The 72,089-nt window shown below is 34.4% G+C and overlaps 1 pseudogene across 1 annotated transcript; it reads left to right on the top strand.

The window, feature by feature from the left end:
* Positions 1-38,847: 38,847 nt before the first annotated feature.
* LOC149530348 (putative protein phosphatase 2C 60) lies at positions 38,848-68,109 on the top strand (annotated as a pseudogene). The gene is made up of 4 exons (XR_016358462.1): positions 38,848-39,887; positions 41,271-41,638; positions 52,503-52,739; positions 67,337-68,109. The product of XR_016358462.1 is annotated as a putative protein phosphatase 2C 60 (transcript).
* The last annotated feature ends 3,980 nt before the right edge of the window (positions 68,110-72,089 follow it).

The raw sequence follows: 72,089 nt of genomic DNA, 5'->3' as shown, positions 1-72,089 counted from the left end.
AGACTCTATGGAACAAGCTAGGAACTAATATATAATTTGGTTTAGCTTACCATCCATAGACTAATGGTCATACTGAGGTGGTCAATAGAGTGCTAGGTAATCTTCTTAGATGCCTAACCAAGGACTATGGACAAACATAGAATTTGATCATCCATCAAGATGAATATGCCTACAATGGTAGTATAAATAGGACAACAACAAGAATCCATTTTTAGATTGTGTATGGTATATGCCCAAGAGGTGTGTGTGAACTTAGATATCTAGGAGCTATGGAGTATATAAGTGGACATGCAGAATATTTCTCTCATACCATGAAACAGATATAAGAACAAGTGAAAAAAACTATAACAGAGGCTACTCAGAAGTTGAAGGCCAAGGTAGACATTTCAAGAAAGGACATATAGTTTGAAATAGGATACTATTTTATGGTCAACCTAAACAAATCTATACTACAAAAAGGATTTCCAACAAAGTTGCAAATAAAGAGAGTAGGTCCATGCAAGGTGTTAGAAAAATATGGACAGAATGCCTACAAGGTAGAGCTTCCTACAGACTTGAATATTTCATCAGTGTTCAATATAAAAGATTTGGTCAAATACAAAGAACCAATATTAGAGGTGAGTTAGAATAGCAAAGAGATACTAGAAGATGTCAGTACTGCAGCCTTACCTCCTAAGGTGAAGCAACAAGTTGAAGGGATCTTGGAATCCAGGGTAAAGAAGTCTACTAGGAACAAGACCTACATGAAGCACCTATTCTAGTGGAAAGGACAACTAGAAGCTAAAGCTACATGGGTAAAGGAAGCACATTTCAAAAATCTTGGTATTGATATGCCTTTGATTTCTCCTCATGCTCCTTGTAAGAGTGTAGAGGGGGAGAGTGATGTAGGAACACCTAGGGATTGCATAGGCAATCTAAAAGTTTCTTGTTTTGTTGTGTGGGTGTGATCCTTAGGGAATTTTGGATGTGTTGGGTACAAGTTCATGTTGACCATAGTAGTAATACAAGTCAGCTATTATTCATAGGGTCTTAAACCTTTTGGCTAGGTGTAATTAGAAGCTAGCAAGTTGTAAAGCCCTCTAATTGGACCAAAGCATGGTGATGAAATCATCATGAGGTCATTAGGGCCTGTGATGGATTTGTTTTTTTTTTCTTGGTTGAGTTTGGGAAGCAATGGAGGCCATTTGGCTAAAGTTGGGAAAAGCTGCTAAAAATATGTAAAAGTTGCATTGTGCAACTTTGCAACTTTGAAAAGTTGCTTGAGAAACATTGACAAGAAAGTTGTGATTTGATGGAGAAGAGTCACAAGGAGAGAATAACCACCAAACCACCCTATATTGTTAGTGTAAATAATTATTATTTACACTTTACTTAAGTTTACTTAGGATAAATGTATTATTTTATTATTTATTAGGTTAGACACTTAGGAGTTTGTGTACTCATATGAGTTGTCATGTTGACAACGCAAGAGTAAGCAACTCTATTTAAGCACATGGTGTCTATAATACTGGAGTTTGCATAATTAACTAAGTTTTCATGTAGGCAATACAGTTGTTCTCACTCTTAATTAAGCACATGGTGTCTATAACATAATTTTATGTGACACACCTTTGTAGGTTTATCCTCTCATCATTGCACTAGCTCTTGTGCTTGATGGAGGATAATCCACTCTTGGTGGACATGTGCTTAGTTGTGAGACTTATCATATTGCTAACTCCTAGTCATTCTAGAAGCATTTTAGAGGCCTTTATATACAGGCACTCCTAGTGTACTTGTACATTAATTGAATTTCATATTGTTATTTTGATCATACTCTATTGGTCTATTTTGTGCTAGTTGTTAAGCTTCTTGGTCTTGGGTGATTTTTCCCTAAGAAAAATTCTTACATATATAAGGTATTCCAAGACCTATGAACAAGGTTGGATGCTTATTGTACGGATTGAGTGCTTTGGCAATCAACATTTTGAAGCAATTTGTATGCAATTTCATAATTATTGATGACAGTAGGTAGTTAGAAATTAAAGATTCATGTTTTAACTTGTGTATCATTTGGATTATAGGTTTTCTTGATTCATTGTATGGGTAGATAGAGATTTTGATCATTTTGTTTGTCTTTTGTGAAATTATTTTGGTTTTACACTATCACTGGTTTTGCCCAGGCAGTTGTTGAAGATGGAGATTTAACTCACTTTCCCATCGTTCATTCTATATGGCCTCTTAGGAATAGTGAGTAGACTCCATGTACATAATATGTATAGAAGCAAGGGCCCTCAAATGCAGAGGAAGCATTTTTAAGGTCTTTCCCTAGGCGAGCCTATGGTGAGTCTGACTATGGAAGACCATAAAGTGATCAACATTACTTGTAGAGGAGCAAAGCTAGAGTCCAAATTCCTTTTGGACATGGAAGAAGGAAGTCTTAAAAACAATTTATGAATTGGATAGGATCATATCAATCCTAGAACAAGCCTAACAATCTTGATTGTTTGAGTAGCCTGTGAATTCTTAAAAGCTTAATTTTCACCTAATTTGGGTTAGGGAAATGGATGGAAGGATATGACCTCAAGACCCCAAAAATATTTAAGGGGATGAATAATGAACCAAGAAAAATTGAAAATATTTTAGGGTTCCTTTGGAAGGCATAGGAGGAAAACCATATTTTCTCAGAGTAGGAGACCTAATAGAGCTAATAGACTTGGTAGGGGAATTTGGTGAGATTGGGAAAGAAACTAGACTAGGACTGATATATTACACCCCTTTTTTATTGCATTGAAGTTCCCTGGGAAACCTCAAGACCTCTACAAGGTTGGCTAAAGCATATGGATAATCTAGACCTCTGAAGATGGTTTAAGGGATATGGAAAGTGAGAAAGAATGTAGCAAGAAGTGGAATGAGCACACAAAACTTATCGAAAGGTAGGTTGGATTAAGGAGACCAGGGTATCCTAGTGAAAAAAGGGTCCTATATGTGTTAGGGTATGAGAGAAAGACACCCTAGAAGTCTTTAAGAAGACCAGGAGTATGAGCCAGTGATTGCTTCATCCAATCTCCCTATCAAAGTCATGTTATTGCCTACTTCCAAGCAAGGTAAATGTAACCTCCATCCTCGATGTCACACCCAAAATAGAGATGCAAAAGAAAATTGTGTTTACACAAAAATGGAGTGAATTTTATAGCTTTTAACACCACCATAACAAATTCTAGCACACATGCACCTTGAAATTTTTCCATCATTAATAAGATTCCCTTCACCATGTTCAATCATAACTATTTTGGGGGGATTCATCAATTTCCAACACAAGATTGAGATTATGAAAATATTTTTTATATCATTCTTTAACATCAAATTTAAGATCCCATTTGGATAGTACATTTACCTCTTCATTGCCCTTACTTAGTGTATGAGTAATTTTGAATTTCTCAAGTGTGGTAGTTCACTTTGGATGACTTCGATAAGTTTTTTGAGATGTCAAGCTTAGAATGATCCTGCAATGATAACATTAACCACCGATAAAGAGTCTCCTTTAAAATATACCCACCTAAAACCCATTTGAATATCCCATGGTGCTACCACAACCTCTACAATGTTGTTTTTTTTCATTACTATTTTTTTTACTACCAATCATAAAATACTCCTTCCATAATCTTGAGCAATGCATCTTATCCTAGATGGTCCTAATTTTTCCTTTGAATCCCCATCAAAATGAATCTTTCTCCAACTTTAATTAGGTTTTCTCCATATAATAGGATCCTTATCACACACCTTAGGTACACACCCAACTAAGGCTATTAACAAGCCTAATTTTGATCTCTAGCTACTACATTTGCATTTTTTTTATGTTGCTTAGTATATGACATGTTTGTATTAAAGTATCTTGAGGATGTAGCACTTGCTACTTCTTCAATAGAGTGATTGATTCTTTGAAGCATTTTTTTAACAATTCCTTCTTCTCCTAAGAAGTTCACATTTTCCTCTCATTCCAAATTTCCCACACTAGTAATGAAGGGCACATCTTCCATACACTTGATAAAGTTGATTTATCTCTCATCACCAACCAACTCAAAAAGTTTGTATTGTGTGTCCAAGAATCCCTACCACCCCAACTTCCCTGATATCATTATACAACAAAAAAATACAACTTTGTAGTCTAAAAGTTGATAGTCTATTGACTCTTCACTCCACTCACAAAATTTACATCATGATGATCCTATCATCCCTACTTGTTTTTTCCTTTCTTCTATCAAAATCCTTTCTCTAAAAGCCAACTAGGAAATGGTTCTATCCTTGGGAATACACTCTTTCTCCAAAAAATATGTACAAACCATCCCTTCTCATTTATCCTTAATCCTAATGGTTGATACCTCAATTTGACTGAGTATTTACCATTAGAAGACTCACATCGGACCACCTTATCAATAAAACAAGAACATGCCCTCTCTTAATTTCTTTTTGAAAAAATAATGCTAATTAAATGATAACCCAACCCACTTTGAACCTTTCCTCACTCATTCTACCCCATCAACATTTTTTTTGCATGCCATATTATTTTTGGCTAATCTACCCAATCTCTAAGTTAAAAATAGCTTTAAGGGAAATAATAGGTCATTATTAGCTAAAGTGAGAAATCCCTCCCAATAATCATCCAAATATTTTATCATTTTTTTGTCCCCCTCTTACCATATTATATAGTTCTTAATGATAGGCTTGCAATCTCCAATGAAATTCCAAATAGGTGAACCTCTATGGGGATATAATGTAGTGAAAATCGTTTGATTTTTCATAGAGTTTAAATACTAAGATTTTAAAATTTAGAATGATAGATCTTACTCTGGTAGATGTTTTAACTAAATGGTTATGGTCACAATGATAATCAATGTAGGAAACCAAATAGAATAAATTATTTTACTAGTTATTGTTATGCTTGTTATGCTCATGGACATAAGGATAATCATAATAGGTTGAGACAATAGAAGAAGACCAAAAAGTACTATAATGGAATAAATTTGGGAACATGACAAGATTTAACAAGATTGATCAAGTCAAATCATCTAAACCAATAAAGAAGACCAACAAAGAATAAGTTAAGGCATAAATGAAAACTATTTGGAGAAAAGAGGAAGAGTATGGTCCCGAATCTAGTGCTTACACCTATTCTAGTAATTAGTATACGTCTAGCAATTGCCAAGGGGGAGAAAAGTTTAGAGATTGTTTCCTCCCCTGCAAGAGTGAAATGGTTACATGATAGACTGTCTCTATCAAGGAGTCTTTGGTAAGAAATAATAAGAAACATATTGTTGAAGGTAATCTAGTAAATTTCACATCTAATCAATGAAAAAGTAATAGCAAAAAGGAAATATGTGCATTTGATGCAAACCAAAATGTGTTTATTGTAAATGTGGTATGAAAGGGGATTGAACAAGTCATTTTAATCAAAAAGAAAATAAAAAATTGGAAAGAGATAAGGAGACGAAATGAAACCAACATGTAAACTATGGTTTTTCAATTCCAATTAAGTTATTTTTTTGAGATTCATTTTCTTTGTATTCTAAGTGATGTATACTCCTACTTTAGTGAATGCATATTCTGAGCCTTGTCCCATATTTAAGAAATTCCTAGAAATTTTGATTGAAAATGATTTAGTTGGTTGTTTGTTGAGAATCCCTCATAGTGTAATCCATGTGAAGGAGGGTAAAATATATATTTATCCAAAGTTGGAAGAATATAATCATACAAAAGTATTAGATTTATGTGGAAAATTATTGTCTCATAAAGATTTGAAGGTCAAACTTGAATACAAGGTTTTAGTGGAGAAGAAATGGATGTATAGAATAATTTTCTACTCTTCTACTATAATGAAAAATGGGTTAGAATAGCAATGATACATTTTTTTGTGGCTAGAGAAATCACACTTGACTAGTAAGGAAGTATTAAAGACTATTACAGGGTTAAATGAATTGTTGTTTTTATGAAAACGAAACCGATCAAAAACAAAAATGTCAAAAACCTCACCAGGGTTGTACATAATGAAAGGTCTTTGGTTTCTTTCATACTTACAAATTCTATAATGAAATATGTTTCTCGAGTTATGGGGAACAATGTCTACTACTCCAAATGGGAGAAATCCATTTTTTGTACTATCATGTACACAACTTTTGATGTGGTTGTCAATAGGATTGATTATGATCTATGTGAGCTCATTAGAGAGTAATTCATTGAGAGCACTAATTAATACAAAATGAGTAAGAAGAAGGTCACATTATGGTTTGGAATCCTATCTTTGTGTTTTAAATTTTAATAGACGGGGTCTGCTGATTTGGTCACTTGAGAAATTAGTAGCTCATCTGATAGTTGAGTGTATGAGGAGGTAGAAAAACATTGATAATTAGGAAATGAAGTTTCCTAATTTTTCTCTTTCACAATACAAAATGCACAACTTGGATAAGAGTCTCAAATTTTTAGTTAAGAAGTATAAGCATGATATCACTATCATTTTTATTATTGATAAGTGGTTCGTAGAAGTCATTGTATGGAGAACTCAACAAATACCTACACGAGGCTATGAAGTTTAAGGAATTGATTGATAGAATTTCAAAATTACTCTTGGAGTCTCTAGAAGATACATTTAAGGAGAGGTTTGGTACAATGAAGGAAAAATCTAATGAAATCTAGAGTTTTTTTTTACAAAGGAATCCAAAAAAAAAGTTTAGAAAATGATGGAGAAGATTAAGGAAAGAGGGGGAATAATAAAGGAAGATTTTGATTCTCTTAACAAGATTGATTATAGTTTTGTTGGTAGTTCCTCTGATATCACTACAAAGGAAGTCGATCGTCCAGCTGAGAAAGAGAGTTTATCAAGTAAAAGGAAGAAAGGTCTTTGGGCACCTACATTTTCTAAAAAAATAAAATATACCAAAGCCACCAGAGCTAATTCAATTCTTATGGAATTAGGAAAAGAATCATACATATACATTTTTGAGATTAATTTATTTGAAAAGAATCCCAAAAGAGTAAGTCAAATCCCTCCTAATGTAGATACATTATTTAATATTTTTTTAGATGATAACATTGAAAAGTTAGTAGTTTATATGAGTCTACTACCTCCAAAGGAAAAGATAATATCACATAGGTTTGTGTACAATATTGTGACATATTATATGGTAATATGGATAGTTTCAAAAAAGATATCCAACAAACTCTCTGGGAAGAACTTAATAGATTTTTTGTAGAGGAAACACAAATAGTAATGATATTGTCAATGCAACCATTTTTGTTATTTCCAAACCTGTAAGAAGAGAAGATTTAGTAAGTTTTGTGGCAATTGGTAATGAAGAGGTAAGAAGAACAAAGAAAATAGAATGTATTTGTATGGAGAAGAAAGATTTTATAGGTCAAACAAAGGTAGATATCATTAATGAGATTACTATTATGGATGAAAAGTTGGGTATATTATTTGGTGATGATTCTAGTCCATCATATGTCTCTCCCACATCCTCTCATAAAGATTTGGATACTAAATATCTTAATAGTATTGTTTTAAAATATAGTGAAGAAGAAGCTTACACTCTAGATATGAATCATTTAGAATAAAGTATACATGTTCTCTAGTTAGAATTTATGCTATGGTAGGTCCATCTATTGAAAAGAAGAAGAGGAAAAACAAGAAGAAAGAAATGAGAAAGAATAAGAAGAAAAAGAACAAGAAATAACTAAGGTAGAAAAAGAGAGAGAGGGAAAAGGAGAGGACGAAACAAATAAATAGTTACAACTAAAGTGGATAACAATAATCAAGTACAAAAAAGAAAGACAAAAAACCAATAATAGACATAGTTGAGAGAGGAGAAGATTGCAAGTAGCTTCAATAGTACAATTCTAATTATACATTGAGGAACTTACTCACATCACCATTCATGTTATGACCTATCACCACTTCTAAGTTGATTTTTGATTTTGAGAAGGTCACCCCTTTTTTGAAATTTTAGATTAGTGATTCCATTTCATCTTCAACCAAAGATGATTTTTTTAAGGATTTAGAAGAAAAAGATAACTTGGTTGAAGAGACTATGTTTTCTCTTCAAAGAATTATGTCAAAATGTGACATAGATCAGTATGGTAGTGTCAAAGAGAAGTATAGACTACTTATGAATGTAGTTAAGAATTTATCTTTATCGATGGATGAAAAAGTTCATCAGAGAGAGGAAGCTATTAAAGGATAAGTTATTGAAAGAATTAAATGGTAGGTATGAAAATGTCTTTGCTAGTCTTCATCAACTTATTAGGCAAGGGCAAGACCCTCTTGGTGAAGACAATTCTCTGTATGTATATAGCCTCCACTAATTGGATGCCACAACTAAGATCGAGGAATAAATTGAGCCTATTGCAAGTTTTTTGAATATTTTAGCCGTACCAAGGGATCCTTAATTGAGGAAATACACAAAAAGTAATTTGCATTGAAACAATAAAGAGAAAATATCAATTTGTCATTGGAAAATATGTGGGAAATGTGCATAGACTACATTGTCTTGATGAATCTTGCTATCTTGAAGAAACAACAAGTTATTTTATCTAACCTTGGCTCCATTTAAGATGGAGAAATTTTGCTTACATTTAGTCATGTTCATGAACATCTTCTGATCAATGTGATTCAGTAATGAAATAGTTGTAGTGTTTACCCCTAGTTCACATTTTTGTTATCATTGTCAAACTCTTTTAGGCTAGTTTTATGCTTGATGATTAGTAGCATTGTTTAGAGATTATCAGATATTGTTTTAGATTTAGTTGATTTATGAAGAGATTACTTGGTACTTTATACTCCTTGTATGCATAATGATTATTACAGTGTTTTTCAGTTATTGATGATGATTAGTGAGATGGATTATCATATGTGTTTTCTTATGGATACTTACCCCATACTACATGTGTATGGTGTGTGTGTGTGTGTATGTTTTCTTTATGTATGACATTTCTGATGTGGTTAAGGAAGGGAATCGTACTGACCTACTAGTTGGGATCTACATGATGTACCACTTCTTGCAATTGCCTGTGTACTTTAGAATATTGTGTTTGTACATGCATGGATTTTTATGCAGGTTGCAGGTACTGGGTATCGAGTTCCTTGAATTGCCAGGATGAGCGTACCCTATCGCATTATCTCCATGGTAAGAGAGGGGAGATAAATTCTTAAGTCCAAATCCTAAACCCTTAACCCATTTGTCCTAGAAAATTAGAACAAGTATCTAAGTTGATTACCCTTCGAATGCGTCAAATGATATTAATTCATGATTATAACCCTTTAGTTTGATCTTGTATGTGTTTTTCTATGATGCGTTTTCGTATTTTGTTTTATGAGTCCTTGGTGATTTTTCTATTAATTAAGTCAAATTAAATTATTAAATTAATAATTTAATTTAATGAAAAATTATTATGGTATTTTTAATATTTAATTAATTAGGAGATCTATTAAATAAAAAGAATTAAATTTGAAGATAAAAGTTATAAGAATAATTTTAGAACATGATAATTATTAATTTAATTTAATAATAATATATTTAGAGTTCATTTTTAAATAAATGCTAAATACTATTATTATTTAAGTTAATAAATATTTTATTATTTAATGTTTTGAAAATAAATTAAAAGTGAAAAGATATTAATTTATTAAAAGTTTTAAATTGCATAATAGGTGCATGAGATTAAAATTTAATAAATTAATCAAAAGTCTAGTAAAAATTAAATAAAGTTATTTAATAATTCAATAAATGTGCATGGAAAGGATAAAGAAAAGATAAAGAAAAGTTAATAGAGAGCTAAGGGTTGTGAGCTAGGAGTCCTCTTAGGTGATTGCACAATTAGTGCCCCAAATTTAGGAGAGAACTCCTTATCACCAATTGAGGGTTCATTTTCGAAGGACCACAAATTTTGGAAGAGGAAAAAAAATTTGGAAGAGAGGAGGTTTGGGGAGGAGGAATTTCTCTAAAATCTTCTTGGGCGTAGCGATTAGCATCAGAGTCTAGGTAGATGCTTATGATTATTTGCTCAATTTATTACGCTCTTTCTTTCCTGTCTCCATTGTGTCTGTTGAATGGTTATCTAAAGAAATCTTGTGACGAATGTTTCAGTACTATGTATTTCTAGTATGAATGTTAAATCTTCTGTTTACGGGAAAATCAAAAGATCTATACAACCCTCTTTCAATAGATTTAAATAATAATAATAATAATAATTTGGTGGGTTTGCTGTATTTTCTCCATTAGATTAATGTTGGGATTTTGATTTTAAAAAAAATGTTTTCAGTAAAAATGTTTTATTTATTTTTGTATTTACAAAATTTTGTAAAAAAAATATTAAAAAATAAAATGTTTTAACAAAAACGTTATATAAATAAATAAATATATATAATATTATAAAATTATAAATTTGGTGGGAGGGTGGATTTACCACACTCCCCACCCCTGCGATTTACAGCAGGCCGTGCGATTGCTGTTGCAGACTGCGGCAGTAGTGGTACAATGTACCACTGCGATCATAGGCATGCGGCAGCAAGGCACGCCTCTGTCGACCCTTAAGGGAAGGCCAATGACCAAAAAAATAACTTTTTAATTACAATTTTTTTTAATTCAAAATTTTATTTTACAGTAAATTTAAATTTGTTTAATTTTATTTTAATGTTATTTATTATCAATTTTAAATAATAGTTATTAAATAGAATTTTATTAATTGTTTTTAATTATTAATAATTAATTAAAATATAGTTATTATATATATATATATAATATAATTTTATTTTATTTTATTTTATGTATAATTAAATTTAATCCATGTTAATTAATGAACTTATTATTAAATTTGATAATTTTTAATTATGTTAATATAGATAACCCATTTGCATGGTCATTAATTAAGTTTAATTGTTAAAAGAGGAGTATTTAATGGATTTGGATTCATTTTGTAATGATAATGATTTTTAATAAAATTGAAACTATTTTTATTGAAAGATCATTAGTTATTATTTTAATGATTTAAATATACAAACAATTACCCTTAGAGTATTTTAGAAAATTGATTTAAAATATTATGGGGGTAATTCTTTATTTTATTCAAACAAATGCATGGGTTAACCTATAGGGTAAACGGAGAATCCTTTTACTTGAAACATACACTAAAACGAAAACTAAAAACCTTATATTTAACTCAACAATATAGTTTCAAATCAAACCAAACTGTGAGATTATCATGTTTTTTGTGTGATGTCTATGTTTTGGGTTTGGGGGTTGACTAGAGCATTGACCAATTTTAGGACATCTACCAAAGGCTTGGGAGTTTTGTGATTGTGATGCTATGCTGAATTGTTATCGATCTTTTATGATGAACCATGGTAATGTGTCTAGTATGCTCTATGATGTGTGTTGATCTATTGATTGTTATTGCTTTCTAGTGTTCTTGTGTGAAGTTGAGGTGAATGCTATGACCTACTTGACTTAACCATTTTGGAGTTTTTGATTAGTTATATTTGGATTGCTTTCCAGTAGCTTTTATAGGACTGACGTGTTTGTATGATTTGTTCTTGGTAATGTCGTGTTATGACATATTTGACTTAATCATTTTGATTCTTCGATCAATTATTTTTGGGATGCTTTCCAGTTGCTCGTACAGAACTAATGTGTTATTGTGAATTATCTTTTGATGCTTTCCAGTCACTTGTATAGGACTGAGGTGATTTTATTTGATTCTTTGATTTGTGATTTTATGAGCCTAGGGTAGGTTATCTATATGTAATGTCGAGAAGTGACTTGCAATGGAGGCTGGGGCCCTAAGTGGCTGTCAGGGTAAATCATTATACGTTATTTAATAATTGAAAATACTACACCAAATGAGAGTAAAATGAACCTAATAAGAGTCTTTATATGTTCTCGCCCATGCCTCGAGTGCTAGTACAAAATAGAATGGGAGTAGAGAGAACACTTGGTTGTGACCTTGCATTGTTAGTATGCCTTGTCCATATGAGAGAATACTAGTGTTGTATAGGGATCACTAGGGCGCCAAGGTCCTGAGAGACTGCCAAGGTAACTCTAGCATGATTTGTGTGATGACACTTACCTTCTTACATAGTAGGTTTCCTATGTGTCTTTATGTGCCTCTAGAATTAGATGTCAATTTATCTTAGAACCTTTGAGTTAGATTACTTTTAGGATTTCTTGGACTTAGAGAGTACTTTTGATGTTTGGATTGATTGCCTGTTTGGGACTTGAGACTATCTCCTTAGTGCGTTGGGAGTGGGCCTTTTGGGTTACCACACAGTCGGGTGGTAGTACTTTTTACTCTTACCATTGAGATCCGTCTATAGATGTCATGGCTAGAGTTTCCTTGTATGCATTTCCTTTCATTCTATTTATGTGTATTATGATGGATGGTTGTATCTTTATGATGGATAGTTATATCTTTATGATGGATGGTTTCATTTATTGTATTGTACTTGTTTCATGGATCCAAAAGGGATGATGTAATCTATTTTTATAAATATATATTCTTTTAGCCTTTCATACCCTGTGACATGTACAATGGATGATTGAGCATTCTGAATTTTATTGCCAAGTGGCATTCAGAACAAATGTATATTATTTAAATGGACATTAGACTTTTAATTATTCTTTCATATGGATGTGGTATTTATTAGATCAATATTAATTATATTTAAATGTGATTCAATGTCTCGAGATCCTTAAGGAATGTAACCTGTTATGTATGCTTATAGATATTTGTATTGCTTCCACTACTATATGTTTGAAGTGCATGTTTTTTTTTTTTCAACAAAAAAAATGTTTGACAAACTTAGTAAAACTTTAGGTTAATTCTTTTGGATCCCTTGGCAAGGCGTTACAATAGTAACAAGGGTAAGTGGGTTGCATAACTCGATGAACTTACAAAGACCTTCTTTAAAGGCACATCTAGTGACTCTTGAAGTTTATTTTTTGAGTTTATCTTGAAAATTTGCATTTGTATATAATTTTTGAGGTATTGACCTTTTCATTTATGTCAAAAGGAGGAGTAATAAATGGAAAAATAAAAAGATTTTGAAAATGATAAAAATAGGGATATTTATCATAAGGGGAGTTTTGGAATTGTTTGTAGTTTTGGCTTTCTAGAAATTTTGTTTGTCATCAATGACAAAGGGGGAGATTGTTAATTATTGTTGTTGGTTTCATTATTTCAGTTTTCTACTCTTATCTCCACTCTGTCATTGGCTCCTATAACAATGTTACATGCATTGTGTTACTAAATAAGTTTTGGTCTATACCATGCTGTACCAAAGTTTTGGTACAACCTATTTTGCATAGTGTGGGATATCTTTTTACATTGTTCAAATCTTTGACACTTTTGGGTAACATTATTTGTAGTGCCTCCCATGCTTGCATTATGTGCCATAGTTAGATAGTCCTCAGAGACACTTTGATTATTACTACTTGTTTATTTTCATGTTGAGATGCTTCGATGACTATACATTATTTTGATTGCCAATATCAAAGATTCTATATATTAGATGACGTTGATGCTTAGTTTGATTATATTTTCATGATGATGCTAGTGATGTGGCATGATACTTTATGAAAATATCTAGTTTACATTGTATTTATACTTGGACTATGGTTAAAAATTCTATCAGATGGATGTTATTGGATTCATTTCGTATGTGTTTTTATTTTCTGGATATCTATCTTTTAACTTTAGTAGATATATCCTCAAATTATTGAGAATAATTATTTAAATGATTTTTTAAAAATAATTTATCATATGATTATATGGTTTTATGTTTTATTGCATTATTGTTATGCATTATTACTTGTTGGTGCTAGTAGGAAGTGAGAAAAGAGTTGTACTTTCTTGTGAAATCTACATAGTGTCCCATTCTTCTTCAACGTGACTTTGTGTCTATTTGTGATCTAGTTATTTATATATTTAGAATCTATACTTGATGTTTTCTTGTTTACTAAACAAATACTAGGTACATTCACCTTGATTACAAAATCTAAGTGTGTGTCTATATCCCCAACAATGGGGCCAAGAGATAGTGATCTTGAACATTCATGTTGAGCCTATGTCATCCATGTATAAGTGATGTATCTATATTATTATTATTCATTATGTTATTATGGTAGATTTAGATTCATAATGCATTATGTGACTAGACCCGTAAGCATATTTGTGCATTTAGTGCTTCACAGTTGTCACGGAAAATATTAATTAAAATGTTAATTTAATTGATTATTTAAGGATTTCAATTATTTATTTTATTTATCGTCTAAGTTTTTGTAGTTGAATTCCAAATATCTAGAATATTATTATTTAATTTGGGAAAGGGGCCAATTAGCTTATTAAGTAATTTAATAGTCTAATTTATAAGTCACTTTAATAAAAGTGCATATTTTAGGCAAAAGCGAGTTTTAAATCCTCAATTCTCACTTTTCTAAATAGTGAATTGAAGAACTTGATCCAAATCCTCTTAGAGGATTTTATTGGTTTGTTCTCCTTCTTTGCTAAGACTTTTGTCATTTTTAGAGTCCTCTTCATTTTCTTCTTGCATTTCTTGGTTTATAACATTTTGTGACAGGTAGGGCTCCACATTTTTATTGTTTTACTCAATTTCTTTGCATTTTTTTAATTGCTAAGTGGTTGGAAATTGAGAACTAGTGTTCCTCTCTCTTTTAAGTGATTCCTTAGCTTAGTTAGTCAAGTTTGTTTATTTATATGTTTTAGGTTTTCAAAATGAAAGTTTTGATAATGCTATGTTTTTGGATTTTCCATGTATTCATGAAATGGGATTTTTATTGGACTTTAAGGAGTTTGAATATATTTTAGAGGTGGGTTTTCAATCTCATCAAATTTTAAAATGTTTAGTTTTTGGGCATTTTTCTTATGTCTCATCTTGCGTTCCACCCATAATTGAGTATGTGTTTTGTGGCATAATTTTTGGTGATAAAAATGGATTATCTTCCATGTTTTCATTTATTCTATGTTTTCACTTTGTGGCTTTTGGATTCCTTGGTGAATCCATACTTTTGGCAAAGTCTCAATTGAGTATAATTTCATACTTGGTTCTTTGCTTGCATTTCTCGAATCCAATCCCATTGGTTTTTATCATTATTTCATGTGGAGTTGGTTTTTCCCACCCATAAGCACATGTATGTACTTATGGAAGAATCTTATGAGATCTAAACTCTTGGATTTAGACAATTTGAGTGATTGTTCATTTGGGTGGTGGGTTGCGAACTTGCATTGCCTTATGAAATTCATTGTATGGTGAGAAGTGTGTAGGGTAGATGTGTGGAGTGATATTAAAGTTGAGACATGGTTGTTAGACCTTGGATGTTGCTATTCTATGCATCCATATGTGAGTAACCTTAGGTAGAATTGTGCAATTATACACTCTAAAGATCATGCTTCCACCTAGTGGAACATAGAGGAGTAGATGCTCCAAGTAAATCTTGCATATCTCATTTGGGAGATATCTGAGGAGTAGTTTAGGGAGAAGTTCTTATTTTCTTAGTACAAAGAGACTCGTGTGGATGAGTTCCATGAGATTAAGCAAGGTACTATGATAGTGGACAAGTATGAGTTAAGAATCTTTAACTTGAGGTAGTACTCTAGCTACAACAATATAGAGGTCCTTTTGATGCATCACATTTTTCAGGGCCTTAATGGCTCTATTATTGAAAATATCTATATACACAAACTTAGGACACTTTCACTTGTCACCAAGAAGGCAATGATTAATGAAGGCAATATGGTGTGAGGATTCAATAGAAGAGTTGGTAGCAAAGCCATTGTACATGACCTATAGTGTTAATTGTGCCTTTTATGTAGATATATCCCATTGGTCAGCTTGTACCCAGTTGCACCCTCGAAGTGAAGCCACCATCAATTTGGTAGGCAATGTCATTCATAAAGCCAATAGATAGGTCATATCTTTGGTACCTCGAGATTGAACGAGCATGACCTATATCAAGATAAGAAGTCACAACAGAGTCTCCCAACTCAGGGTGAACAACCAAGTTCTATAAGGGGAGTTATCTGTAGTCTAGTGCTCTTCATGGAGGATGTGGACATGAATATAGTTTAAGGGCATTATTCTCTCATGTTCAACATGGCCACAAGTTAGTAGTGTATCCTTAGAAGTCATCAATAAGGCTAAGAAGGGGTGCAATTGTGTAAGAGCCTACCATTGGGGGTGCAGGAAGATCCCACAAAGTGTTTGTGACATTTGACAACTACAAGGTTGAGCACCAAGGAATTGTAGTCAAGACTAAAGGTGCATTACACAATATTTCTACCACCATTTTATTTGATTTTGGTGCTTCAGGTTTTTTTATTTCACCCTCTCTTTTTTAATAATGTAGGATAGTGACAACACAATAGGTAGATAGGTGGCAAGTAGAGTTGGTCGTAGGATCTAAAGTGACTATGGATTTCTTCGCTAGTGGTTGTGTGTTGAAGTTGGGAAATTTCATCACTATTGTTGATCTTCACATCATACCCTTAGGATCTTATGGAATTATGTTGGGTATGGACTGGCTAGCCTCTCACTAGATGAGCATTTAATTTTGATGTAAGTTGGTATAGTGTGTCAATGACACATGTGGGTGAGTTGAGCTTGTAGGAGTCCAGAGACCAGTCTCACTTTGGATAATCTTAGCTAAGTAGTTGAAATGGAGTGTGAGGCAAGGGTACCATATGTTTGCAATCTCTATTAGTGACCTAAATGAAGTTAAGAGTTAAGAGGTTTCAATGGATGATCATCCACTCCTTTGTAAACATGGTGACATGTATCTAGATGAGATACTTGGTATGTCATTGCAACACAATACTAATTTCTTCATTGATCCCATCCCTAGAGAAAATCCTACTTCTTCAGCACCTTAATGCATGACTACTCAGAAGTTGAGTGAGCTTTGATTGCAGTTATAGGATCTATTGGCCAAGGGCCATGTTCATCATAGTGTATCCCCATGGGGTGTACATTTTTGTTAAGGAAAATGATAAATCTTTGTATTTTTGCATTTACTACTAATAGCTAAGTAAGGTGAAGATGAAGAACAAATATCCCTTGTTAAGGATTGATGACTTGTTTGATCAAATGAAGAGAGAGAGGGTGTTTTTGGAAATTGATTCACAGTTGGTATACCATCAACTTCATATCAAGGAGGTTGATGTTTATCAGACAACTTTTTGTACAAGCTATGGGCATTAGAAGTTCATGATTGCACCTTTTGGGTTGACCAATGTGTCCTCAATATTCATGTGTTTCATGAATGAGGTGTTCAACACATACATCAATTAGTCTATCCTTATTTTCCTTGATGACATACTGGTTTATTCTAAGACCATGGATGAGCATGAGGTCCACTTGCACTAGGTATTGCAGTGCCTACATGACCATCAATTGAATGACAACTTGGGAAAGAGTGAGTTCTTCCAAACTGAGGTGAAGTATCTAGGGCACATCATGTCAAGTGATGGTATTATAGTGGATCCTTCTAATATCCAAGCTATCATGGATTAGGTAGAACCCACTAGTGTCCTAGGTGTTTCAGAGGTCCATAGTTTGATGGGTTTGACAGGGTACTGCTAGCAATTCATGAATGAAATCTCTTTCACAACTCATCCTATCAATTCTCTTCAAAGGAAAGGGAAGTAGAAAATTCATAAAGAGTAGTGTGAGTTAGCATTCGAGGCTCTTAGGGAGTGATTGACTAGTATACCTATTCTTGCAGTGATTTATCATGTATTCGAGTTTATGGTATGCATCAATGCATCATTAGAGGGTGTGGGGGTAGTACTAACACAAGAGGGACATGCAATTACATATGGGTATTAGAAGCTCAAGGACCATGAGATGAACTAACTCACTCATGATTTGGAGTTAACAGTGGTTGTGCATGCTCTAGTGCATCAAAGACATTTTTTTGGGTGACAGGTTTGAGTTGCATAGTGATAATTGTACCTTGCAATGTATCTTTACTCAACCATACCTAAATGCATGATATCATCGTTCGATGGAGTTTTTGTGTAAGGGGAAAGAGAATGTTGTTGTTGATTCCTTGATTAGAAGGAGGCATGATATTTTGGTTGTCATTGAGTGTGGATTTGCTTAGTTGTATCATGGAGGCTTTGTCTAGTGACACTTGGCATTAAGAGGTTAGAGATGAGATTAAGTCTGGACGTACTCTTGAGGGGAAATTAAGAGGTTATTCCTTAAGAGTTTGATGATAAATTATAACACTCAGAGTGCATTTATGTTTTGGTGTCAAAGGGATCTTCATTTTTTGGTTTTGTCAACGTACATTATGCACCACATTCTGTACATCTTGGCATATGGTGTACAATTTCAAAGGTGAAGGAAAAGAATCATCATTATGCAATCCTTTTACAACCACATTCCATTGCTAAGAGTAAGTGAGATATTACATCCATTGACTTCATCATAGGATTTCCAATGTCATTGCATCGTCATGATGCTATTATGGTGACATTGGACAAGTTGTCCAAGGTAGCTCACTTTTCACCCATGTTGGCATTATATACTACTTCTTTTGTAGCATGTGTGTTCTTGGAGGATATTTTTTGTTTGTAATGGATTCTTTGTAGAATTATTTTAGAGATATTTATTGTTCACTTTGACATTGTTGACATCTCTTAAGCATGATCTGGGCACACAACTCAATTTAGTTTTTCTTATCACCCAAAGATAGATATATAGACTGAATAATTGAATTATGTTCTTAAGGACATGCTTCACATGTACATGATGGATCAACAAGTGAAGTGGGAGGACTATTTGTACTTGGTTCAGTTTTCCTATAAAAATGAGTACCATAGTTCTCTTGGCATGTCACCTTTCTAGGCCTTTGAAGTTAGACCTTGTCATACTCCTTTGAGATAGGATCAATTATCAGAATAAGTAGTTTTGGGTCCTAAGATGCTTCAAAATATGGAGAAACATGTCATTCATATTAGAGAGTATTTGGTTATTGTCCAAGATTGACAAAAGAAGTACACAAACACTCATAAGTTGGATCATCCTTTTTTGTTGGTGATTGAGTATTTTAGAGAGTTTGTCCACAAAAGAGATCCATTCACTATGGGACAAATTCTATGTCAGTGGTGCATATTATTAGGCCTTTTGAGATATTAGAGAGGATTGGTCATTTTGCTATTGCTTGGTGTTTCCAACTAACCTATCACACATCCACGATGTTTTTCATGTTTCTATTTTGAGATAGTATATTCCTGATATGACCCATGTACTTGATTGGGTTGATTTATAGGTAGATCAAAGGTTTATCCTCAAAGGTCAACATATATAGTAGGCAAGGGTCAAATGGGATCCAAATGATTAGACTTCAACTACAATTAGGATGCCACATAGTTGAGATATTTGTACCTAAATCTTTTTGTAGGCTTCAAGGAGTAAGCCTATACCTAGTATAGGAGGATGTAGTGTCTCCCAGGTTTGTATTTCTATTTTCATGTCTATTTAGACCCAAGAGATACTTTGATTATTATTACTTTTTTATTTGCATGTTGGGATGCTTCGATGACTATACATTATTTTGATTACCAATATAATAGCTACTAGAGGTTAGATAATGCTTTTATTCAGTTTGACCATATTTGCATGATGATGCTAGTGATGTGGCATGACACTTTAGGATGTTGCCTAATTTAATTTATATTTGGACTTGAACTATGGTTTACATTATATTGGATGGGTGTCATTAGATTCATTTGTGGTGTGCTTTTATGCCATGTATATGTATCTTTTACCTTGATTAGATATATGCTCAAATGCTTGAGAATGAGTATTTAAATGATCTAGTTTAAATGCTTTATCATATGATATTATGTTTTTATGTTGTAATATGTCACTTCTATGTGTTTTTCCTCCTTGGCACTAGTACAAAGTGGGAACAAAGTCGTAATCACTTGCTTGCGAGATCTATATGATGTCTTGTTCTCTTTTAATGTAACTTTGTGTCTATTTGTTCTTCAACTATTTATATATTGATGTGAGGCCTCGCCCCGACCCTTCGTAGCCTTAGTTGTTACTTTATCATTTTGATACTCACGACTCGAGATGTCGAGACATTATCAGATACTTGAACATATCATATTATTTCATGTTGTGTGAGGTTATTTTCAGATATTTGATGTCCGTCATTTAATGTTTTATGTATAGGTATGTTGATGAATTAAGTAAAAGGTAGGACTCACATTTTGGTTTAAGATATTTTAAATGGTTAAGAATTGAATAGGATAAGAGGAGCCCTGATTTTGTTATAGATGGATGTTTTAATTTATGTGATTCCTGATACATATATATACATATGTACATGTGATTTTCGGGACTACTGATGTGTGCAATGAGTGTGCAGATATTTTAGTCAAGGAAACTGACGGAGGAACAGAACTGATCCCTATGTGCTAATTTTGGAAACCTTGTTGTTCATAATTCAAGTATTTAAACTGTGAGATGTATGTATTTTCTTTTTGTGTTTAGTGAATGTTAATGTTAGTAACTATGTTTCTTTAGTGTCGCTTGACACTCATGAATTGTTTATGTTCTTCTACATGCTAGCTAGGGTTAGCTATGTAACCTCTAGACCTAAGTCAGTTTAAGTTAGTGTCAGTTTGCTAATTGGGTTCTTAATCGAGTTTAGTCACCCTTAATTTAGATTAGTGCTTAATCTACTTTTTAGAGTTGTTAGTTGGTCCTAATTTTTTCCTAACTTTTGTTTGGCTCCAAACCTATTCCTAAGGCTTTAAAACTTGAAATAATTATACCCAAGGGGTATGGGTATGGGTTGGGGGTCTTTTCCAACCCCTAAGCCCCTTTTATTGACTTTTGAGATCACTCAAAAAGTCTCATTTTACCTTTGTGCGAAAATTGCAAGTAGTTACCATGAGTTGCCTTACCTCACCTCCACTTAGTGTTTAACCATAGTGTGGGTTGACTTAGGAGCTTCTAGATTTGTAGGTGGGTGGGAGAAGTTATTGATCCCTTTGGTGGTTGAGTTTAAGGCTTATTTAGAGGCCCTTCTTGGACTAGTGGAGGTTGTTACCCAATCTCTACATTTAGAGAGGAGTCTTGGAAGATTGAAGCAAGGAAGGGAAAAGCTCTACTCAAATTTTTTCATTACCATTACCTCTTTGTGAAGGTAGGAATTCTCATCTCCCTTGTTCAGATTTTCATGTTTGTTTCATGCTTATGCTACCTTGTTGTTGTTTGAATGTTTGCATGTTTGTGGGTATGTTGGGAAGCTTTGAAAACCATTTTTTTTGAATGATTTCTTTTCATGTTTTTGTATGAATTTTTGAGATGTTCTTGCATTGGTGTTTTGGCATTACTCACCCTTGGAGAGGGCAGAAGTGGCCAATTTTGAGAAAGGGCATTTTAGTTGGACTCCAACAGTGTAGAGTCTCTTCTCAGGACGAGAAGAGGGAGAGAGGATAGGGTGTTATGGGCCCCTACTTGTCAGCACAAACCACGTATGAGTTTTGACATGTAAGAATGGAAGAACATAAGTTCTTGATTTATAGCCCCGATTGGGCACCTGGTTTGGTGTTGTGTCTGACATCTCCTATTGGAAAAATCCACCTTTTCCCTAGTTTTGATTCATTGTGAATCCTATTGTGAAAGCCTTGTATGAATATGCATGTTTGATTTGTTCTTGGTCATGCTTGTGGTCTCCTGATCAGATTCTGTTCCCTCCATGGTTCGTAGAAATGTGTCGCAGAAATTGATATGGAACCCTTGATGACGGTCATGAAGGAAATTTAATTTAAGTGTTGTAATTTAGGATTGAAATCCTATGTAATTTCTATCTCAAAACCTTGTTGTAATGGCAACGACGTTGGGTTTTCTTCCTGGTTCTTTCTCGGTTGAGCCTTTGAATCAGGTTTGCCAATAAAATTGGTGTTTGAATATAATTGTTTATCATGTGAATTAATCATAATTTTTAGTTATATGGTTGCACATCAAAAATAAGATGTTTTGATGATGGTTTAATTGAGCAAAATTTTCAAGTTTCCTTATATGTTCAAAATGAAAATTATGTTAAGGAAAGAAAATAATGGCTTAGGTTGATATGTTTCAATTCAAGTTGTATAGGAGATCATATAAATATGATGTTAATGTGACACAAACTATTGTATCAATGTTTAAATCTAGTCAAAAAAAATATACACCTTGAAAAAAAAATACATTGCCTTATATATCTATACTTAGAAATTTTAAAAATAAAAAAAAAAGTGTTTCAAGAGAGTAAATACTCTCTGCCTTTTGTATGGGTGAAGCAATTAAATGTCTTTAGTAACAGAGAATCAAAAGATTCCCTAATTATTCTTTTTACCTTTTTGAATATTTAAAATAAATAAAGAAACAATAATAAAATCTTTTTTTTTTTTTTTAAAAGAAATTTTAACCTAACAAATATCCTAAATATCTACTTTATCACCTAAGAAACTTTTCCTCATAAATCACCCCCTGCACGTCAGTTTTAAAAGGAGTTTTTTTTGGCAAAGTCAAGATGAACATGGGGGGGGGGGGGGGGGGGGGGGGTGGGTGACTTCACCCTACCCCCATGTCCCATCCCCCCATTTCTCCTTAACTTTGGAGCACTCACTTTTTCATTCATGATGGACTTAGCAAAGTGGGCAATGTTGTTTGTTTTTTTTTAAAATAAATTTGGGGCTTGCATTGTTGTTTGGGTAGCCCTTGGTCCTCACCCATGACAAGATGGGTTGGGGGGGGACAATGCTGACGCAGGTTCAGCATGAAGGGATAGCACGCAGGCCTAGGGAGTGTAGGGAGGTAAGGAGGGGTTAGTTAGGTGTTAAGTTAGTAATAGAGTTAGATAGGGTAGTTAGTATAGGTGTTAGTGTTAGTAGCTAGTTTAAACTTAGTTAGTTGTAATTAGTTTAGTTTATTAAAATTGTTATTTGTTATTTAGTTTAGTATGTGTTGTTCTTTTAAAGTTTTAAGTTAGTATATGTTAAAGTTAATTTATATTCATTTAGTTAGTAAGTAGTTAATTTAAGATTTGTTTTAGATTTTCATTTGTTTTGTTTTGTTAGATAGTTTATATTAGTTTATGTTTTATGTAGTTAGATTTTTATTGAATTTAGTTATTAAGTTAGTTGTTAATTATGTTTGTTTAATTGTTATTTGTTTTTAAGTTATTTGTTTTAAATTTTTAATATATTTAGTAGTAATTTTAGACATTTAAGGTTTTAGCAAACTTATTGTGAACTATTATCTTGTTTCATTAAGTTAGTATATGTTAGACAAATAGAAAATGTTGAATTGTTTTTCTTTATCATCTAGTCAAAATTTAAGTGTAATTTATATTGTTAATATCTTTAGACATGTTTAATTCTTAAATAGCATTATGGGTTTAAATAAAATTGAGATTTGAGTAAAGTTAATTTCAGTGTATATATATATATATGAATGGGTAGACATGATATTTCTTGTAATTAGTTCTTGATTAGATATTTCAATTAATTTTAACCCAAATTTATTTAAATTGTTATTTAAATAACTTTAGTATGTTATTGTGAAGTTAATGTAATAATGTAACTTATGATCGATATCAATCTAATAACGAAAGTTTCAAAATCTTAACGATGTATTTCCTCCACAAGAGTTTATAAACTTAAGACGTAATGTAGAGAACCTTTACTTAAACTGTTATCTATCATTTCAAACTTAGAGCATTCTAATTATTAATTTTTAAAAAAAAAAAAAATTGTGTGTTTTTGCCCACGTAGTTTGGGCATGACAATTGAGCATCTACACTTGATGTTTTCTTATTTACTAAAAAGGTAGCAAGTACATATACCCTGATTACAAGATTTGAGTGTGTACGTATCTCCCTGACAATGACACCATGACATAGTGACCTTGACTAGTCATGTTGAGCCCATGTCATCCTTGTATGGGTGACATCCATATTATAGTTATTATTAACCCTTCAATTATCATGGTAAATCAAGATTCATAATGCATTATGTGACTAAACCTATAAGCATGTCTATACATTTAGGGTTCTATAGTTTTTGAGGAAAATATTAATTAAAATGTCAATATAATTGATTATTGGGGGATTTTAATTAATTATTTAATTTATTTTACTTATTAGCTATGTTTTTGTAGTCAAGTTCTAAATATTTGGGAATTATCTTATTTGATTTGGGAAAGGGCGTAATCATTCTATTGTGTGGTTTATTAGTCTAATTTGTAAGTCACTATGATAAAATTTCTAGTATTAGGCAAAGTGAGTTTTAAATCCACACTTCTCACTATGAAATAGAGAATTGAAGAATTTGCACCAAAACCTCTTGGAGGATTTTATTATTTTGCTGATTGCGGGAGATTGGCTCCCTCGATCATTACAATGATAGGCTCATTGGATTCATATTGGGATTCTCCTTCTTTGGGGAGGTTTTCATTGTCTTCAGAGTCCTCTTCATTTTCTTCTCGTGCTTTCCAATTTCTAGCATCTAGTGAGAGATAAGGCTCTCATGTTTTTATTGTTTTATTCCATTTCTTTGTATTTTGTTAATTTATGGTTGGAGGTTGAGAACCAATGTTATCCTCCATTTTAAAGCAATTCCATAGCCTGGTTGGTTGGGATGTTTATCTATATGTTTTTGGTTATCACAATAAAAGTTTTGGTAATGTACCTCTGCTGAGTTTTGTGTGTATGTTTGGAATGAGGCCTTTATTGGGGTTTTGTGAGTTTGAATATATCTTAGAGGGGGGTTTTTTATTTTTCATTGAATTCTAAGATGTTAAGTTTTTGGGCATTTTCCTATGCCTTGTTTTGCATGTTGCCCATAATTGAGTTGAAGTTTTGTGTTGTAAGTTTAGGTTATGGAAATGAATATTCCTTCATATTTTTATCCATCCTATGTTTTCACATCTTGGCTTGTGGATTCATTAGCTAGTGAGCCAACTCATAACAAGCCAATTTGGTCATAAGGCATTGATGCATTTGTCATGCCCAAAAGTAAGGGCAAAACACACACAACTTTTTTTTAAGAAAAACTTACTAGGTTCACTAGGGTTTAAGAGTTGATTCGCAAAAATTAGATTTACTACAGTCATCCTGAATTATACTCACGTGAAGAAATGCATCGGTAAAGTAAATTTTCGTTATTAAATTTGTAATAACATTTAGTTCGTTGTCACATTAAGATCTCAATGATAATTTTAAATCATTTGAAGAACAATATAAATCAGTCTTAAATTTAACTACGTAGGACGAATCACATTATCAGGGTAGTCTAACATAACTTGTTATGTTTACAAACATAATGATTAACTTTCTTAACATCTAAACTACCTTCTTACTAATCAAATCAAAACTAATTAATATTTACAAACTAAAACTAAACTAAGTGACTAATCTCTACAATTAACTTTAATACAACTAAGATTCAACTTAGTAATTTCTAGTTACTAGCACAATAATACTAAATTACTTCTTTTAACAAATCGAATCAAACAACATTACTTAAACGACATATTATACTAGTAATGGAAACTAACTTTCTAATTACTATCCAATATTTAACCGATTGAACACTAAAAGATCAATTAGATTTAACTATTCAACTCATGCTAACTACGTATAAAATCTTTAATCCAAAATCTAATTCACCATGGTGTCATGCCACAAATTTTAACATAAATTGTAACGGGAGAACACAACCAATTTTTTTATTTTTTTTTATTTTTATTTTTTAAATCTTATTAACTAAGGTCATAACCCATCATTTATTTTAATAAATCAATTAATTATAAGAAAGAGAATACCACTAACCCTAAAGGTGATCTATCTAACTAAACCCTCTTTTTAACTTGATCACTTGAACGCTACTGCAATTGTAAATATTTACTTTAGGCTTCATGACAATCAATTATCCTCTTTCAACTTCATTCTAATTTACGTTTTAAGATTTGAATCCAAAGCCCAATCTAAAGTTTTAGAATAAAGGTTATGAATTATCCTAGGATACTAATAACGTTAATTTCATAACTAAAATTGAATGAATGAAATCTAAACATACTATGACAATTAATATTTATAACTTACCCATTAACTTTCCTTACCAATGAGCACTAGAGTTACACTAATTAGACCTTTACTAACCACTTAACTCTAAACCTGATTTTATTAGGAAAAGACATTTCTAAAGGTAATACAATATAATTAATATAACTACGATTAAATAATAAAATAGAACAAGCTTTCATAACTTACCAATCTTAACATTTTAAGCTGTCGATTAACTCCAACATACTTATACAATCTAATTAATTAATTTAATGTTCACTATTAAAGTTGGTGACTATAACAAATTCAATGAATCTATATTTTAATCTAAACTTTATCCGAATTATCGTAACTTAAGTCCACATTAAAATCAATCTATAAAGCTCATAATAGAAATAAACTAATTAATGAAACATTAAAATTGTTCAAATTGAAATATTCTAATTTCACATTTAAAACTTTTTAAATTAAAACTAATTTAATATTTTACATCCAAACATTTTTTTTTTTATAATAATAAAAGAACTAATCCTTATTTAAATTGAACATACATCTAAACCTAACTAAACATAAATATAATTAGAACGAACCTTGACTAAATTAAATGCTACTAAAATAAACTAACTTAAAGTAAATTCTAAACTAACATAATTTTAATACCAAACTAAAGATATATCAAAACTAAATTAAATTATAATTATGATAATACTAAACTTAAAATTTAAACAAACTTAAACTAACTTAAAAATAAACATTAACTGAATCACCCAATACTAACATTATTCTGAATAGTCTATAGAAATACTAACACAACAAATTAAAAGAAACTAATCCTATATTAACAATTATTAACATAACTGGATTAATACTGAATAACCATAAGTACTAACATTAATATTACTACATCATTTAGTCACACTATCCTAAAACTGAACATGAATAATAAAAAAAAGACTTTAAATAATATAATGCCACTCTTATTTAAAGTTAAGCATGAATCTAATTTCTAACTAACATTACTAATCTGCACATACTAAAACTAATCTAGACTTATTTAAATTAACTCAACATAGCCCATACCTAACACTAACCTAGCAAATTACACTACACAATAAAACATCATATTAACCTAGCAATATACCCTACCAACTAAGCAAAAACTAACATCCTAACCAAACAAACTAACATACAACTAAACCAACCTAGCCTAGACTATACCCTAACCACCCTAAGCTCCTTACACCTAACCCCCACGCTGCCCCATGGCGTCCTGCACGCTGACCAAGTCTCCAGCGCAGACCTGACCCTGTTGTCCTTTGCGTGAGTGAAGTTCACGCCTTCACCATGCGCATGGGGAATAGGAGTATGAGGGGGGGGGTTTGTTAAATCAAAAACCCATGCAAGGAAAAGTTATACGTGGGTGGGATAATATGTTCCAGGTTATATATATTTTTTGGAAACATCAAAAACTCTTCCTTGCCCTCCCATGCGATATGACCTCTGTACTTGCTGCAGACGGTTGGAAAAATGATTACGGTTGGCATTGAAATGGTAAGGTAAGAATGGGGGGGGAGGGGAAGAAGTTAATAAGGGCAGTAAAGACATAAAGTTTATTTGTTGGAGAATCAAGATAGGAATATTCTCTGTGGCCAAGAGACTTAAGTAGCATTTCTCCATACAATTTCCAGAGGGTGTTTTTACTCTTGGGGATGCACATTTTTTGAAAGCCAATTTTGACTAAGTGTTGGCATGTTTTCTTGCTAAAGTTTTTTTGATATGCAAGATGAGTTTAAACATTTCTAGAGGCAATATGGAGTTATAATCCTCTTAATTAAATTGATACAAAAGCATACAAAGGATTATAATCCTCTTAATCAAATTGATTTTGTTCTTTATGAAACTTAACAAGGAATTATTATCCTATATTCAAAATTCAAAAAGTTGATGAATAATTTCTTATCAATTTTTAATTGTATTACTAATGAAACTTAACAATGAATATGATAACTTGGTGATCACAATGTAGAATTATTATTACATGCTAATATTCAAAACATCAAATTGAAAACTCAACACATCAATTGCCTTTCATTACCATGATTTGAAAAACATGCAAATGTTATAATTCAAGACATCATCTTTCATCCTATTTTCTCACTTACATAACCCATATTTGAAATCACAAGAAGACATTGCAAGGTAGATTTCATAATCTCTTTTATTTTCTTTTCTATTATGCAACCTAGTTCAAGACTCCATCGGGAAAGAACCAGTAAGAAAACCCGATTTCGTTGCCAATCATTCACAATATAAATATACATCTAATTACATCAAATTCACAATACAATGATAATTTCTTCAAGCTTCTTCACAATACTTTATCCCTTCAACTTCAATTCTTCATGGAACCACAAGGGGGAACAAGGCTGACCCAAGGCAATTCAACACAATCCCAAAGACACAATTCAACATACACCCATCCAGTTTAACACACTAGATCCATCCATAGGACCTTATTAGGGGGGAGGTGGATTTTCCCAATGGGAGATGTCAATCACCATACCTTAACATAACCCTTTTGGGGTTAAAACTCAGGAACTTCCTTTGTTCCTCAAATGCCCTTTCGGGGCCAATTCAAGAAGGATTTTCTTTCCTTTCCATACTCAAGATTTCACAATATCAACAAGGTATGTGATGACCGGTAGGGGCCCATACACCCTACCCTTTTTTTCCCTCCTCTCACCATGAAAGGAGACTCTGCACCATTGAGGTCCAACTAAAGCCCTACCCCCACATGGCCACTTCTTCCCTATCCAAGGGTGAGTAATGCCAAATACACCCCATGAAAACCCCTCAAAACAATACATCAAGACATACAAGGAAACATCAAGAACAACACAGAATAAAACCCTCCAAATCAACCCAACATACAAGCATGCAACAAATAACAATACAACACTCTATATGCAAGAACAAGCATGATCAAACATGGAGAAAACAAAATACAAAGCCAAGAATCCTACCTTCAACCATGAGTGATGGTAACAATGGAGGTTTGAGAAGAGCTTATCCTTTTCATTCTTCCATCTCCAACTATCTTCCAAAACTTTCTCTAAAAGTAGAGATTGGTTCCCCAAAAAAAAGAGACTCCCAAAACTTCTCCAAAAATCCACTAAATAGGGATCCCTTAACTCATCTAGACTTCATGAAACCTTATGATGGAGTTTGAGTTCCACTCAAGTGGATGACAATCCATTTTCGCAATCAACCATAAATGGGATTTTTGAGTGACCCTAAAAGTCAACTAGGGTGGCAAAAGTGGGTGGAAAGTACCCTCAACCCATACCCTTACCCATGGGTGCTTAAATTTAACATTTTTAAGCCTAGGAGACTTGGTAGGAACACATAAAAGTTAGGGAAAAATAAAATCAAATAACAACCTTTAAAGATGGACAATACAAGGATAACAAAATTTAAAACAAGGGGTTCAGCTTGTCTCTCCATTGGATTTCCCGACTAGATTACCTGCACACTCATTGCACCCGTCAGTAGTTCAAGAAGCATATGTTCATAAAATACGCATCAAGATTTTCACGTTAATGGAAGCATTCATTTCCACAATTCAGTTATCCATCTTATTCTATTCATTAAACTTGGAAAAATTCAAAGTGTTAGTTCGCATTCATTCACTTCATGATACATGTTTATAAGCATTAATTTAGATTGAATTACTGGAATAATCATTGTTAGGTATGCATATCATAAGAATCATTAATAAGATAAATGAACTATCTGAAAGCATACCAATTAATCATTGAGGTACCAAAATTGGCAAACCTCATTATCAGGTGAAAGCACCTAGCATCATTGTTAGTAACAATTAATGTTTTAAATAGTCGAGGTGATGAAATAGTTCTTGAATCACTAAGCATAAACATGGTTGAGCCAACTGCTCTCAGTTTCATTAGGGCATTCACAAAATAAAACATAACATCATATCCATCCCATTCTTATACAACAAAATTTTACAGAGGAATTCATAGTTAATAAGTACGTGCGAAGAGGAACCTTACAACATTCTATAGATGGTTACCTAATACTTAATAGCTAATCATCTTTGTGGTTCTTCCCATATTAGGTTTCTGCGGTAATTTTTTTGATGTTATTTGGTCTTGTTCTTTTTATTGCCACCAATTTTTTCAACAAGTTTAATTATATGTGGATAACTCTTAAGAACTTTATTTTTTAAAATGAAATACTCATTCAACCCTCCCCTCTTAGTAGTTTGAATGCTCAACAAATATAAGTTTACAACAAAATATCACCCTCGATGATATATATAAAGGATAAACATTTTAATGAAACCCACAATAACATTGAGACAATCATTTCACAATCAAATGAAACCCTTTACAACATGGTGATCATCAAAGAGATAATGAAAGGGTCCAGAGCATACTAAAATAATGCAATCATTGAAGAAAAATTCTAAAAACAAAGCAAAATGCATGTATGAAGAAGCATATTTCATCACCATAGTGTAACCCTTTCTGAATAAGGATAATCATTTAACAATAAATTGAAACCCTTCATGACATATATAAATAACAAATAGTTTAACGAAACCCATGTCACCATTGAGACAATCATTTCACAATCAAATGAAACCATCAACATCATTAAGATGATGAAACCGTTTAAGCCGTAGATAAACAACAAAGTTTTTGAAGAAAAAACCTAAATGCCATTTTAAAAAATGATGAAAAATAGAGCACAATGCACATATGAAGATACAAATTTTATTGTTTTGATGTAACCCTTTACACATATAGATAATCATTTAACAACAAAATGAAACTCTCCACACTATATACAAATAATAAACATTCTAATGAAATCCATGATACCATTGAGATGATAACTTCACAAATAAATAAAACCCTCGACTAATTTGAGATAATAAAATGCCTATATGTGATACAAGTTGTTGTTTTTAGGGTTCCATAATGTCTAGCCATGTGTCGATGATAAGGCATGCATGTAGTGCATAGTGGACATAAAAGGGACATAAGCGATTTAATGGCCCCCCATTTCTAATATAAATTAAAACATGTGAATGGGCTCATATACCTAAACATTTGCAATTGGGTATTTAAAAATTTTTAATTGAAATTTTTTATTATTGGATATGTAATGAGTGGTTATTGGCCCAATTAGGGTCTTGTATTTATCGACACATTTTTTTTATCACTTTTTGGTCCTTTTCACGCATAACAACTCCTATATAATGCACCATTAATAACTAGGAGCTAGTATCTTAACTTTAAGCAGTTAAGTCCCATATGGAGACATCCAATTTTTTTTTGTTGCAACCCAATATATTGTTTAGGAGAATTAAGCACGTGAAGTTAGTTGTAGCCACTATTGATGCCTTTTCCTACTTTGCATACTTTTTTGTACATGTTTAAAATAAATAAATTATGGAACTCATAGATCCTCTTAAACATAAATGGTTGAATGCTCATCCAGAGGAGTGATTAGATAATATATTCAAAATTAATGCATCTAGTGTAAATTTTTACCCATATCAAATAATTAAATATTAATACAAGCTTATAATTATAATTAAAAACATAAAACTAATTTTATAATTTTGAAACAGGTTTAGTGAGATTAAGTTTGAAAAGCAGATGTAGGGATGTTTCATTAAAGTTGTTTGAAATTGTTTAATTGATATGTAGATAAATAAAGTTTTTTTAAATGAATGTAAATAAAATATAATTTAGATTTATGTCTATAGAATTGAATTTTACAAATATAGAAGTGGAATGGTAGAATAACAATGTCTATTATAGATGCAATTAATCTTCTTGTACTTGTGTTAGAAGTGGGGTGAAGTCTAGACACATCATTGAAGACTAAGTAAATAAGGTTCTATTCTTCTTTGACAAAATCTCTTAATATATGATACATTGAGAACAAATAAATATCAAAGACATAACTAATATGTTGTTATAAATCAAGCATGATGATGATGCAAATTGGTAATGCAATTAAAATATTCTCATATGAATATTCCTCTCTTTCAAGTCACATTTGTTGAAAATAAATAAATAATATTTTGTATACAAATTTATATAATCATAAATATGATCAACTTATAATATTTAGTAAAAAGGACCCCAAAATTTAATTACAATTCCAATTTAAAATAAAAAATCAATTTAAATATGTATTTATGAAATCAATTATATGAATCTTATATGAAAAATCTAAATTAGATCAAAATGATACATTGAAAACTTAAGAATTATAACATTCTAAATTAATATATGAATATTATTAAATGATATATGTGTGGGGACTTGCACCAAATAATAGATTGTAAGTATATGGTCTAACGAATCTTAAGAGACATGAAATGTTGTTTTATTATTATTTTTGCGTCGTCTTCTACAGGTTAAATAAAATTCCAGAAGGGCAGGTGCGGGCTCACAGGCTCACGATTTGAGTACAGAAGGAGAAACGATATGCCTGGCCTTCATCCTACCTAGTGAAACGGTAGGAAAGGCTTTGATCGCGCGGGTGGAAAATGAAATAACTGGGATACAGTAGAAGTATAGGGATCCAAAGTGAAAAGCTTGCAGAGTAAAAGGGTTCACAGACAGACAGACAGCACAGGCGCTGATAGACAAATGTGTCAGAGGCAGACAAATTGAAGTGGGCTGAGCAGAATGTGTGAATTTGTAGTGACACCAATGAATTTCTGTTACGGTAGTCCCTCTTCGCATTTCTGAAACAGTGGGACCAGGGCATGAGACACAATACCAGACAGGGTTCAGATACTAGGTAGGCCCGTTTCCAAGGGTAAAACGAAGACTGGGGCCCAGCCCACAGCAAGATAGTGGCAGGCCTTAAGCCAGGTGTTTCAAGGTGCACTTTTTGGTTTTGTTTTATATATTTGCTCTTGTTAGCTTTTGTTTCGCCCTTCTTTCTTTTGATCAATGGAAAAACAAATTGAGGATACACAAATGAGAAAACAAACGGTGGATATGCAAACCATGGAAAAACAAACCATCTCATTGGTAAAAAACGGTCAAGAAATTATGGTACACTTTGAAACTAACCATTTAGGGCAAGTCAAAATGGCATCACTTGGCAAGACAGGAAAATATATCTGGGTCAATGTTAAACAGTTCAAGGGCATTTTAAAACGTAGACTTGCTCGTATGAAAGGGTCACAGGACAAGCAAAAACACGAGCAGAGATTGCATAAACAAGTCAAAATGTGCCCTCCTCCACACTTAAGTGGTGACAGTCATCTGTATGGTAGTAATAACTTCGATGAGTCTGTCAGTTACAGCCCTACCTCCACACCTCTCGCTTGGTGCCCAGATCTTTATGTGCAAGAACTTTTGAGGGCCAAGAGGAGGTTGGAGCTCCTAGAGGCTAAGGAGCAAGAAAGTTACCGCAATATACAAGTGCTAATTGCAACAAATAAAACTCTTGCAGATGATAACAACACTTTAAAAGCTCAAATCTCAACGTTGCAAGAAACACTTTTAGCCGAGAAGTTTGAATGGCAGAATATGAAGGATGAATGGAAAAACCTGAATGTGACATTGGAAACAAACAAGGTCACAGCAAATACCGAGTCATCTCATAATAAGGAGAAAACGATTCTTCACACTAGTTTGCCAGGAAAGGCAGATGGTGAAGAGAAGAGAAGGAGTTTTGCAGAAGTCACCAAAACTTGGGACAAAAACAGCAAACACCCTGATATGGCAAGAGAAGAGGCAAAGATTCGTGTGAACACGCAAGACAAAGAGGTCAAGGAAAGGCAGCTTAGGGCATCCAATATAATTATCAAGGGGATAAAAGACTATGGGGAAGGCGAACATACCCTTGACCTAACGAGGGATTTCCTACAAGATGTGCTGTTGTGGCAAGGACAAATCTGCCAAGCTTGGAGGGTTGGCAAACCACACGCTGAGAGAAATAGGCCAATCAAGGTAGTCATGCTCAGCATTAGCGACAAACAAAATCTACTTAACAAAAAACAGCTTTTGTGGGGTTCTCGCTTCGTTTTAGAGGAGGATTTAACAATGAGACAGCAAGTAGAAAGAAGGATGGAAATGGAAAAAATCAGAACAGCTAGAAATGAAGGCAAAAGAGCTTGGATGTTCAAGGGAAAAGCAGTTATTGCTCATTTTGGCCACCGCTACAATGAAGGGCAGCAAGAAGGCAACAAAGGTGCAACAACAAACACCTTAACAGGCAGCGATACAACAAGATCCATAATCACACCTAGCGATAATAACTCAACTTTGAGTCTTTCGCATCAAAATAAATAGCAATCAAGCTTAACCCAGGCGTCCTTAAGTTTAGTTTGTTGGAATTGCAGAGGTTATCCGTGGAGACGTGGGCCTGGGTTAGGGCCTATTGCGGAAGGCAAATACATTATTTGTCTCATAGAGACACATGAGCATGAGGGATGTAAGACCCCATTGTTTGAAGGCTACTGGAAGATGGCAGTGTGGAATGAGGCAGCGGGAAATGGTAAAGGTTATGGAGGTATAATGGTTCTAGTAAAAGAAAAAGAAGGTCGTGTCATTCAGCTGGAAAAGACTGATTCTAATAAACAATTTATATGGCTCAAAATCGTGGAAAATAACACTCTTCTCAGGATTGCAGCTTGTTACTTTGCTCCACAAGTATCTAAAATTTATAAAAAGTGTGGTTTAGATCACAATGACCCTTATGCTACGTTAAAGAAAGATGTTGCTGTTTTTTCACAACGTGGGGATGTCCTTCTCGTTGGAGATTTCAATGCTAGGACAGCAAATTGGCAAGCAAGTATTTTCAGCTCCGAAGTAAATGATAACCCTATTTGGCTCACAGAAGAGAGAAATCATCCATGGGATAGAATATCCGAAGATGCTAAAGGCTGCAATCATTTTGGGGAAGAATTGATCACTTTGTGTGGCACATTTGATCTAATAATCTGTAATGGTTTGGCTAGATGGGCTAAGTCGGGCAATTTCACTTGCAACACATACAACGGGGCAAGTGTGGTAGACTATGTAATTTGTTCGCAACATTTGTATAACAATATTGAAGAAGTTGAAATTGGAGAGCACATTTGGGATCTCAAATCAGATCATAGACCACTGTATGTAAATTTGTATTGGGCAAAGGATAGACGGATTGGGGCAAAAATCCAAGGCCCTCAACACCCACCTTCTCAGGGCAGAATTTTGTTAACTTCAGAAAATAGTAACACTTTCAGGGCTGCTCTTGAGGAACTTTGTATGGGACACCCTATGTATAAGCATGGTGTTAATAGTCATGATTTATCAAATCTGATTCACAAGGCTCTTTCAAAATGCAAGAGAGCAAAAAATAGAAAATCTGAAACTAATTGTTTTCCAGCCAATGCATGGTTTGATAAGGAATGCAAGAGGGCTAGGAGAAATCTAAGGGAGTCAAATAAAACTAACCTTGACATTAAGATCTACAAACAGATCCTAAAGAAGAAAAAAATTGATTTTATGTCCACAAGGAGAGAGGAGCTAATTTTCTTGGGCAGAAATAACCCCAAACGTTTTTGGAAAGAACTCCAACCAAGGAGGAAGCAAACTGAAAATAATATTACTGCCACCCAATGGTTTGATTATGCTAAGAAACTTTATGAACAAGAGGGTGGAGTGGGACAGCCACCTTTGGTCAATGATACCACAAATATTTTTACTGTGCAAGAGATAGAGACAGGGATTAAGAAGTTGGGTGGAGGCAAAGCAAAAGACCTTGTTGCGCTTCAAGCTGAATATTTGAAGTGGGGTATGAAAACTCTTGCACCGCACATCACTGAAATCTTCAACAAAATCTGCCAAGAAGGGTTTCCGAAAGATTGGACAATCAGCCTTGCAATACCACTTTTTAAGAGTGGTGATGTTAACAATCCCTCCAACTACAGGACTATAATGATCAATCCCCTCTTTGCTAAACTTTTTGGCAGTATGATAGAAACTAGGATCAGCAAATGGGCAGAAGAAAATCATAAACGTGCTAAAGGGCAAGCTGGTTTTAGGCCAAAGCACTCGACAGTGGATCACTGTGTCACTCTGAGACACATTATTGAAAAAGAGTGGGAGAAAAAAGAAGAGGTTTTTTGTTGCTTTGTTGACTTCAAAAAGGCTTTTGATACCGTTCCGAGAGACAAGCTTTGGTTGAGGATGGAAGAATTGGGGATTCCTAGGCATCTCAGAGCTGCTGCTCATAGAATGTACGAAGAGGTGAAAGTCAAAATCAGAACTTCAGATGGCATTTCAGAATGTTTTAGGAGCGATATCGGGGTCAAACAGGGCTGCCCTTTATCCCCTACTTTGTTTGGTTTATATATTGACAAACTGGAAGAGTGGTTAAACACGCAAGAGCGTGAAGGCATTCAGCTAGGGGAATTTGTTATAAAGCTACTCCTATATGCGGACGACCTCATTTTAATTGCCAAATCTGCTTGTGGTTTGCAAGACCATCTATCTTCACTTGAGCACTTTTGTAGAATGGTGGGGATGCAAGTCAATATCAGCAAAACCAAGGTTATGATTTTCTCTAATAATAAAAAACAGCATCAACATGAATTTTATTACAATGGAAGTGTTCTCGAAGAAGTTGCGGAATATAAATACCTTGGCATCGATTTCAACAAAAAAATAAGCTGGTCTAGCTGCAGGTATAAAAGGACATTAGGTGGATGGAAGGCTTTCTACGCTCTTCAGAATAGGTGCCGTGAAGCGGAGTTGTGGGATTGGAAAACTATTCAAACCTTGGTTGGTCTTCTTGTGCTGCCAGTTGTTCTTTATGGGTGTGAATTATGGGCCAGCAGCACTACTATAGCACAATGGAAACAAATCGAAGGAATCCAAAAGCGCTTGATTACAAGCAAGTTTAAAATTAAAAGCACTGTTCCATATGACATCATGCTAAGTGAAATGGGGGCTGCGCCTATTGAGGCACTTGCTATGGTTCGCCTTTTAAGCTATCTAAAAAGAATCGAAAAAATGGAAGAGGATAGATGGCCGAAAGTTGTCTTTAGTGACACACTATGTAAGCGAAAAAGGACATGGATGCAACAAAACATCAAGTGGATGAGTAAATGGAATATTCATTTCAATATGTGCCCCACAAGTAATAAAGAAATAAAGGTCTTTGTTATGGAGAAATTCTACAAGAGAAATTGGGGAAGCGAGATTGGGAGGAAGAAACTATATTATATAAATGAGTTCAACCCCACTTGTGATCAACTCGAAAAAGTGTACATAGGAGCTAACATTTCTTGGAGAGCTAAAATTCTTATTGCTCAGCTGAGAACCAACTCTCACCAACTTCGTTGTGAGACCGGGCGTTGGAAGAGGCCAAAGGAGGCTTGGGAAGAGAGAATTTGCAGATTTTGCAATTCTGGGAAAGTGGAAACTGAACAGCACTTTATTCTAGAATGTGAGGCCTACAAGGATAGCAGAGATAAGTTTGCGGATACTATATGTGACAGTTCTTGGCATAACCTGTTCAACGAAGAGTACATTGAGCAATTGGGGGGGCTCATCATTAGTCTACACAAGAGGCGAACAGCGCTACTTAAGTCTGCTTGAGTTGTCTTGCTGTCCCATAGGCTATTTTTGGCCTCGTGGACGTTAAAATTTTATCTTATCTTATCTTATCATGTTTGAATGAATGGAGAAAAAATAATTAATTATTTTTTTTTATAGAAAAGATAGACAACATGTTTGAATGAACGAAGAAAAAATAATTCTGAGTGGGGGAAGGGACCAAAAATTACACTATTAACACATTTTTAGTTTCTCTTTTATGTCAACTTTTCTATTATAAATTTTGACCAAGAATTTGTAAACTTCTGAAACTGTGTTTTGTTCTACTTAAAAAATATCTTATAAACTACTTACATATATATCTTCCAACATGCAATTATAATGAAATCCTGTTTTGTTCTACTTAAAAAATATCTTATAAACTGTTTACATATATATCTTCCAACATGCATTTATAATGAAACCCTGTTTTGTTCTACTTAAAAAAATATCTTATGAACTGCTTACATATATATCTTCCAACCTGCATTTATAAGAATAATAGTTTTGAAAATTTTGATTTAAAATTGAAAATGGATCACATAGAGTTAGACCATCTAATTGGAGCTAAAGCCAACACACAATAAATCATTTTTACCGTTGGAAAGATCAAAGCAAAATGGATGGGGACAATGGACAAGAATGGCAAGTTTTTGGATGATGTGTGGGATAAGAGGGATACGATCTGGATGATGAAAAGCAAGGGAAGAGGGGAAGCGATTGGAGCTTTGATTCCAAATGCCCCCACTAGTCGGGGCAACTTTAAGGCAAGAAATCAGTCTACCCAACTGAAAACAAACACGGGGAAGAGCTAGCGAGAGGTAGACGCCTGGCGGTGGTATGTAGAGCAACAGGGAAGGTGTGTGTTTGAGACGTATAATTATTATTTGTGTTTATCTTGGTGTTGGAGCCCATAATAAGAGGGATCCTAGAAGGCAGCTTCCCGGGTTACACCCTTTTCCTTTTCCACCTAATACTATTATTGTGCAATCTCCGTATTCATTCCATCTACGTTACACATTCACTCCCCAAACGAGAGAGAAGCAGTCAAATTTGTGCACTAGTTAGTCGGGTGGGTCGGCTGGATTGTGTTTAGATGTGGTCGGATTGGTAGAGGAGATTAGATTTGGGGCATTTTCCTGTTAGCCCACTGGGTCAAACTTCAGACCATTCGAGCTCTAGAAAACTGACAGCTATTACTGTACAAAACCAGCATATGCTCTGCTTTTGCAGTGGTAAGAGGTTTCAGATCATGTACTGATTGATTTGTCGATGGAGTGAAGAGATTCATAAGATCCCTCTTATTTTCAAAAGATCTGGAACAAAATAGATCAAATTTTATCCGCCCATCTCAGGTTTGGAGTTACGGACTCTCCTCCTTTTCTTAATTATGTTGTTTGTCGATGGACTACAGGTACAGATAGAGCTGTACCAAAGTCAGGGTCTCAATTATATAAGTACGTAGAGTGCATAATTTGTTACAAGCCTGGATGACTAAGAGGTTTTGGGGTTCTCGGAAGGCAAAACCCATGTTTAAATGAGATTAATGTCCATTTTTTCTTTTGTCGTGGAAGACGCCAAGCTGTCTGCAAGGTTCCTTTTGTCTATACCCAAAAGCTCATCAGCTCTCGTTGAGGTATAAAGCCTCCTGTAGATCAATCTCTTCCATTCCAATTTGGCTTTAGGGTATTAACCTTCTTGTATCTTGAAGAGGGCTAATACTGTCTGTGGGAAATTTTAATTTTGAGGGTGGGGGAGTGGGGTCTCTCTTGTGGGATGCAAGCAATTTTGTGGCTTACTTGGATGAGATGAGGGATGTTATCTGGATTAATGAAGCTGATTACTGCCTGCTGGCGGCCTGCTGCCCAGCACCATGTTCGTACACCTGGAGACAATATTGGGCGTCAAGATGGACTTCTGTGGTATAAAGACATTGGTCAGCATGAAGCCGGGGAATTTTCAATGGCTGTTGTTCAAGCAAATCAGTTGCTAGAGGATCAGAGTCAGTTGGAATCTGGTCCATTCAGCTCAACGGAGTCAGGTCCCCACGGCACATTTGTTGGGATATACGACGGCCACGGAGGCCCTGAAACTGCCCGTTATATCAATGAACATTTGTTTCAGCACCTGCGAAGTATGTTACGATATGTTATTCTATATTTTTGAAGTGTGTATGCTTCTCTTTCAATTTTCACTTTGGTTGATACATTTATAAAAGTATGAGTTTTGTTATTAGATCTAGTATGATTACGTCATTTTTTGTTCAGTTCGTGCTAATGTTGGTGGAGTGGGCTGGGAAATGTGGAGAACAAATCCTCTTGCTGATTACATAGAGATGGAACCATTAGGTCATTACTTCTATAAGTTCTGTGTGGTTCTTTATCCTGTTAGGTTTGGTAGAAGGGGAATGGATCCTTTGCTTAATCTTTTGATTTGATGTTCTGTTAATGTTAATGGGGCTGTCTAGCTTTGGATTATGTTATTACCTTGGTATAATTGATTAAGAAAAATTCTTATCTTTCTGTTGATCACCATTGATTATGATCGGGAACGATGCTAATTTTTTTTTTACTTTAACTGGACTTATTTGTTTCCAGTATTCATCTAATCACATTTCAGCAATTTAACTAATTTTGTCAAGACTCGGTTGATATATCATACACACTCATTGAAATTTAGTTGGAAAACCTTGCTATGAGGTATCACAGCATAAGTGGACTCTAATCATTTAGTCCGTAATGGCTGCTGGTAAAAAGGGGTCATAAGTTCATAACTCAACTGATCAGATGTCATGTGCATTTTTGGGTTTCTCGTTATTGTTCCTCGTCAGCTTCTAATGCATATTTGTGACTATTAGTTAGCTTTACACTAGTTTGTGGTGCATTTATTGCGGTTTGCTTCCAAATTTGTAAAATCAAGTTGTTTCCTTTTAGCTGTAGTTTCTTGTTACTCTGCCTTTACTGCATTGTAATTTTTTCTTGTTGTATACTGTAGAAAATTTTGCCTAGCAGTCTACTTCATAGAGATCTGATCTCTTCTTAGTAGATTGTAATGTACTTTTTGTTTCTTTAAGTGAATATCAAGAAAAATAAATGGCTTTTTTGATTTTGCATTTTACTATAATATAGGGTTTTTAACTTTTTTTTTTTTGCTTCTGCGTTTGTTTGCATGTTACTTTTCTGCTGTCCAGTGCATGGGTTGAATTGTTGGTTAGACACTTAGTGGGCACTAAATAGGTAGCTCACTGGGTGCAAATAAATTTTATCTCATTTATGAGACGATATCTCCAGTGCTCATGATATAGAATAATAATTGTTTTGAGTCCACTTGTGTTCTATTCTTTTGTCATTTCTTTTCATGTGCTTCTTCTTTGTTTGCTGTACTTATTTGACTGTATGGAAATTACTTGCCGAATTATAAAGTTGGAATACATTGAATATAGTGGACTGCAGTTGTTACAACCTGTCTATTGTATTTATTTCATCATACCTAGTAACTGGAGGTCTTCTTTGGACAGGATTTGCATCAGAGCAACAGGGGATGTCTGCTGATGTAATTCGGAAAGCTTTTTTGGCAACAGAAGAGGGTTTTCTGTCAATTGTTACTAGAGCCTGGCCTGCAAAGCCACAGATTGCGGCAGTTGGGTCATGCTGTTTAGTTGGTGTGATTTGTGGTGGGGTTTTGTATGTTGCCAATCTAGGGGATTCTCGTGCTGTTATGGGAAAATTGGTCAAGGCTACAGGAGAAATTATTGCATTGCAGTTGTCAACAGAGCATAATGCACGTATTGAGGATATCAGGCAAGAACTGCAGGCATTACACCCAGATGACTCACACATTGTTGTTCTAAAACATGGAGTTTGGCGGGTGAAGGGGATTATTCAGGTACTATCAAAATCTTATATCCTTGCCTGCAATTTCTATTCAGTTGATGGCATCTTGATGTGGTTGTTGGGTTGGGTTATGAAAATAAAGGTTGATATTTTACTTTTAGAGCTCTTAATATGTTTCCTGTTCCATCATGTCAATGTCTTCTATAAAGCTGCATAAAATCAATTTTGTTGTAACACTTACCCTTTCTATGACCGTATATGTAGAATCTAGTGTATGCACAATAGTTGAATGATCTTTCTACCTTATACTGCATTTGTTAATCCAAATATTCATGTCATCTAAAGTTTGCATATTCATGTCATCTAAAGTTCGCATATTCATGTAAGGTCAGGGGCGTGCTGAAACTTGAAGTTAATAATGATATGTTGCAGAGAAGATTTCTGTAGGTTCTTAGCTTCAAATTTCAATCATGGTATTTATATGTTTCCCAATCTTCCATCTTAACATATTTTGTATGTATGGTTATTCCTGATTCTCTTCTCTGCCTTTGTTGATAAGGAAAAAGAAGCATATGAGTGTTGACATGATAGTTGATTCCTGATTTAATGTTCTTTTGTAGGGAATCTGTAGACTTTGAGGATATGTAGATATTTAAGCAAAGAGTTGAGTCCTTTCTTTTGAGTGCACTTAGACAATCCAACATTTTTTTACATTAAAAGCAGAACAGTCGTGGACATTGGTTTGTCTCGATCCCGACCCTGTCATCCAATAATGCCTGTTGAAACAGGGTGCTTTTTGGACCCTCTAATCTAATTTGATTGCCTTTGTTGTGCTCTATGTGTTCTTGTCAATAGAAGCTGTGCATTCAAGGTCACTGCATTATTTTGACTTAATATAATTCCAGACTTTCACATTCAGTCAATTTTGAATGGTTTGTGAGCTTACTATTATGCGAGGATGCATCTTGATTTTGGTATCAGGGAAATGATGAGTGATAATGACCAGATCTAGTATGCCTTGCAATTTTTCTATTTCATTTTGATATGGAGTTTCTTGAATTTTGGCTCTCAGACTATAATAACCATGTATTTGTCTTTAAAAGTCCTTTACTATAGTTTCTGTCCTTTTTCTTTCAATTTTTTTTCAGAAAGTTATGGAATTAACATGTATTCTTAGTTTCTGGTCTTTTATACTGTGATTTTTTTTTTTTAAGATCAGAATGTAATGTTCCCTTTCTGAAATATGGTTTAATAATAATAAGATATATTGTAAATAAATAATAATATAATATAGTTATAAATTAATGAAGTTTAATGAAAGGTCAAGAGATGTACAATGAAATGAAGAGTTGTGACTCTCAACATAAGAAATAAATGCTATGTTGCAGGTTTCGAATTTACAGGCCTTGTACTTGGTGTGGGTGCGCACCTGGTTCAGGTGTCTGTGGGTACCAGCATTGTGAGTGCGTACAACTGTGGATCCACAGTGCTGAGTGCACACATGTGCCCACCCAGTGTGAACCTGGGTGCACCTACGAGCCTACTTCATAAAAATGGGCCCAAAAGTTGATCATTTTAATTCTTTTTTCTTCCAACTACACCCTGAAGGGCCAATATGAGGCCTCAAAAGACACTATTTCATGAACCACATTTTGTAATTCAGTAATTGTATGTATTGTCATTGGAATTGTGAACCTAGACGTATATCATTGATATGGATTATTTGAATGTATATCATTGATATGGACAGTTTGAATATTTTCCAACTATCAGTTGACATATAATCTTTATCTTTGGCATTTGGCATTTCGCATTGAACAATGATCAAATATCATATTATGAAATGATTAAGTTTTACAATTCTTCATATTTCTCATTTTTTTTGTATGTATGTACACACACACACATGCGTACACATACACACCCAAACCCCTAAAAAAAATTCCACACACCCATGTATTAGGTTCACATATCCTCACTCGTCCCCCTTCCCAAATCAGTAACTTAGTATAAAAGGGAGGAGAGTTCATTTGAAAGGGGACATGGAGGAAGGAATAAAGAAGGGAGCAAGTGGAATTAATGAAAGCATTAATGGAACCAGAAAGCAATGGAAAGAAGATGGGGTTGCGACTCTTCCAAAGGCTGGTAATTATGGAAGGTTGTCTCTTTCAAAATGGCAGAAATAATGGAGGGTCATAATTGTCTTAGAGGGTGATAGTTATGAAGGGTTGTGGCTCATTTAAGAAGGTTTGTGACGTTTAGAGGGTAGAAATGATGAAGGGTTGTGACTCGTCCAAAGGGTGCTAATGGTGAAAGGTTGTGACCATTGCAAAGGGCAGCCACTATGAAGAGGCATGATTCTCTCCCACATTGGAAGATATAAGGAGGAGAAGGATTCATTTGAGGAGGACATCCTAGGGAGAGCAATTAGGGGATTGATATATACATTATTCTGAAAGACAACAATGAAATGTGGTGGCTCAATTCTATGAAAGGTGTTCACTGTTTCACCAATAAAGGATAAAGGAGAAATTCATTCCAAGCATTGAAGGGGGACTTATAAATCATCAATAATGGATCCATCCAAACACATCCTTCATGCATCAATTGTTCATCCCTGAAGAAATGAAATAAACAATCAATCAACAAGATCAAGCAAACAATAATCAAATCCACATCAATCATCACTTCATCACGAGATTGAGAAACCATATAATTTAGCAATCAAGCATAATGCTTGTCATCATTCGTTCAATCATCATCTACCAACGTTTTAAACTAGCATTCATTATATCATCACTTTTCAATCATCTAATTGACAATTACTTAAAAAGAATTCACCAATACCTCAAATCATCAAATCACATCAATTTATTTGTTCAATCATTCATTCATATCGGTCCGTTGTAGGAGAAATGTATTAGCATAGTAAATAGCATCAATGAAGACAACAAAAATACCAATACTTAGCAGATACAATAGTGCATACGACCAAAGGATTTACTTATAACATCTAATTGTTGTTGTATGAAAGGATATATTCACATATGCAATTGTAACTATATATAGATGAGAATACATGATGTTTATATCTAATTATATATAATTTATGAATACTTGAATTTAATGTAGACATACTTTCTATATGGAATTTCGTAACAATTGGTCTTTTTAAGGGTATGGAGGGAGTGCAAGGAGGGAGAACAATAAAGGATTCAAGGAAGGTATGACACCTTGTAAAGATGGTTAAGGACCATGAGGTCTAGTCATGATGATGGTTACGGACCCGACGAGGCCAAGGAGGATGAGGTCCTCACCTTTGACATAGGGTTGGGTGTTAAGGGGACTCTTTTGCATCTTTCCTACTATCTCCACACTTATCAATTGTTGAAGCGAATCAATTGTAAGATTGAGAGATTGACATGATGGAGGGGAATGATGGAAAACCCTCACTAGATACATCGACTCATGATAATGGTCAAGGACCATAGATTAAGGACCACGTGATGCCATAGAGGATAAAGGCTTGCTGTTGGGCCTAGGGTAGAGGATACTTGGGACACCTCATCATATCTCCCAACACAACCTTTTTTATGGTTGAGTTCCCATGTAATTATTTAGGTTTCTTGTGTAGATCTATATATGTGTATTTCCTAACCTTAGAATTGGATATATTTCACAAGTCATATCTACATTGTATCCAATCCTATCTAAGGTTTTTTCTCCATACAAGCATATCTTACATTATTTGTAAGGATTTATATCTCTAATTATATTTTTCTCTTTGTTTCATTTGGATTGTGAATATAGGGCAATATATAAGGTGATCCTACAAAGAGACATTCAAAACCATTGTGTTAATTCATTAACTTTGCATTTATTGTGGGAAACTTGAAGGTTTTGGGAGATGAAATTGAGGAAACCTATGTTCTTTGGAGTTTTGGGAATGGGGACAATTTAAGGGATGAGGACATGTTTCTGGTACAGGTATGGTTTAGGGCAAATTTTTAGGTGACGGTAGGGGTTGACTATTAAAAAAGGGATTTTTTTATATATAGGGGAAAAATATTCAAATTCGAATATCATAACATTGACAATGCATTTATCATAGAGATTTTAGAAGCTTAATATATAGCATTAGACTTGAATTGAGACTTCACATGTGAATTGACAAGCAAAATAACAAAGCTCAAATGCTTTCATTATCAATATATGGCTTACATATAGGAAAATGCCCAAAGGCTCCAAATTACAACCATGAAATGACCTAAAATATTAAAATATAAATACTCTAACTAAACTACTAAATAATAAACATAGAAGTCTGCAATAATATCTAGTTGTCCTTAATTAGTAGATGATAGGTCTAACTATCTAAATCAAGTAGATTTGATGCCTTAACTTCCCCTTTCAATTATTGTTCATTCCATGACCACTTGCTCTTGGACTCTTGATTCTCTTCTCCTCTGCGAATGTGAAAATGAATTTCTTTTTCTCCTTTTGGGTGATTATGCTTAGTTTAGGTTTTGGTATTGTTAAAGTTGGTTTGGATGCTCTTGTGGGCCAACTGGTCTACAAATTTACAAATTGCCTTTTTTTTAACACTGGCAATCCAAAAATGGCTTGGGCAGTAGGGGATAGCTAAAAGTCCCAGTGATGAGTAGTGGACTTCTAGCCGTACCCTCGTACTCAGCTGCTCTCAAAGTTGCATTTTGAGGATGGTACTTGATTTGCCCATTTTAAAACACCATTGGGGGCGACCAAAATCCATCCCTACATCCTCGTATCGTACTGGGGATGGAAGCAGGTCTAACAATCCAAGGGAGTGTCCCTGTAGAGAATAGGAGTGGACGAGTTTTGTGAATGCAAGATTTTTCTACACAACTGATAATTAATAATAACACCAATTATTAAATTAAATATTACTTAGTTGAATATCACAATATTTGAAAACTAGAATCCATTACAAATAAACCAAAGCTTGAAAGTACCAACTAGAGTCTACAAGTGGTGAACATCAAAATGACAATGCGAAGAGAAACTACCTATAGCTGGATTTTGTTTGAGCAACAATGCTAAAAAGCATACTCATATTATCGACTATGTAGCTTGGGAACTCCTCATCTGCAGAGCTCTGGAAGGAGTTATCTCCCTAGTTGAGCCCATCCAACCTCAATTTCATGTAATACTTCTTAGCGACTTGTGGCTTTTTCAGGCATTACATCACACCATGTTGCTAGGTTCTTGCTTATGCTTATTTGGCTTCCGATTAAGGAGACACAAGGCATTTTGTACAGCAACTTACTTTTATGCTCTTGCAAAAGTTAAATCTACTATCCTTTAGAGAGTGGATAAAGCTAAATGTGCATTCATGTCTCTTATTATTTGAGGAACTGTAAACCTATGAGAAAATATGAATGACAACTTTGGTACATGTGACAATCCTTGTCAAAATCTTGTAGAGATGTAGATTGTAAACTTGATTCACTCAATTTTGATTAATAAAGTTTCCTTTGGACTATACATGTTGTTAAATGCCTTCATGTGGATACTCCTCATCTCTTGGACAATAATGGAAAGAAGTCTATCTAATCTAGCCACATATTATAGAGGATTCAAATCACACACTTCTTCTAGTTTTTTGGATGATAGAATGAATATGCTTTGTGAGGAATTTGAGGGTGGGTTCTCCTTCATGAATTGTGATTTTCAATTGTGCAAGCATGCTATTAATGCACTCATAAATATTCCCAATGCAAGGATTATTAGATTCCCTAATTTGATGATTGCGAAAATAGGACGTTTAAATGATTCAATGTATTTCACTCTCCCAAAAAGTATAACTAATGATAGTCTCCTAAACTCCTCGTCAATGCGTTGCCTTTGATAGCTTCCAACTTTCTCATTCTTGTGTCATAATCACAACTCACAATGGCTCTTTCAACTTAAGCATCCTTAGAGATATAATAAAATAGGAAGCAAAGAGGTCTTAGTTGGGTCAAGGATTTCCTTCTTGAAACGTTTGGAAACAATGACAATGAGGCGTGGCGGTTGCTAATGGACATTTGTATCTCCCTAGCATCTACCACCATATTTTTGACCTATTATATATTTCCTATGTCTTTGAGTGTATTTTTCATAGAATGCACCCAACAAGGGGTCTATAGATGTGCTTGCACGTGGATTGAATCAGTCTACTTGCTGCCTTACAAATACATTTTGTAATTGTAAACACATGTATTGCCTTTCAAGAACCCATGCCCTCAATTGCTTCTTTCAAGGTTTGACACAAAAGCTCAATATTCACACGTTTTCTTGAACAATCACTTGTCCTCAAATTGTAAAACCAATCAAGGCATGAAACTATAATTTTGATGAGTGGGTTGCGTATAATGTTTGTCCATTAATTCGTACATTCATTCATGATTACATTGCTTCCATATGTTATCCATACGGCCTTCTTCTTGTTCTCCATTAACAAGTTAACCTTGAAACAAATTTTCTCCAAGACAATGGTGCTCGATCTAGCCTTGCTAGGTTCCATATATACTCTAGCAACTTTACTTACCTTGGCAATAAACTCTTTCTAATAAGGAGATTGAAAATTATGGAAAAGAATCCCGTTGTTATAGTCGAAATTGACAATGACCTCATGTGCATCATCCTTTGTGTGCACATCGAGTACCTTTATAAATGGCTTTGGTGATGAATTGACGACCCTTAGTTTTCTGATTGATTCCACTGGGCTCAACTACCTCATGGTTTAAAAAAAACTATTGGTGGATTGATGTCCTCTTGAAAGTATAATAATTTGATCATCATGGCACTATTTTGTGTATTTAAATAATATTTGTTAAACTGTTGTAATGCTTACTTTCTAGTCCTCTGGGTAAAATCTCCTTCCTTGGTTCACACTTAGATTATTTGCCTTGTTTGTGTCAAGCCATGTTGCAAACGGGTGCAAGAAAGATCTTTTTGAATGGGCATGGGCCTTTGGCATATGTTACCGACAACATGGAAGGGTAATCTGTTTGCTTTGCACTCTCGATTGAATTACTTGTGCCATGGCTTGAGTTTGGCTGCCCTTAGCTTATTTCTCACATTTAATTGCCTAAACCATGGTCATGATTGCCATTGAATGAACTCATCTTGATTCTAAAATTATTTACAATAGAAAAAAGTGAAATAAATGAAATAACAAATAACAAACTTCTTAAACTCTTTAATATATGTTAGCTTTAAAAAACAACAGTATTTGCATGTTACAAATAATATAAAGCAACAGCTTTGCATCTTTGAACAATTTAAAAAGTTAGGTACATTGCTTAATGAAGTTCAAATTTGTAACTGGTGGCTGAAAAAACTAAGAAGTGTTTACAGTTTAAGCATATATGTAAACTTCAAATAGTAGCATTGAATGTTTTAAAACAAACCATGAAAACATTGGTAGCTATGGGCAAGTATTTGACATTTGAAAGCAAAACAAAGACAATAAGGAATATTAAAAAATCAAGGACATTTTACATATTTGCCCAAGTTTTGTCTTTCGTCTCCTTTTTCCTTTCTCTGTTGTTTTTCTTTACCTCTTTAATTTCCATTTTTGATCTTTCTTTTTGCTTGCAAAACCAAAATCTGAAAATGCAAATAAACAAGAAGTATTAATAGATTGAATAAAATAGGTTTTTTATGTTTTAAGGCCCTGACAAGAGACTTTAGGAATTAAAATAAAATAAAATTGAATCTTTTAATTTTTTATTCTCTTCTTATGATCATTATGTTGCAGGGAATGTCGGGATGTCCCTAGAATGTCTCAAAGATGATGAGTATGCCGAAGTGTACCCAACACATCTCCTTAGGGTTTCCCCTTGTGGGAACATTCTAGGATACATTCACCAAGTAGAAGGGTTGTACTTGATGTTCCAAAAATCAGGAATTCTGATGTGGTTTAGATGTTCAGTTCCTATTACTTGTTGCATAAGCATGGGACATGTCTTGAGGAAGATTGATGTGTCATGAATTGATGTGATCATGTGTTGTTAGCATTTTGCAAGGAACATAAACATCATCTGGCTTGTTAGATATCAAGCGGAGCTCTGTTATTTAATCCAACTGCTAAGCTAGAAATGAAAATGTTATTTTCTATTTTTTAAATACTTGTGTTTCTTAATTGGATCTAATTTCCTCATTGTCTTGAGACTTGGAGGATTATGCTTAAGTTGATGAATTTGTGAATCTTGTTAGCCATAGTTATGTGGAAATCTGAAAGGTAAACCAACAAGAATAAAAAATGAGCAGTGAATTTTCTTCAAGATTACATAAGGTATACAAGTTTAAATCTCACTTAAATATGATTCTAGTAAGAGGATTCCTACATTAAAAATTATATAAACTAATAAAGGATGACATTGTCTGGAAACTAAATGGGAGTTGCCTTTGTGATGTGTACCTTACTACCTCGAGAAGAGAGTGGTATAGCAAGCCAAATTTTTAAGAAAATAATTTCATATTTGGCTAGTACCAAGCCAGATGGACTTAGGCAAAGTGCATTTAAGCTTCTCAAAAATATTTTAACCTTCAAATTGGATGCCCCTAAGAAATGTGCATCTTGGAGTTGTCTCCATGAATATTCTTTTATCATCCAGTTGACTATGCCTAAAATTGTGTCTTAGAATTGCTTGATAACTATAAAATCTTCATATCAACATCTAAAAATAAAAACCATTCCCACAACTCTACAGATATAATGCCTTCCACCTTAAGCTGGATTGGCCTAAAAAAGTGTGTCATGGATTTGTTTCAACTTTCGACGACTATAAAATTCTTTACTGACAACCTAAAAATTAATCCCACATTGGGTAGATGGCCTGGTTTGTGACGACATATATACTCCAATATACATTCACCTAATGCCAATGGGGTGATGCTTTCATGGAAGTGGGTCTCCTACTAACATGATGGTTGAATGGTTGCAACTTGCAGATGAATATATTTGCTTGCATAGCCTTCACTTTCCTCTTTTCTGGCTATAACAAAATATAAATTAAAAAAAGCCTTTCCCCTAAAGTTTGGCATGCGTAAAATTTGTGTATTTTGGAATAGGTTCTATGATTGTAAAATTCTCATGTTCACATCTTTAAATTCCCAGATCCGCATGACTACAATGTAAGTGGCCCTTATTACTAACACAAGGGTTGATTGGTTGTGGGTGAATATCTTTACTTGTTCAGCCTCCTTTCACCTCTTTTATGGCCAAATTGTTTTAAAATCCTTTTCTACAAATGTCCTTCTCAAGTCACATACACCTAAAAAATGTGCATTTTGGAATTGTTTCTAATATCTATGACTAGAAAACTGCATATTGGGTAGCATGTCATTGCACTCTCGTAGAAAGCATAGAACAAGTGATCCAATTGTTGATTGACATTGTGTGATGAAAGGATGATATACATATTTGATGTTAACATAGAACATTTCTAAAATTTAACTTTGGGCATTCTACTATTTCTCTTTTATTTCTTTGCTACTGCTGCTTGATATCTCAAAGACTTTGTAATGTTCTGAATTAGTACTTTTTTTGGTTTTCGATTCCTTCAGCTGTCATTAAGTCATGTAATCAGTGATCACAATTATGAATCTTGAATGCCATGCCATGTTTTTTCAAGTTTTTTAAATATTGAGCAACTAAAATTTAAAATATTTGTTTTCTTTAAAATTTTTCTATACCATTGTTTGGAGATTTTATATTGGTTTGATATGGAGGAATGCACTCTAGCAAGGAGACCCCATTTGCATGATCTTATTATTGCAGTCCCTATAAGGACCCCATTTGCAAGATCCTATTGTTGCAGTTCCTATAAGGACCCCATTTGCAAGATCCTATTATTGCAGTTCCTATAACATCTGTTAACAGAAGCTGTCCTTATCCAGCGGTCGAAGGTGGGGAATTCAACCTGTGACCTTTACTTGTGTCTTTTAATGGTTTAATCGTCCAGCATGCTGCTTGTGGTCTTTTTGAAGACAACCTTTCAAAGGAAACGAGGTTTTCTATTTCTGATTTTACTTCAAATTTTCCCATAAAGGTACAGCATTTGTTTTTAGCTGTGCATAAATTTCAGCTTGAAACGACCTTGTAAAAGTAATTGTAGTAAATATCTACCAGAGAGAGGTGAAGTTCAAATCATGTGCTCTGTACAATTGAAACTGTATGGTGATTTCTTATATTAATATGCTTGTATATTAGCGTGATGGTTTCTGTTCATGTTGATGAATCATCTGAATCACATTCATTTGTCTTTAGTTTTGTATTCTGACACCTTTATCTTTGCTGCGGCCTGATTCATTAAGTGGCAGTATTATTTCCCAGTATTAAGGAAGCTGTGTTGTAAGTTTCTTGTCCTGGTGTACTTTGTAACGTTTAATTTGTGAATTGAATCAATTTTTCCTATAGCATGTAAACTGTTCAGTTTAGCTGTATAGGGCAACTGTTGGTCAATGAAGTTAAAATGATCAATTTCCAAGGAATAGATACTATCAGCTTCACTTCATATGGAGGTACTTTGCTAAAAGTGTTCACAAATTTTCTTAGCTTTAAATGCTGCCATTCCATGTGTTTCTCAATCCATGTGGGTGCCATTTGGATGGTTTCACTGTTTGTAGAATTCAGAACAGTTTAATGGCACATAAGTAAGTGCTGCAGTGAGAAGTATGTTTTTCGCTTTATACAAATTGGTTGTTTTTGGGGACTACTTTATTCGGAACTTCTTCATTGCCATATTTTTGGTTGATACTGTCTCCTTAGTGAATGAATTGTTTTCTATGTATGTCTATTCTCCATTTGTTAATATTAATTATCAGAACTAAATGTTTGACTATTCACAATCCTAACTAACCCTGTAATGTTCTTTCTGATATATCAGGTTTCTAGATCAATTGGTGATGTATATCTGAAAAAGCCTGAATTCAATCGAGAACCTTTATATCAAAAGTTTCGTCTACCTGAACCTCTTCGTGGGCCTGTGTTGAGTGCCGACCCTTCAATTTATGTCCATAAACTACAACAACATGACCAGTTCATAATATTTGCATCTGATGGGCTCTGGGAGCACTTGACTAATCAGGAAGCTGTTGATATTGTGCACAATCATCCACACGGGGTAAGATTTTTGCCCTTACTTTCTTTCCTTTTGAAGCAGGTGAAAAATAGTGGCTTCCACAACCTAGTTGGGCAAGCTTGAATGAAGGTCATTGGCAGGTTCAGTTCAATCTGCATTTGTCACATTAAGTACCAAGATGATTCTCACTAAGAAAGGTCTTGCATATCTGGCTAAGGTGCTACAAGATTAAGTATTGTGAACATCTAAAGTGACTTCCATAATTAGTAATAACTATTAACTAAAGAAACAGTGCATTAAAGTATTAAAGATTGCATGTTATATCTATGAAAGTTGATTTTCTGAAATCATTGGAAGCTTCTTTGTAAGTCTTATATTTGTAGGATTTCAGTGTAGTTCTTGTGCAATTGGCTGAGGAAGAGGTTGATTGATATACAATAAATTCATTTGCTAAGATAGAATTGGAAACTTGAATGGAACACTGAGAAAGAAAACAGGCCAGGGAACATTCCACTTGTGCTGCTTTAGTTGAAAGCTTTCTTTTTATTGTGTTCAATTGGTTTTGTATTTGAGGACCAAGTCACCTGAAATGGGAAAAATCACATAGTGATAAAATTTGGAAACATGTAGAAATGTTCTGTTTTAAAAAACATTAAGATCTGTGTTCTCACTAGCATGTTCTTAGGCTTGATCTGATATCCAGGATGTTGTGGAGTTAAGGATGGGGATGAAACATCTCCTAACTGCCCCCTCTCAGATTGAAAAATCAGGGCATGCACGGATGTTGGACATCTCACAAATCTCCCCTCCTCATTTGAGTACAAGATTGGAATGTATGTTGATGTCTTGCGACAGTCTTGGGGACATTCAGCCATCCCTGAGATCCCACAGTTAAAAAGAGTTTAACCTGCCTCGAGTATTCAGGGCCTGCTGACATATTATTTTTAGTAATCTCTTAATTGAATAATTCTCCAGGTACTCTTCCTAATTTAATTTTTACATGTTTGTTTCTGCAATGATGTCTAAGCAAAGAAAATTGTTGGCTTGCCCCTGGTTTCTGTAACTTTTCAAAGCATTCTAACTTCTCTATGTGAAAACTCTAAACTCCAAGTCTATCAGGATTGTCTGATGTTCTGTGTGGGTAGCTGTTCCAACTATCCTTATTTTCTCTGGACATCTGTCTGGACTTTCTGCTCCTAACTCATACCACCAATTGATCTGTCCCTGCCTTGGATAGAGACCAGCACTTCATTGTTGATGAGATTATCTGGAAATGCATTCTTTTAACATCAGTTGTTGTTCTGTTGTATCTGAGCTTTGAACCAGGCTTCTATTCTTTGCTTTTAATACCCTTGATCACATTAATTAACATAGGTCACATGATTCTTGGTTTCAACATAGGTTGTGTTAAGGCTACTTTTTAAAAACTGTGCGAAGTTTGGGGGTTCCCCCAAATCAAGCTCACTTAGCATGGTAACCCATACATAGAACTGTCAGCAAGTGTTGTGCCTTATTACCCATTCATTAGAGAGCTCCCTAGCTGATTCATTTGTATATCAGTGGTAGTCTTGCAGTATAAAATTAATTCGATACACTGCAACAACACAACTTATGTGGATTTAAATTTGCATTTTCTAAGCTGCCCTTTTTAGGGAATGACTGAATTAAAGAAACTGCTCAATCCAGAACTTATTTGCTGAGTTGAATTGTATCTTTGTTTTTTAGGATGATCTTATTCCCACCTCAACTCATTTTGGAATGCGTTTGCCTTTGATTTGAGATTCTGTTTCCCATTCCTGTGGCCATCTGCCCTGAATATTTCTGATAAACACTGGTATGAACTTTTGGAATTGATGTGTCAACCAAGATAAGTTGGTTATTTGGCATGAGTTAGATTAAAAACATGGTTGTATATGTGTGGATAAGTGATTCTTTTTAGATTCCTTAAGTTATTTAAAATTTAAATCCACATGGCATGAATTCTGGAGATAGAATTTCCCAATCACAGAGAATATAATCACAGAAGAACAATATCAAGCTTGCTACTCAATGAGTGATTGATTCTAGCGCTTTTAGAACTCGTAAATGCTTGAATTGGGAGAGTTGCTGATAATTTATTTAGATTCTCTTATACCTAATTTTTTAGGTTAAGCTAAGTAGTTAAGGTAAAAATGATGATGGAAATGTCACCTGGGAGTTTTGTTGCAGAATTTGAATTTTGTTGCAACTAAAGATGGTTTTTAAAATCATTTGTAGTTGCAAAAATTCAAGTCTGCTGACTAAATGGAAAGACAGAAAAACATGCAATTTATTGTGAAACTAAAAGAAAGAATTGAAGAACTCTGTGGTTTGTATTAAAAGCTAAGCCATAATCTGAAAGGAATGTCTTAATGTTCTGATAGACTACTGTAGGAATGAATTAGCAATGCTGAGAATGCCTTTTTTCATCTGTTTTCTTAGATTTTTGAAGTATTTTTACTTGGACTTGAAATGGTTTTTAAAAAATGCATTTTAATCTGGTGATAAACAATCTCTAGTTTATTGACTTTAAGGTTTTACATTCCTAATGTTACAAGAGATATAGATAATTAATGTTTCAGCCAACACTTATACACGAGGGCTCTCTATGTAGATAAACCAAGTGACAACGAGGATATATATTCAATATTATTACACAATATAATGAATTTGTGCCGATTATAAAAATAGTTTGGGTTATCTGTATGAGCACCTCTTCTGTAATTGTTGTCATTTATCACAATCTTTTTAATTTTGAATTCTAATATTAAATAATCTGTATTGATAGTGATTGTTGAATGGGAAATAGAGTACGTCAAGTGTGCAGCACAACACAGCATTACTATGTGCCTATATGATTTAACAAGATGACATGGATGCATGACTTAATTGGGGAAATGGTAAGTGTTTTGACCACCTGCCAAGAAGTTATTTTCTCGCCCTAATGCAGTACAATACAACATTACTGTCAGAGAAAATAATGTACTTACTCGATCAAACTTATTCATCAGCAATGTAATAAAGTAGCAAAGGAACTTGTAAATCTGATTTATGCTAAGCAATGATATGAGCTGATCAAAGTACCACTGGAAATATAGAAGTGGAGAGTGTGTTCCTGTTTTTTTGGGAGATATGGTACTTCTGGAGAGTTGCAGAAGTTTGGCAAGTGTCTGGTGAAGGTTTGCAGGATTCTGCAGGTGATTCTAAAATATCGTTGGGATCTTGAGTCCAGAGGGGTGCTCATATCAATTAGGGGGTGTTTGTGTCTGCAATAGATGCCTGTTGGGCTGCTGAATGACCTGTAACTTTCAGGAGTTTTGGCTAGCTTTTTTCATTATAACACTCATACTGCTTGCAAACCTTCTGTCATTGACCTGTTTGTAGAGATATATATAACCTGCCAATGTTTGAGGGGAACAAAAATTGGTGAGATCTGATTTGGAGGCAGCTTTAGTAGTCCCTCAGGGTGGTATGTTTCAGCCATGAAGTGTTAGTTGTAAAGTTAACAGTGTTTGATATTTAATTACAATTTTTGTGACATGTGCAATGGCTGCAAGGCACAATCCTACTAGGTTTGCTATTCCAAGTGTGGTGTGTGTTGGTTCCCAAAACCGTAGATTAGAATCCTACGAGCCTTGCTTACTTGATGCTGGGATATCTAATCGGTCGTGGCCAACTTGACAGGATCAATTAATTCGATTTAGATCCTCTACGCTTTTGGCTCTGCAAAACCAAGGCTTGTACACTTGATCTTGGACAACAAACTTGGATCCAAGACGTTTATAGCAGATAGATACAATGCAAAGACAATTCCCTAAATGGCAAGATTTTAAGGAAACTTCTGGATTGCGAATGGTGAGTATTAATCTTCGAAATACGATTACTTTAATAGACTTGTGAATGCTGAAATAAGATTAAAGTGAATTACTCAAACAAATAGATATCAAACCCTTAAAAGAAAAAGATTAGAATATTGCCAGCATATAGATTGAGAAATATGAGCGAGTTATTGATTAGTGCTGAAATTTAAAAGGGCGATAGAGTCAAAACTATATGTTTTCACATACAACTTTATGAATATATATATTAAATCTATCAGCAATTCAATTATCAGGATGCGTCAAATTACTTCGTTTTTATGCATATTTAAATCAGTTTATGATGTTTTAATCCTTATATGGACAAAATAGATACAAATAAAGAAAACATTAACAATATTTTGCAATATTTGTATTTGTCGGATTTAAATAGCAACGAACAATTTGATCCACTTATCCAAATAACAGATCATTAATAGAAAATAAAATTGATCACGAAGGACGAACTATATAGTAATTTAACTCTAAAGCAAATTAAAATCTTATTGATTATATTATAGAAAAAATGGTATTGAAGACACTCAGACGCTGATGCTCCACTCCACAATTTTATTTCCCACAATATCGAAATATATGCTCAATAATTCAATATCCAACAGCTTGGTTTAAACTCAATCTCTTCAAGGAAGAAATTTCAAAATCGTATAAGCTTCACGAATGCAGAGAGTTTAAAAAAAATAATAAATGGTGTCTTGTTGATTTTACATGTCATATATTTATAGAGGACCAAGAAGTATTGGTTGCTTTACCAAACTTTGCACCTCTTCATAATGATTAACTAATCAGGTAGTTCCTATGTATTATTTGCATAGTCCTTTTAAGTTATTTATGAAACCTCCGGAGGCATTGGAAACTATAGGTGTCCAAGTCTTTGTCCTGTGGGTTGAATATCCTCATGAGGCTATAACATATAATTCAAATTTGTGATCACTGAAACATTTCGATCCTGAAGCATCCAATTACTTGCCTTACGCCTAGTGCTCCTGCTCCTTCATATACCTGCAGCAAAAATAGTGATGTTAAATATCGATCAACAGACTTTAAAGCATCAATGTTCTGCAAAACATGAGGGCTAAAGTTTCGTTTGATTAATCTATGTCAGCACTCAGAATCGCAAAGTATCTGCCCGTTAATGATTCCTTTTCTTTGTCTGATACTTTAACCTGCAATATTAATTGGTGCTGATGATTCCTGAGTGCAAAAAACACGTTATGGTATCCTTGTGATTCAAATCATCATTGTTAATATGTGCTTCCATTATTCTTTGCCATCATCACTGCTCTATGCACTATGTATTTTTGAACATAAGATTTAAATATCCCCCAAAAAAAAAGCGATTCCGGAAGAGATTTTGTTCATGGTTCCTAGTGATATTTTTTATAAACATCAAATTTAACAATATATCCTTTCTAATGTTATTGTCTGGCACTCTGATGCTGACTGTAGAATTGGCATACTTATTGAAGGCCATCGTCATCACTGCTGCTTGTGTTGGATGAGAAGCGGGGTATAGAATCTTCACATGAATGTCTGCAATTCAGACTCTCCCAATATATCAATCCTTATACCTTCATCGCAGGTCCTTCTTTATGATTAAAATTGCATCACTGTACATTGTTATTCCTTTTATAATAAATGCAATTTCAAAGGTGCTGCTGTCTGATATTTTCGTGACTTATCATAGGTGTTACAAACAATATTTTGGGAACTCGGATGAAGCTCATTCATTCTTCACAGGCTTCTCCCTAGTTTCTTTACTGGAAATACTGCCATTATTTGGACTTTGCTTTTATGCATATATACTTGGCCCAGTATTGCCATACCATTTCAGAACCTCTGTTATATTAATGCTTGAACCATTGTTAATCTTTCAAAAACATGTTGTAAGATGTCACAGAGCACTGCAGACTTTACTTGGTCGAATGTCCATGCCTTTTAATACATAAACTTTTTATATAATATAACCTTTGAGCTGGCTACTGTTGGCGTATCTTGCTACCAATGATCATAATTTATCTGCTCTTTTCTTCCACACAGTCGTTCACGTGGTTTATCAAACATTGTCTCAATATTCAATGACCCATGCATCTGAATGAAATACCAGTGATCTGTATTTAGAGTGCCAAATGTTCTGTCAGACCCAGCAAGCAGTTGAATTAGAATTTGGTCTGAAATCCTTAGGACAAGATATCCTTGAAGAGAGCATATATTCCTCAGACTGGGTAAATTATATCTTCAATATGTTGACCTCCATATGTTATTGTATATTTGCCTATTGGCTGAGTGCATCCATGCATCACTATTTCTATATACACATCATGCATGTTTCTGATGTTTCAATATCCTGCATTGCTGTAGTTATCCTAAACATATCATCAAATAATACTTTATGCTGCAGATAAATCTGGATGGTTATCTTTTACAACTGAATTCATTTTCCAAAATTCTGATTGTGAAGACATAACTACACAGGAATACACCTTCAACACTAAATATCCTGCATATAACTGTTCACACTTTCCTATCCAATTTTATTGAGTGAATGATCCGATAAAATGTTGCAAATGAAAACTATAATTTGCAGAAATTTCAAGGCCCCATCAGTGTGTGCAATTATGTTGTATAACAAAATCTGATCTATGCTAAGTGCATTAACATGAGTTGGTAATCAAAAGACTATGGGAAATAAAATCAGAAGAGTGAGTAGTGCATTCCTTTTTTTGTGGTTGGGTACTGTTGGGGGTTGCAGAAGGCTGACATGTGCCGGGTGAAGGTTTTTGGGGCTTTGCATAAGATTCTGGAACTCTGTTAGGCTTGTACATTCGGAGGGGGCACTTGAGTCTGCAATAACTTGTGGAACTCTGTTAGTTTTGTACTTTCAGAGAGGACTTGTATCTGGGCCTCTGAATGATCTAGAACTTTTAGGAGCTGCTTTGGCTTTCTAACACTTTTACTGCTCACAAAGATTTTGTCATGCTCTTGTTTTTAGAGCGATATGTAACCTGCATAAGCTTAACGGGAACAAAAAAATTATGAGATAATATTTGGAGACTGTTGTCTACTAGGATGGCATACTTGGGTGGTAGTGGTAAAGTCGAGACTCAAGATTGCAAGTGATTTTGTGTGTGCGATGGCTGTATTTACAAATTCCTTGGAGGCTTGCTATTCCTAGTGTGGTACTGCAGTGAAGGAAATAGGGAGGTGGAGAACCACTGCATTTGTCAAGGTGCTTTTGAATGCAAGCTTGATCTGAAACAATGGCGGTGTTTGAAGAATCGAGATGTCTGCAACTTAGGATTTGAGATTTAGCGTAAAACCCCTAGCATGCATATAAGAGAGTGCAATAATATAAGAATTGTAAGATCTCTGTGGATCTTGGAGTAGATAGAGTGGAAATCTGCAATTGGCTTCAACATTGGAGGAGGTTTCAACATTGGTGGAGTTGAAGGTACACCCAACAACGGTGTGGTACACAATGCTTGTGAATCAGAAAACTTATCATCAACATTATAAGAGAAAATGGAGTGAGCAATTGGAAAGAAATCATAAGAGAGATATGAAGAATGCTAAGATGGCCACTGAGGGTCCCTTCTAGGGCAAGTACTTAGGATTTTGGAGGGTGTGGAACTTCAAATCTGAATTGGACACCATCTTGGGCATGCTGTTGTCCATGCAAACATGGGGTTTGTTTTTAGGGCTTTGCAGAAAATTCTGGAACTCTGTTAGGCTTGTAAATTCAGAGGGGGCTTGTTTCTGGGTCTCTGAATAACCTACAACATTTAGGAGCTTGTCTATCTTTCTAACACTTTTAGTGCTCACAAAGATTTTGTCACACTTGTTTTAGAGACATATGTAACCTGCACAAGTTTAAGGGGAACAAAAAAATTACGAGATATATGTAGAAACATAAAAGTGGAAAGTGCTAGTATGTGATTTTTTTACTCTTTTACCCCCTATGGGTTGCAAGATGATATGGACATATGGGTTAACAGGTCCAGTACCGGGCATGAAATGGCAAGTGTTTAATCACTCTTTAATGTGGGTTTAATGCTTAGACTTCTAGGAGAAGTTTGTATACTCTAAAATAAGCTTGTCAACCTTACATCTTCAAAATAACAAAACACGAAATAATATCATGACTCATAACAACACTTGCATTTATTGGGGTGTCTTGATTTGTGAAAGCGTGATTTTTAAATAGGATTAAATGCTATTTACAAGATATTGTGAGATAGTGGCAACAGTGGCTATGGTGAGTTACATTCTTGATTGTAGCACATAAGCTTTTGGATGAAAATAGGTTCTAACTTCTGAATCAAATCTAAGTTGCTGAATCAGGAGTAGGAACGGGTATGGGTATGTGGGTACAAAACTCTGCTATGGCAGAATTTTTTTCTGGGGTGTCGGGTACGTTTTTGGTATATATATATGTGTGTGTGTTTTCGTGTCAGAATCCTTTTCTGGTACGTTTCATACCCTGAATCGCCTGGAAATGTTGCATGATTGAGCAACTTCAAATAAAATAATAAGCTTTTTGTTTTTGTTTTCTGCAGTTTAATCCAGAAAAGCTCTCTAGTAGGAAAAAATGTTTGTGCCAGTAATACACTGGAATGTGTGTGTGTGTGTGTCTATTCGTGTCAGAATCTGATTCAGGTACGTTTCATACCTGGAATTGCCCAGAAAAATTCCATGATACAACAACTTTGAATAAAAGAATAAGCTTTTATTTTTTGTTTTCTGCGGTTTAATTCAGAAAAAGTTTTTTACACTAGAAAAAAATGTTTGCATGTTCGTGCCAGTAATACACTGGAATTATCATAAGTTAAAGAACACTGCTGGTGTACACAGTGTTTTCTTTGGATTGATTTGCATCTGATTTTACAACTTAGAACAGTATATTAAGTTATGCATTAAGGTGAGAGAAGATTATTATCCCTGTAAATGAGATTGAAGCTAAAATCTGAGCATGCATCCTAAGAGACAGATTAAATATCTTTATGGAAGCATATGATCTTGAACTTTACTAGTTAATTGAAATACTTTCTGGAAAGATTAAAGTTGCTTAAACTGAGGTAGGAAAAATCCTCATGAAATTCGTTTTAAAATTTTACATCTTGCTATCAAGAGGAGACTGACATCAGAAAAAACAAATTGTAAGCACTAGATATCTGCTGATGTCACTCGTACATGTTCTAAAAGTCTCTTACAGTGACTATGTAAGGAACCTTGTGAGGTATTGATTTGACTCCCATACTTTGATGCAGCACAAGCTATCCCAAAGCTTTGTGCTTAACTGAAGACCATGATTTCGAAATTGTTTGCCTCTTTAGGATCACTCATCTGAGCTGCATGCTCAGTTGTGTGGTGATTTGGAGGTGTTATTACTGGGTTGTATAGATTTTTAATTACATAATTGTTGGCAAAATAAATTTGAATAACATCATTGACAAATGTATGAGTTAAAAAATGGTAGATTTAGTGAGTCAAAGATATCTCAGATTATCGAAGTGATGGTATTTGACAGAATTCTGAAGATTTCTGAAAGTCCATTTTTGTGATTTTCTATGTTTATTGTAATTTGCCTTTTTGGGGCCATCTGGAATATAAGCTGGCTTCCACTACTGCCTAGGCTTCCCAAGTATCCAATGCATATACAAATTTTGAATTTCGAGTAACAGACCAGGGATTATGTAAACACAATAATAAAGCTTCTAGGAAAGCAATGTTGAATTTTTGTACCAATATTTTGGATCAGATTCAGGAGTAGGTGATCTAGAATGTTGATGCAAAAATTTAACACAGTTTTTTCAGAAATTATGTTGTCAGGTGATGGACTTTTCATGGGTTTTCATTTTTCAGTTATGAAAATAAGTATTAGGGGTACTCAAATTCAACAACTCCAATAAACGTCTTTCTCCAACTGTCTATGAAGACTAATGAGGAGGAGAGGGTAACTAATAAGTGTGGTGAGACATTGGTTATCTTCAAGAACTCTATTTTAAAATTTTTAGTAAGTTTTCTTCTGCTTGTATTGTAATAAAGCAATGTAATTGCTGAATTCAAAGTAAGCGGAGAGCATACATCTCTCCTATGGTGTTTGCCCATTTTGAATAAGCTTGTAGTTGAAGTAAATGTCCATTTTGTTCAGCTATCAATAGTTATCAATCTTATTACATCCAATTTTTGTTCACTTGCTGCCTATAATATGTTGATTTCCTCAGCTATTTCTGCCCTTCCAATTATGAGCTCAATTCAGATTAGTGGTATTAAGCCCATTAGCTCTTGCATGTACCTTTAAATGTGATTAGGATATCAAGAAACGTACGTTGAAGATATAAGAAGAGAACACACTGCTAACTCTTTGGGTACATTTAAGGTGTTCATTTAGGCAGATATAGAAAGATAATAATAGAAGATGATGAACCCATTCGCATAGAAGTCTGAAAACTACCCAAATATGTCACGGGCTTCAGTAAACAGATCATTTAGTGCAATTGAAGCTTCTGGTAGAAAATTGTGTAAGAGCTTTTAAAGGCTTTTCATTTAATTTTGATGAATTGTGGAAATTTCATGTCTTTGATTGACCATTTAGTGATCAAACTCCACTCAAAATCCAATTATCGTCAGCCTTGAAGAAAACTTGATGCAGATGCTATTGACAAATGGATGTCCAAATTATTTTCAATTTCTCATGCTCAGAAGATCACATTTGTTTTGCTAAAAACTTAAAAAGTAAAAATGAAGACCATGGTCAACAATTTTGGGAGTCAAGGGAGCTTGACTTGAAAGATGCGATGAAAGTTATTTCCATCCAGGGAGATTTTGTGGAGGCCATCATTAGGTTTTTCTTTAGAAGATAGATGTGAAGAATTTTACATCCAATGTCAATTTCTGACGTAGGAGGACTAGCAGGTACTAGCCCACGCTGACACTTACATTGTTGTCTGCACAACATGGGGTCAAGAGCTTTTAGAAGCACTGGGGGCTAGATACTACAATGCCATTCACTGCTACATATGGACAGATATGCCATTTATCAATACCAAAACTTTGGCCTACTATTACATGATGCCAATTGAAAGAAATTTAGGCTTAGAGGTAAGGAAGAACCTTTTGTGGATGTCAAGCTAAAGGGAGACAATAAAGTTATGTTCAGTGTCCCTTGCAGGGTCTGAGGGTAGTTGCTTTGTTACATTATAGGGGCAAGGTATTGTCAAGAGCTTTTAGAAGCACCGGGGGCTAGATACTACAATGCCATTCACTGCTACATATGGACAGATATGCCATTCATAAATATCAAAACTTCGGCCTACTATTACATGATGCCAGTTGAAAGAAATTTAGGCTTAGAGGTAAGGAAGAACCTTTTGTGGATGTCAAGCTAAAGGGAGACAATAAAGTTATGTCCAGTGTCCCTTGCAGGGTCTGAGGGCAGTTGCTTTGTTAGATTATAGTGGCAGAGTATGGGGTGGATATTCACCACCAAGCCCAAATTTAAGACCTTAAAGGCCTCTTTGAACTTAATGGTGCATATCATTTTTTATAGTTTGAAGTTGAGGGGCAGATTGCTTGCCACAAAGCCCAAATTAAGACCTTTGAGACCACACGGACGTCATAGCACATGCCAATTTTAATAGTTTTATCACTAGATTCTTTTGATGAAATCCTCATTATTTTTAATCAATCTGTTCATCCGTCAGAGGGCTAATGACAATGCTGGGAAAAACTTATCTGGTCCAAATGATATCATCATTCTTGAATTCTTTTATTTACTTAGTTCTTTCTTTCTCCTTTAGGAACTCCTAATAGCAGTCAGTAGAAGCAACCGTAATAACAGCTAAGAGAACATGCATCCAAGAATCAGTAAACAAAAACAGTAACAGCCGTTTTAAATTTAGCTGTTTATTTTTGCCTCCAATATTCTGCAATATTCTTTCTTTCTTCCGAGGTCATAACATTTGCTCTTGCCATCAGGTTAGCTGTCTATTCGAAGCTTGTCTACAGTCAAAATCATTTTTAATGACATAGGGAAGCTTTGTTCATTTTTAAAAACTAAAAAACTAAAATAACTTTATTGCTGCCCAGGCTACAACTTCCCAGGCTGTTCTGTAGATATTTGGTGTCCCCAGAATGTTCTCAATAGGGGAGATGTTTCAGGAAATTGCTTACTTCTGTAGGGCCTCCTGAAAGTGTTCCCACCCAGTTCATGGTGGTGGAGGGTCAGCAGGGGCATGTTTCATCCCCAAGATATTCCAGTTTCCGGAAAATGGGTTTTGCATGGGGACAGACACCCTTTGTGGAACTATTGTTATTAATATTTAGTTAATTTGCCACTGAACTTGACTCATAATAAAATATTCATCTGCATGTGGTTTGCTGATATTGGTAGAAGAGTGGGGTGCAATTTCAAAGTTTATCGAAGAGAGCTTTGTGATTAGTCCAGCTCACAACTGAGAAAGTGATAGTGTTTAAGAATGTAATGCCCCCATTTTTATCAGGTCCCTGCAGTTGGTGAGGTCAGTTCATCATCGCAACCCTCATGAGCTGACAGTGGGATTTGAGGGTCTCAGTTGTGACTTGCTATTTTTTTTAGTCTATTTTGGGCAGTTGTCATATTTGGCAGTGTGGTTGGTGGTGCTGGCAGTTGGTCATCTGCATAGGATTGAGCTATTTAATTGACAGGTTCATATTTATTAGTTAATTAATGAGGCTATGTTATTATAAAGGCACTTAATGTTATTTAATGTTATAAAATGGAATTGTGAAGGTGAATTTTTGTAACTGAAAAAGGAGACGAAGAAGCCAAGTGCCAATTGTGTCATAAATATGAGCCCATTTGGAGAGAAAGCATCCATTTCTCTATTTGCTTTTTATTCTCTCTTGTGAGGGTTTGAGCTGTGCATTCATTTCCACTACTGAAGTATAGTGGTTTTGATCTGATAGTTTGAATTTAGAGCTTCCACTTTCTGTGTCTATTGTGGGTGAGGAGCAAAGTCAAATTGTCCATTGGAGAATTCAGTGTCTTCTCATACTGTTTCCAACTGTGGCTGAGAGGGCAAATCGTTGCTGAATTGGCAATTTATACTTCTGATTTTTGGTAATTCCTACACCTGAATTATTGATAATTTGTGATTCTGATTTGAAGATTTATAGCTGTGTGTTTGAGGACGATTTGTATGGGAAAACTGGTGTCTGCTGTATCTACTCTTTGACGTGATTGTTTGCTGCATTTGGGTGATCATTCTAAACTGAATTCCAATACTGAGTCTCCTGTACATAGTATTGGGAGTTTGAAGTATTTTGGAGGGAGCGTATAACCCCTGATTGGGCTGTATTAACAATCGGCCAGCTTGGAGTTTGGCCTGCAAAATTGGTACTTGCTGTGTGCAAACAGGCACCCATCTTCTATGCCGCCCAGATTTTGGAGTTTTTTATGCTGCTGTGTGATTGCCATTAATTGGTGATACATCTTCTGCTTGTTAGCAAATTGGTAGAGGGGAAAACTTTGCACACGTTGGCACTACAGGCCAGCCATGTGTGAATTGGAGGAAGGCGTGCATTTCGAAGTCTCTCAGAGGCTGCGATCTGTTTAAAAGGGAAGCTGAATGCCCCTCTTCTTGCTGTGCGTGGTCATTCGCAGGTTTCATAATATCCTTAACATAATTTCTTTTAGTATTTGCAGTCACTGGCTTGAGTACTCATGAATTTGTCATTACTGCTCAATTTAATACTTGGCAAATTTGGGTGAATAATAAATGTAGTATTCCAATATTACTTCATATTCAGTAGAAATTCCACTGTGCAAAATATCAATCTGCATTACAAATCCAATCTTTGTGACTATTGGTATTGATTTGTTTGGAGATAAGTGCTTTCATATCTCAATATTTGCATTTATACTTCCAAGACGGAGGAGTTGCATATCTTAAAACACCCGGGAAACATATTAATTAGCATTACAGTTCTGAGAGCCAGTTGGGTTCATCGCAAAGAAGCTACATTTAGCAATGTTGGCTTCATCAAGGAAATAAAATAAAGAAGGTAACAAAAATGGGAAATCAGATAAAATTTAAATGGGTTAAGGATACCTTGTGGAAAATTGATATTGATTATTTCCACATTTATATAGACGACCTGCTGTTGTCAAACAAAAACCTCTCATACTACTAACCATTTCATTTTCCTTGCAGAGTAGCAGAAAACTATCAATAATTAGAAATGCGAGAAGCAAATCTGGTGATGTTGCTTTAGACATTTAAATAGATTTTTTTTTTGAGAATGGTATTCTATGAGCTCAATGCTAGTTTTCCCGAGAGTTCTAAACAATACATTTGTAAGGATATTTAAAAATTGGACTAACCTCTGAAAGTTGAGTGTGCAATGTCACACAGACTACATGAAAAAATGAGGAGAGGAGGAAACACCCAGACGAGGTCTCGTGTGAGCATGTGCATTAATCCTTATTGTTCTTAGTTTATGTTAACAAAATATAATCTACATAACTGAGTAATGGATCAAATATTTAATGTTTGTGCACATCTGGAATATTTGCTTTTCTAGATGTAATGTACATGGTGTTTTATATGAAGCATATTATGTCTTGGAGCTGCTTTTTATTGTTGGAATACACATTGAGATGGGCTTGAGGTATTAATATCTTTGCTGTTCTTGTATTTAACAATTCTTAAACTTTTAATAGAAATGATTGATTTGTATTCTTAATTATAAGGGGATATTGTGCAGGGAAGTGCAAGAAGGCTTGTTAAAGCTGCTCTCCAAGAGGCTGCTAAAAAGCGAGAGATGCGATATTCTGACCTCAAAAAGATTGATCGTGGTGTTAGGCGCCATTTTCATGATGATATTACTGTTGTTGTTGTTTTTCTGGACCATTATTTGATCAGCAAATATTCAAGTCATGGCCCTACAGCGTCTATTAGAGGGGGCGGGTCCACTGTACCTTCAAATTCACTTGCCCCAGATAGCATATAAATTTAGAGCATGTTGCTTAATACTCTGCCAAATATTGTTGTTATTGTGTGTTGTGTCAAGCCATAATCCTGTATCAAGAGAAGAGCCTGACTGCACTATCAAAAGTAAAACTAACCTTCATTCACAGAATTCAGAATGCAATGGCTGGATGAACAATTTTATTTTGTTTTACAAAATATATTCAGTAAAATTCTTTTTGTACACTGTAACATGGTACTCTCAAATGATTGACTGCTCTTCATTTGATGAAATACCATCAATCAGTTGTTGTCAGAGTAAGAAAGGTCCTGAACCAAAATCCTTTTGTTGCGTGGATTCCTTGTTATTGACCATGCTTTGTAAGATTTATTTTTCTGGAGAAATTGCAAATGTGAGAGATATTTCAACTGTTGGGATCTCTGCTAAATGTCAGGCTCCTATATTATGTTCTGCTGGTCTCATTGTGGAACTTATGACCTGGCTGCTTTGTGTATATCCTTGATAATACATTTGTCAATTCAGTGAAGATGCTGGAACTTATAAACAAATTGGGCCTGTATTAAGAATATCTTCAGTTTTAATCAAGGGTAAAGTATCCTCGTTTCATATTTCCATTAAGTTCTATTATTAGGCATTATCATATATTTTTGCTTTGCAGGAGATACTGTATTGGGGCTGATCACCTTTAAGAACTTGAGTCATCGAGGGATAATTGACTAAACCAGGTATAGTTCATGCTTTTACTGGCTAAATGCTGTCAGTGAATTAGGCATCCTGAATTACAGAGTTAGAATTAAGCGGCAACACCACTTTAAGGCTAGACCTAGTGGATGAGTCAAATCATAGAGGTCCCTTACATGAGCTTGGGTGACTTGTCTATTCAGCTTCTGATTTGCAGTGTAATCTTATCCATACAAATACCCATGCACTTTGTTTTTTTGTCAAAAAGTTTCATTATTGAGTATCAGTGACCAAAAACTGTAGCAATTTTGGCCCCTTTAGCTGGAATCCTCAATGCATATTTGAATTATGTTTTCATAACTGAGAATGGTTCATAGTCATGTTTTCGTTTTTGTTTACCTCGGAATCACAGGAGACAGTTGATATAGGAATTTGCTTTGTTTGACGAATGTATCCTCTGGTAATTTGCTTTTCAGTAATTTTGGCATGACTTATTTTATTTGATGTTGCAGTGGTAAATTTGGTTGGGCTTTGACCTATATTTCTATTCTATCTATAAATAGGATATCCATTTGCATGTACCAACATTGGAAGATGATTTGTTTGCATCGTGTTTAGGAAATAAGAATATGCAGCATGTTACATGGCAGGTGCAACATTTGTTGCATATGATCCTGTGAAATTTCCATAATAACTACTTCAAATCTAATTCTCTTGACATGGATCAAGAATATAAATCATTCTAATGGGTGTAACATTTAATCCACTAACAGAATGTAATTTGAAACATACCTTTTGCATTTCATCACATTGTCCTCAATGACTCAACTATTGTTTCCTTTATTTTTGTTTTACATTTGTTTACGGTTTGTTTTATTTCTGTTTTTGTTTTGTGCCATCCGGTAACTGTGTATCCCAGTCCAATGTTCATGAGCTGCATTAGACTTAAAATAATTTTTAATTTACCAATTGTGTTTGTATTTATGCCATGCAATAAAATTGTGGCACCTTTTTGATGTGATATTATTCATGGTACTAACATTGTCGATGGGACATTTTTGGTGCAACTCTTTTGGTAGAATTGTTTAGCAAGCATATTTGTTACTATTTGTCAAGTTAAATAGTCTTTTGTCAAATGTGATGTCTCACTAGTGACAAGGTAAACACATCTTATAGATCAATCACATTGGTTATAGTTTAAATAGTCAATGAAGTAAATTGATGTTTTGATGAAATGTAAATTGTAGGTTCTAAGTGTTGATCTCGTTGTTACGAGTGATGGTTTTAAGATTAACACGTCTACTAAAGTGATTATTTCAAGTATGCAGTGGTCTGGCAAGCAAGGCCAAATCTAGGATAATGAATTGATCTCAATTGAGAAATGTGTGTGTGTTAACGCAAAACAATACAAACAAATCCCAAGGCATAGGAAGACCCCTCAAGCTAAATATGTGAGCGAGAAAATAACAACTATATGTGCAAGGACTATGTTGAAAGTATTAGAAATGGTTGAACAAGACGAGCATAAGCAAAGTATGGGAGAGGAAATAAAAAATGCTAAAACTCTTTCCATGAATTTGGAGGTGAAACCTCATACAATACACATTTGAAATAGGGAAAATAGTAATGTGAGCACATACAATCCGGCTTTGACACCTATAACATGGTGTTCGAATTTGTTTGTTAATGAGTTGATGTTCATGAAAGAGAGGATCCATGCTTTAGAAACAAGAAGTCAGATAGAGGATAGTAAGATAAAGGCAGTCATCAAGGACAATATGAAGTAAATGCGTGAAAACAAATCACTTAGAGAACAGGTTCAAAAATTGCAGTTCAACATGGAAAAGAGGGAATGTGAATTGATTCTATTAAGATGAGAAATGGAGGAAATAAAAATAGTAGCAAGATGTAAAGTAATAGAGGGTGGAAGTGATGACCCACAAATTAAAGAAATGCAATCTGCAATGGTAAATATGGAGTTAAAGGAAAACAAAGTTAGAGAATAGATAGAAGAGGTCAAATCATGGACCCAAGTAGTGAAAGGATCGCGAAACACACCAATTGACCTCTTTTAAAAGCAAGTAAAGAGGCATATTCAAGAGGAGAAAGATAGAAATGATAAAGCAACAAATATCATCATCAAAGGGTTAAAGGACTATGGTGAAAAGGAGAACACAAAACATTTGATAAGGGATTTCCTTACGGACCATTTAGAGTGGTGCAGAATAATCCAACAAGCCCAAAGAATTGGGAAATGGACAAAAGATAGTAGGAATAGACATGCAAGGGTATTTTTGAAGAGCATCGAAGATAAGAATATGATATTATGATACTGAGGAGTAGGAGCCTTTTGAAAGGCACATGCATATATGTTGATGAAGATCTTACCATTTTCAGCAAGAAGAAAGAAGAAAAGAATGGGAAAAGGCAAAGGCAACAAGGGAGGATTGAAAGTGGTCATTGTTGAAAAACGGTAAAGCTCAAATCACCGAAAGAACATAAAATAGGTATTAGTTGGAACTGTAAAGGTTACCCATGGAAAAGAGGACCTAGCTTAGGGCCCATAGCTAGAGGTAAAAGCATTATCTTGCTCATGGAAACTCATGAACATGATGGGTGTAGAGTGCCGAAGTTTGAAGGTTACATTTCAGTCTGGATCAAAAGAACCGAGAGTGGCAAAGGGCATAGTGGTATCACTATTTGGTTTAAGGAGGCTTGGAATAGATGCATCAACATAGAGATAGAAGACCCACACAAATAATACATACGGCTAAAAATCACAGAGGCAGATTGAGATGAGGGTGGTAGCTTGCTACTTTGCATCGAGGGGGTAAAAAACATACAAGAAGAACCTAGATCAAGATGATTTGTATAAATTATTGAAAAATGAAATCTCCATTTTTAATGATCTTGGGGAAGTCCTGATTATCAGAGACTTGAATGCTAGAACAACAAATAATCAATCCCTCAAGCTAAAAAGAAGTGACAAGGAAGGAAGTGACCCTCTATGGTTAGAAGAGGAACATGACTAGTTTGGAAAAGAGCTTTAGGGGATAGTGAAGGCAAAGTCAATCATTATGGGAGAGAACTATTGAGCTTGTGCAACCTATATAATTTGGTAAATATAATGGTATGAAAGGGTGGTCAAACTTGAGAGGCATTACATGCAAAACTTATAATGGGCAAAACGTTGTGGACTATTTTATTTTCTCTTCAAGCCCACAACAAAAGAGTCAAAAGTGATGGAAATAAGAGAGTGCCCTTTTGAGCTAAGGTCAAACCACAATACAATTTTCTTAAAATTGGTCTTTTTGAAGGAGTAACAAGGAGAAGAAAAACAGTCTAAGCAAAAGAAAGGGTTCTCACTTGGAAAAATTATAATGAGTCAGGAAAATAAGATATTATTTAATGATGCCCTTAAAAGCATGATTTGGTGTCCCATAAGAGAAGAAATGGTTACAGATCAACAAAAGGTTAGCAAAGATGCCTTCGTTCCTATAATTCTCAAGGCATTAGAGAAGTGTAAAAGAAGCAAGCCCAAGAAAGAGGCAAAAAATACTTTCCCAACAAATTCGTGGTTCGACGAAGAATGCAAGTTGGCAAAGAGAAAGTTGAGAAAGAGCATGAATAAAGAGAACAAAAAGGAATACATGGACCTATTAAAAGGTTTAAAAGAGGCTTATGTGAGAATGAGAAGATTGGAGCTGATCACCTTAGGCAAGCAAAACTCTAACAAATTTTGGGAGGAGCTGCAACAAAAGAGAACAAATAGTTAACAATATCACAGGGACCCAATGACTTGAATATGCAAGGACATTATATGAGCGTGAAAAAGACAAGCATACAC

Source organism: Cupressus sempervirens, chromosome 11 (genome assembly GCF_028749045.1).
Source record: "Cupressus sempervirens isolate cs-2001-9-10 chromosome 11, ASM2874904v1, whole genome shotgun sequence".
NCBI classification, from domain to species: Eukaryota; Viridiplantae; Streptophyta; class Pinopsida; order Cupressales; family Cupressaceae; genus Cupressus; species Cupressus sempervirens.
Note: the sequence above shows the minus strand (reverse complement) of the source record. Positions and strands in the feature narration are given on the sequence as shown.